This window comes from Chelon labrosus (genome assembly GCF_963514085.1).
Source record: "Chelon labrosus genome assembly, chromosome: 14".
Classification (NCBI taxonomy): domain Eukaryota; kingdom Metazoa; phylum Chordata; class Actinopteri; order Mugiliformes; family Mugilidae; genus Chelon; species Chelon labrosus.
In genome coordinates this window covers 10,072,045-10,144,133 of record NC_140347.1, presented here as the reverse complement: position 1 = coordinate 10,144,133, position 72,089 = coordinate 10,072,045, and the positions used below count along the sequence as shown (strand labels likewise).

The 72,089-nt window shown below is 42.7% G+C and overlaps 1 protein-coding gene across 2 annotated transcripts; it reads left to right on the top strand.

Annotated features, from left to right (window-relative positions):
* The first annotated feature begins 44,982 nt into the window (after nt 1-44,982).
* map3k7 (mitogen-activated protein kinase kinase kinase 7) lies at nt 44,983-71,095 on the top strand. 2 transcript variants are annotated; one of them, XM_084559664.1, is made up of 18 exons: nt 44,983-45,412; nt 45,878-45,997; nt 46,123-46,233; nt 46,457-46,522; nt 46,610-46,655; nt 48,025-48,163; nt 49,434-49,562; nt 51,132-51,256; nt 51,597-51,727; nt 53,204-53,285; nt 53,504-53,631; nt 56,361-56,502; nt 57,228-57,308; nt 63,792-63,859; nt 65,072-65,168; nt 65,427-65,488; nt 66,173-66,288; nt 69,022-71,095. In XM_084559664.1, the coding sequence occupies exons 2-18, from the start codon at nt 45,905-45,907 to the stop codon at nt 69,200-69,202; spliced, it is 1,797 nt and encodes a 598-aa protein (XP_084415790.1). In that variant the 5' UTR covers nt 44,983-45,412; nt 45,878-45,904; the 3' UTR covers nt 69,203-71,095. The 2 variants fall into 2 exon arrangements, with proteins under 2 accessions (XP_084415790.1, XP_084415791.1); XM_084559665.1 differs by lacking the exon at nt 57,228-57,308 and having other exon boundaries at nt 44,987-45,412; nt 69,022-71,094.
* The last annotated feature ends 994 nt before the right edge of the window (nt 71,096-72,089 follow it).

The following is a 72,089-nucleotide window of genomic DNA, read 5'->3' as shown; positions in this document are numbered from 1 at the left end:
TTTATGTCTCTCCTGAATCAAGAGATAAGAGACTCAAGTATTTAATTACCGTTATTAATATTTCACAGCACAAAAGGTAAATTGGCTTGGATTCATGCACAAGGCCCAATGATCACAAGCCAAGAATGAACAGAACCTGATTTGGGATGTGTTCCTGGAACGTCCACCACCGATGGGCCATCTCAGTCCTAGATTTGTATCCCCATAATAAATCTTAGCTTCCATATGGAGACAGTGGAAAACAAAGAATATCAGTGAAGCTTTTGCATGTGAGGAACAGCGATAAAAAAAGGAGGAAGTCAAAGTGCAGTTTATTAATCTTGACCTTATGGGTCTTTTTGAAGAAAAGGGCATGTGTCACGGGGTGACTGTGTGTGGGTGTGTGTGGGTCTGCCGACCTGTGGAGGTGATTATCTGATCACCTGCACGTGTGTAATTAGGCAGCACTAGGGGGAGGGTCGTAGGTGCTTTTTCTTCTCATTCAGGAAGCAGAGACAGAGCAGGACGGAGCGGCTGAGCTGACGCGGGCAGGTGACACGGGGAGAATACGAGTACAGCCGTTGGTCACCACGACGGGTGAGGAGCGAGTCTGCCGAGGAACACGGGAAACGGCCATAAGACGACGGAAGCCGCTGCGGTACAAGAGAGAGGACGCCGTCGATGCGCCGGACCGACCCAGTAGACGCACGGTGCGAGAGGGGGAAGCTGTGGGAGACAGTGGAAGGGTGGGGACGCGTTCCACCCTTCCTCCAGCTAAGTACCCTTCTCATTTCGCTATTTGAACATAAGGAACATCTCCAGCATTATTATCAGTCATTATAGGACAGACGTCAGTCGTTGGATGGGATTTTTGTTTGATTTGCCGTGCTATTAATTTCTTCCAAATTGTGTGGATTGTTTGTTTATTTTTGACTTGCCCTGTGTTGGCCTTTGTTTGATTACTTTTGAGATTAATTGATTTTATCCCATCAACACTGACTTCTGTTTCCTAAAAGAAAAAAGAACCAAATAACTGAAGACTGATTAGGCTGAACATTCTGACGGTCACCTGGTGTTTTCTTCTGTGTCTCCTACAAAGTGATCTTCAGCCAATCGTGGATAGTGAGGCCTGCTGCCCAGGAGCTCGCCACGTCCGGAGTAACTCTACATTGTGGACTCTTTTTAGAAAAGGACTTTTAGGAGTATATTATTTTAAATTTGTAATAAAAGTGTATATTTTTTATAAAAAATCCCCCGTGGACTTTGTTGTTGTGGTAGTCGCTCCCCCGACAGAATACGGTGGTTTTGCACCCTGCCCCGGTCGCGTCCACTCGGCGACACTTTGGCGTTGTCGGCAGGATTTTGTGGGGTTTGAGCGACTACACCTTACAACATGCCCGGGGAGGGACAGGCAGCCACAGGACAAGCTATTAATCAGCCAGCTACAATGATGCCTTTTATGATGGGAATGTCCTGGGTACAGAGGTTTGGTGGGTTGGGCTCAGAAGTAAAATTGGGAGATTGGCAGGCACAAATGGAGACAATGCTAAGCTTCCAGCCAATCAGTGACGCTCAAAAGGCCGACTTGGTAATGGGGTTCTTAGATGGGGAGGCAAAAAGAGAAATCATGACATTAGAGAAAACAGGTAGAGATACTCCACGGAAAATCTTTGCTGTATTGTCTGCACTGTATGGAGACTCCACTCATGTATCTGTCTTAAGAGCCCAATTTTTTAATTGCAGACAGGAACCCAACCAGTCCCTTAGATCCTTTTCCCTTCGCCTCAGGGAATTGTTTCTGAGGTTGAAGCGCAAAGATGCTACAGGCCTGGAACACAGTGACATACTTCTGCGTGACCAGTTCATTATGGGACTACGAGAAGGGCCAATAAAGCAAGAGCTGAGGCGTCAAGTAAGGAAACAGCGAGCCCTGTCATTTGATGAGGTAAAGTTAGAAGCGCTTGCTTTAGAGGAAGAACAGGAGGATAACTGGTCAGCAGCACCTTCGTGCTTAGCCATAAACAGGCCTAACCCCTCTCCCCAAAATGGTGTTGCTGACTGGAAACAAGAATTTCGTAGAGAAGTACTTAAAGAGGTTAAAGAACAATTGGCAGAAACAGCAAAAGTACTTGTAAACGAGTTGCGAGCGGAGATTAATGGTCCCCCGTGTCCTCCTTTACCCACAGCTCGGCCTCGGGCCTATTCAGACGATCCTGGTAGGCCAAGACAGAAGTTTAGAACCTCCTCAAATAATCAGGATTTTAAGTGGGATCCCCGTGGCCGCCCCATTTGTAACCAGTGTGGGGAGCCAGGCCATATTAGGCGCCACTGCCCCCATAGAGAGGCTCAGTCGGGTTTTTAGCTGGACCGGCCACTGTGGGTCAAGTGGCCGGCCCCCCCAACTGCGACCCTATCCACAAGCTTGCAGAAGCCACCATTGCTAGAGCATGCCCTGTAGCAGAGGTCAAAGTAGACAACATAGATGTTAAATGCTTGGTAGACACAGGCTCTCAGGTCACCTTATTCAGTGAAAACCTTTGCAAAGAACTCTTTAGGGGTAAACAGACCAATAATGGAGATCTTCCATGGTTAACCTTACGGGCTGCTAACGGACTTGAAATTCCTTATGTTGGATATATGGTTGCAGATTTTATTGTTGGGGGGGTGAAAGTGCCATCACGTGGGATTGTAATTGTGAAAGATGACTGTCTGAAAGGACATAAAGCCCTTATGGGGATGAATGTAATCTTGGGCTGTTGGGAACAACTTTTCCAGAACCCAGGCAGACTGTGCAATCCCCAGTTACAGAATTTTGGGAAAGAGTGGGACAATGTGTTCACAGATTGTCGAAGGGTCCAAGCGACAGTGACGAAGGAACAGTGGGAGGGCACCGCCCGGGTGGCCTGCCGCTATGCAGTGACTGTTCCAGCCCAGAGTGAGGCCCTCCTGTGGGCCAGAGTGTCAGCCCCATCACAGCTCAAGAATCCCTGTGCCCTAGTGGAGCCTTTTGGGGGGGACATCGGAGTTGAGGTATCAAGGGCCTTGGTAACAGTGAAAGGGGGAAGGGTCCCTGTGAGGGTGCGTAACGTTAACCCCTATCCAGTCTCCTTGTACAGACTCCAAAAGTTGGCCACAGTTTCTGTGGTTGATCCACTAAGTGTGAGAGGGAGTACTGACGTCTCCCTCATGGAAGTGAGTCCCGGGGTGGTAGAGGTGGGGGCTGTCCAGGTTGGCCAGGAGGCTGACAAGCTGACCATTCCTCTACCCCAGAGTGACCACCTGAGCGAGGAACAGCAACATCAGTTCCACCAACTCGTGGCTAAATGGCAACATGTATTCTCTGTTCATGAGGAAGACTATGGCCGGACTGACATTGCTAAACATCATATTCCCACAGGTGATGCTGCCCCTATCCGAGAGAGGTTCAGACCCCTACCCCCTACCCTCTACAAAGAGATGCGCACCCTGTTACAAGGTATGTTGGACAAAGGGGTTATCAAGGAGAGCTGCAGCCCCTGGGCGGCACCAATTGTCCTAGTAAAAAAAAAAATGTGGTGCCTGGCGGTTCTGCGTAGATTACCGAAAGCTTAATAGTGTGACGCACAAGGATGCATTTCCCCTCCCACGCATCGAAGACTCCCTTACCAGTCTGACCGGAGCTGAATGGTACACTACATTAGATCTTGCAAGCGGCTACTGGCAGGTGGAACTGGAAGAGAAAGACAAGGAAAAGACGGCCTTCACAACACCACTTGGTCTCTTCCAGTTCGAACGGATGCCATTTGGGCTATGTAATGCACCAGCAACATTCCAGAGACTAATGCAAAGGTGTCTGGGTAACCAACTAACTGAATCTGCCTTGGTTTATCTTGATGATGTAGTGATCTTTTCTCCTGATTTTACAACACATCTTCAAAATCTGGAGGCAGTTTTCCAGTCCCTGGCACGTTATGGCCTCAAGTTGAGACCAGAAAAGTGCCACTTCTTTCAGAAGGAAGTGAAGTTCCTGGGGCACGTGGTGAGTGGACAAGGTGTTTCACCTGACCCCGAGAAGGTGACGGCAGTCCAAGAATGGAGCCCACCAACAACAGCAAAGCAGGTACACTCCTTTCTTGGGTTTGTAGGCTATTACCGGCGCTTCATTAAAGACTTTTCTAAGATCGCTAAACCCCTTCATGAACTTTTGGTGGGTAGAGGGCGTAAACAAAGGGGTGGGTCTTTGCCCATTAACTGGACTAATGAGTGTGAGACAGCTTTCCAGTTATTAAAACAAGAACTGCTTAGGGCCCCAATATTGGCTTATGCTGATTTCACACTTCCTTTCACCCTTTACACTGATGCCAGCCATCAAGGTTTGGGGGCAGTTCTGGCACAGGAACAAAATGGGCAGGAAAAAGTCATAGCTTATGCAAGCCGCAGCTTACGCCCAGCAGAACGTAACGACTCCAACTACAGTTCATTTAAGCTTGAATTTCTTGCAATGAAATGGGCTGTTGTGGAAAAGTTCAAAGACTATCTATGGGGGGCCAAAGTGACTGTGATAACTGACAACAACCCACTAGTACACTTGCAAACGGCAAAACTGGGGGCTGTCGAACAGAGGTGGGCTGCCCAATTGGCAAACTTCGATTATACCCTAAAGTATAGACCAGGGAGGGACCACACTAATGCAGATGTGCTGTCTAGGCTGCCTCTCTCACACCCAGAACAAGATCCAGCTGAACCAGTACCAGAGGAGTACTTGCTGGTTGGTGTAGTGACTGCTCCGGGAACCCCAGCGGAGGCTGCGCCCCCAGGTTGGGGGTGGGACCCGAGTCGCTGGAAGGAGCTACAAGGGAAGGATGTCACACTCCGAACAGTGAGGGAGTATCTTCATAGAGGTTGGTTACCTAGAGGCGCTGAGCGTGCCACACTCCCTGAAACGGTAAAGAGACTTTTGAACCATTGGAGGCGGCTGAGCCTGAGAGATGGAGTGGTATGCCGTAATATAAAAGACTCGTTAACTCATGAGACTCTCCAGCAGGTGGTTGTGCCTTCGGACCAGACAAAGGCCCTGTGGGACGTTTACCACTCAGAAATGGGCCACCAAGGCGTGGAGAGGACGATGTCGCTTCTCCGAAGGAAATTCTACCGGTCTGGTATGGAAGAGACTGTAAGTTCTTGGACTCAAACTTGCCCACGGTGCGTATTGCGAAAGGCTAAGCCAGAGGTCAAGGCCCCATTAGTACCCATTGTGCCTAAAGCGCCATTGAATATTGTTTCTATGGATTTCCTAACTCTGAGCCGTCCCACCGATCGTTATCAGAACATCCTAGTTATAACAGACCTATTCACTAAATACGCCTGGGCTATTCCCACATCTGACCAAACAGCCATCACTACTGCCCGTGCCCTGTGGAACCATGTCATACAGCCCTTTGGCTGTCCAGAAACATTGCACTCAGATCAAGGCCCAAATTTTGAGTCCAAAGTGATCTTAGAATTGTGTAACATTTATGGCTGTCGTAAGAGTCACACCACCCCTTACCATCCTCAGGGGAATGGGGGATGTGAACGATTCAACCAGACCCTGTTAAACTTGCTTGGCACCCTTGAAGCGGAAAAGCAGAATAGGTGGCCCGAATACTTACCTGGGCTAGTTCATGCCTATAATAACAGTATTCATAGCTCTACGGGGTATGCACCAACATACCTGATGTTCGGCCGTCATACTAGGCTACCCATCGAGATGATAACCAGTACACCAGGGGTGCAGGCAACGATGACTACTGCTGAGTGGGTGGTGAAGCATGCAGAACAGCTATCGTATGCCTATAACAAGGCCTCGGAGAACCTCAAACAGGCAGCGGAGAAAAATAAGAGACTGTATGATAAGACTGCTCGTGACACCCCACTACTACCTGGTGAACGGGTCCTAGTAGTGGACCACAGAAGACGAAATAAGGGGAAGTTGAGTGACCGGTGGGAAAAGCAAATTTATGTGGTGGTTGGACGTCATCATGCAAGCCTCCCAGTCTACAAGATCAGACCAGAGGGAAAGGACGGGCTGGAGCGCACCCTCCATCGCAACCACCTCCGCCCCTGCCTACTGTACCCCGCAACAGAGCCGTCTCAACCTGCCAGCCCAGGAGCAATTCGGGCCCCTTTGTTAAACTGGGGGCTGATGTTCCAGACAGGTCGAGGTGAAGCAGCAGAGGAGGCAGAACCCGGGCCGGTACCAAGACGTTCCCAGAGGTCCAATCTGGGTAACCCCCCTCTTAGGTATAGATGATGAATGCATAGCCGAATGGTTCTCGGGACTAGAACCTTTTGGTTTGGGGGAGTGTCACGGGGTGACTGTGTGTGGGTGTGTGTGGGTCTGCCGACCTGTGGAGGTGATTATCTGATCACCTGCACGTGTGTAATTAGGCAGCACTAGGGGGAGGGTCGTAGGTGCTTTTTCTTCTCATTCAGGAAGCAGAGACAGAGCAGGACGGAGCGGCTGAGCTGACGCGGGCAGGTGACACGGGGAGAATACGAGTACAGCCGTTGGTCACCACGACGGGTGAGGAGCGAGTCTGCCGAGGAACACGGGAAACGGCCATAAGACGACGGAAGCCGCTGCGGTACAAGAGAGAGGACGCCGTCGATGCGCCGGACCGACCCAGTAGACGCACAGTGCGAGAGGGGGAAGCTGTGGGAGACAGTGGAAGGGTGGGGACGCGTTCCACCCTTCCTCCAGCTAAGTACCCTTCTCATTTCGCTATTTGAACATAAGGAACATCTCCAGCATTATTATCAGTCATTATAGGACAGACGTCAGTCGTTGGATGGGATTTTTGTTTGATTTGCCGTGCTATTAATTTCTTCCAAATTGTGTGGATTGTTTGTTTATTTTTGACTTGCCCTGTGTTGGCCTTTGTTTGATTACTTTTGAGATTAATTGATTTTATCCCATCAACACTGACTTCTGTTTCCTAAAAGAAAAAAGAACCAAATAACTGAAGACTGATTAGGCTGAACATTCTGACGGTCACCTGGTGTTTTCTTCTGTGTCTCCTACAAAGTGATCTTCAGCCAATCGTGGATAGTGAGGCCTGCTGCCCAGGAGCTCGCCACGTCCGGAGTAACTCTACATTGTGGACTCTTTTTAGAAAAGGACTTTTAGGAGTATATTATTTTAAATTTGTAATAAAAGTGTATATTTTTTATAAAAAATCCCCCGTGGACTTTGTTGTTGTGGTAGTCGCTCCCCCGACAGAATACGGTGGTTTTGCACCCTGCCCCGGTCGCGTCCACTCGGCGACACATGCATATTTAGTGCTATGAATAAGTTTAATGTTGTATTCTCAAGAAATCCCATAAACATTCCAGATAAACCCATGTGTAGTAATCAATCAGGTAGCATGTGATGCACTAAAGTCTCTCAAGGGAACATAAACTGATGAGTACAACAAACAGGAAGTAAAAAACAAATGTTCTTGCCACCTGGGGAAATAGCCCTGGAATATGTAACCACTTTAAAAAAGAAAGCTAAGCAACACTAAACTTTGGTTGACTTTTAGTTCATATAGTTTAAAAAAAAACCAAAAAAAAAAAACTCTTTTTGACAGGATGACACAATGAGGGCAGGCTCTTTCCTGCTGGAACACACACTAACAACAACAGATTAAAGGGTAGATGAAGGCGACGGGAAACAAAAAGACGTGGATGTGATGGGATATTACTCGAAGAACTGCCGTGTCAAGAGGTCACAAAAAATGCTCAGCGGGAGTTGATTTTTATCGCCCCGAGCTGGATTGCGTGAGTCTAAACTATCGATCCCGAAGCATGCAGCCAATAAGCACCTTCAGTGTCAAACTTGGAATCAGCATTTTCAGCAAGACCATAGTGTTGATAAAATCTCACCATTCATCAGTCTGAGAAAACGAAGGTACAATGATCCAGTTCTTGCTAACTTAGTGATAGCCCCCAGAAAACAAACTATGTTGGGCGTTTAACGACTTTTACATGTGGCAAATATGGAGTACAATGAACCTTCTTTGTATCTACCTGATGATTTCAAATCCAATATTCATTTAAGCACAGTATTTGACAGAGGTGGAGACAAATCTAGTTGAGAAACAAAGCAACAGTGTTGAAAACTGCTGAGAATGTACCAAAACCAAAAACCGGCAGCATCTTGCAGTATTCTCTCATTTTCCACCATATTAGTTCTGGTTATTAAACTAATTTTGTTTCTTGGAATCTTGATGTTATCAAGCAAACCTGTCAGTTTTTCCTCCTGTTTAGAGTGGAACTAGTGCAATCAATGAAGTGGCATGAAGACTGACCCACGTTTACAGTTACAGAACTGTTACGGATATCTGTATATCAGAGGTTGCGCTAGACTTTTTCGCTGTCTGTCATTTTGACTGACAGGGTCATAAAAATCCCATCATAACCTATTTTTACCCGTCACTTTATTTATTTTTTTAATGATAATAATAACATATTCAATAGCATTTCATTTTCATTAATTTTTAATTCATATTCAGTAGCGGTGAAAAAAAAAAGATTTGGTTCATATAACCAGCTCATATAACTTGACGACTCAAGAATCACGGATCTATTTAACCGGCTCAGTTGAGTCCTACCACGTTTAATTGATATATAATCAATAAACGGCACCATTCAAACATCTTACATCTCACTCGGCAGAGAAACAAAACGTACTACCCGACTTGACCACTAGCAAATTAAGGCACTCAGACACTCACTCACTTACGCAGAGAAACGAAACTTAACGGACTCTTAACCAACTCTTAAACTAGTAATCAAGACAGACAAGAGCCAATTAATATGCTCACTCGCCACCAAGTGGTCTGGGGTGTGAATTGCAATCTGTCAAAATTACAGATTGCCATCGGATTTTTCCGTCACCGTTTTAAAAAAACGGTCAATGACGGAAAATATTCGGTTAACGCAACACCTGCTGTATATGCAGTCATATGCATGGACAACTTATTGATAAGAATATGTTAAAGTTCTGGGTCTTGTGTACGCTACTCTTAATAAAACAGTGGACAAATTAGCAATAGCAGGTAATTCATGCTGCAGGCCAGATTAAACCCTCTGGTGGGCTGGTTTTCATGCGTTTGACATACCTTCTCTAAAGGGTCGTGTAGGGCTGGAACCTATCCCAGCTGTCAATGGGCGAGAGGCAGGGTACAACCCGGACAGGTCGCCAGTCCAACACATTGCTAACACAGAGAGACAGACAACCATTCACACTCATATACACACCTACAGCCAATTTAGAATCAGTTAACCTAACAAGCATGTCTTTGGACGGTGGAAGGAAGCCATGGCAAGCACGGGAGGAATATGCAAAGTCCACACAGCAAGGCCCAGATGGTTAGCAGGTTCACATGTGTAGACTATGGACTAAGAATACAACACTGAGGTATACCCTGGACGTTCATTGACAGGTCACCCTGTTCAGCACACCATCTAAACTCTGAACAAAGGTTGCTGTCCATGCCAGCTCCAAAGAACTCAACAAGTGGGTCACGTTGGACCTCAGGACCACCACCCGGTGTTAGATGCTCAGATCCCAGAGGATTTCATCCCCAACGCCACAGCTTCTTGGTCTGCTGGACGCTTAAGGGCCTCACTCCTGGAAAAAGCCCAAGCACTTTTCACCAGGTCCCGCAAGCTGGGCGACACAGTGGAGTGGTGGTGGTTAGCACTGATGCCTCACCGCAAGAAGGTTCAGGGTTTGAATCCACGTGCTGGCTGGGCCTTTCTGTGTGAAGTCTGCATGTTCTCCCTGTGTCTGCGTGGGTTCTCTCTGGGTACTCAGGCTTCCTCCCACCGTCCAAAGACATGCTAGCTAGGTTCATTGGTGATTCTAAATTGACGGTAGGTGTCCATGTGAATCTCTGTCTCTCTGTGTTAGCCTTGCGATAGACTGGAGACCTGTCCAGGGTGTACCCCGCCTCTCCGAGCCTGCAGTGAGCAAAAATTTACTGACTGACTACCAAAACTTGCCACGGTTGGGGTGTCCTTATCACCTAACCCCACCCGCCCCCTGAGAAAGCACATGTTTTTCTCTGGTGAATACAATGTGCTTGTGTAAATGTAGCTGTCTTGATTAGGCATAGGTCACATCCGAAAATGTATGTTAGCTGTCACGAGAGGCAGCTGAGCGCGGAGGCCTGTGGCGCGAACACGGCCTCATTTTCAGTTTCTTAAACAACAACCTGTTGAACTGTTGCAGCTATCAGCAAAAAGGAAACATGTTGTTTTTTTTTCCAGCATATGGTGTGACTGTGATTCCCAGCAGGCAGTGAGAATAAAGTAAATCTCAACACCACAGCAGCTAAGGACAGATAAAATCATTTTCCATTTCGCTACGAAAGCTCGACACTTGACATTTCCTATCTTCTTTCATGAAAGATGAGTGTTGTTGTTAATCAATCACTCTTTGCGGAGAAAACATCCCTCCCCGCTCCTGTCATGTTAAAACAGGTACGCTGACATTGACTCGTCTGTGAAAACTTCCCCATCATCGCTGACAATTTTACAAGCCAGCTTGAGTGTACCATCTTGACAAGCGAGCAAAATACTTGAATGGGTGACGGCGGATGGGTGTTTCGAAAATCATCGGTGAGGGGTAACCTGTGTCTGAAGAGAAGAATGCCAAATCATGCCATTGCCATCCTTGCATAGTACATTACTGAGATGTGAAAACACAAAGAGCACTTTTGTGATCCCTGATGCCTCTTCAGTGGAAGCACTGTACAGTCCACATGTAAAGGTCTGACATAACTGTCCTCCAGAGACCATCATGCTGCAGTGGTTGATGGCTCATTCTCTGCATTCAGCACTCCTTTTCTAGGAGGTGACTCTTGATTGGCAGCCTGTCGTTTAAAAAAAGAAAAAGAAAAGTTATTCTCCCTGTCATCAGGCTTTGCTTTCCCAGCAATGTATTAGACCTCTCCTGAATTAATAAGCTCCCTAGCCAGACAAATCCATGTCCTATATGTCTGTAGAGGTTTGGTGAAGCAAACAAAAACAGCAAAAACTGTCTTTACTGTTGTTTATATTGATGATTTTATCAATGCAAATCGTTTATGGAGTCACAATAAAGAAGCTTTTATATAATGCCTTGGAGCAAACACAAAGAAGCAGCAATTCACTACCTAGATAATAGGTAGTGAATTGCTGCTTACTACAGCCGTCATACTACACTGTGCAGACAAGTAAATAGCGCGGCACAGTGGAATCTGGGTCAAACCTGATTTGAATAGTCCACCGCTGCCACTCTCAACTTATTACCAAGTTGTATTGAAAAGTTTGAGTGAGACAGAAGTCAAAAAAGAAAGAGAAGTGGATAATAGGTGGTTGGGTAATAGTTCATGTGCAGGTCAGAGTGGTGGTTGCAATGAGGGGATCTGAATACGATACTCAGCAAAGGCAAACTTTATGAAGTTAAGTTCAAATTAAAATGTGTGTGTTTCAGAACGATAAAAATGTGGCTACAGTCCGCAGAGGTAAATGGCTTGGCCCGCTGAAGAGTCATTACCAACAATCTGCAAACTCTGGTCGAACTTGGAAGACCTATATAACAGGAAACAGAAGGTTTTAAATGTAAGTGTGCCTACCAATGTTACCAAAGAAGTATATCCATTTGGTAGCATGTTCACAAAGTTCAAGAGCAAAGATACAGTTTAAGACAGTTAAGGCTCATTTAGGGTACTGCGGGACATAGATGCCGTAACCTAGGCCAAGGCTGGTGCGAGCCATTTATACTTGAAGTGCAGTAGATGCCAACCAAACGCTAGTCGGTGCTGTGTCTTTTTTGCCAGTTGGGCTAATTCTTGTTTCTACTTCCTGCTTCAGTTTCCACTTCCTGCTCCACTTTCAACAATGGTGATTGAAACATTTGCCGAAATTCCGCCTTTCCTTGATGTGTTCCATCTTTATTGATCCAAAACAATCAATTCGAAAATTGCGGACATGGAGAAACAGCCGGGAACATTAAAGCGGAAACACGCTACTGCCAAGAGGACCAATCGCAGTTCTTGCGGTCTGCGTTACCACGACAAACACTATTATTGGACAAACACTAGGTGCACATATTAGACTTTACAAAGAGCAGCAAGCACACGGGGCCTTTCAAGGGGGCTGGTATGATGCGCAAGGCAAGCTATCAGTATTGCACGCTAACAGTTGTTTTTACTGATGTCTGACCACTGTGGTCAATGCGAGGCTGCATCACCAGGAGTTTCCAAAATCCCTCACTGTACACTCAACTAATCAAAAACATCAGGGCTCCTACATCTTGTTGCCCTGGTCTTGAACAGAGAACCTGTGTCAAGATCAAGTTTTAAGACCTTAAAGGGGAATTACCATTTTTTACAAGCTGGACCTTATTTCTGGCATATAATACGATCTTTTACTCACCCATATAATTTTGGTGTCACTTGGAGTCGTTCGGACGATATTTAGATCCAGTGGAGCGCCGCGTACATCCATATAGTGGGAGTGACTGGGGCACCGAAACGCAGCCTCTAAATAACGCATTATCTGCCCAGAAACTCGTTCATTTCACCAATATCGAGATCTAAATATCGTCCGAACGACTCCAAATGACACCAAAGTTATATGGGTGAGTAAACGATCGTATTTTATGCCAGAAATAAGGTCCAGGTTGTAAAAGACGGTAATTCCCCTTTAACTTGCTGTCTTCGACCCATTGCCCTATTCAAGGGGCATGTTCTCAGCTGTTTTCTGTGCAGGCAGTCGCTCATCGTTGAATGAATGAGGAACTAGTAAGCTGTTTTAAAAGTTAAAAATAATGTTAGTAACTTTCATCCCCAAGGGACACCAATGGAGGCCTAACCCAGAGGAAGGAAAGATAAAGACGTAAATAACACTGGCACCAGCGGTTTTGATCAGTGGGTATACTGAGCCGAGGAAGTTGCCAAACCAAAACCTTTGTGCTGAATAGATGTACCTGACTGGAGTTTTGCAGAAAGATGTGTTAACCATTGTGCTGTCAAACATAGTTTGACTGAATATAATTCAGATCTTTGACTTTGGTCCTGTTTACTAGGAACTCAAGTCTAGACTGTGTCCATAAGAAAACAGACAGTATTTTCTGTCACCTGGTACTAAGCTGAGCATCGACACAGCACAATCCAATATGTGCATAGCTCTCTGCACACAGGAGTTGTTAAACTTGATAAGGGATCTATGGAGAAGCTAATGTGGCATTAATGGGGCCTGTGTTGCTGTTAGCGAGTCTGATCTAATAAGGGAGTTGCGACGGTGATTGAGGTCATCTACCTCGTCTGCCTCTTTCTAAAATAGTCCAACATTTGAGCTCGTGAGGCCTGTGTACGATTCCACTTCCACACATTGCTGCTGACATCTTAATTTACTTCTGCCAGGCAGGTTTACTCCCCTGCAATCCTTTCAGCGAGGATTATACACCGTGCCTATTTTATTCACCTCCACTTCCAATAGAAATATTTCAGATAGCGGCTGAAGTAGCTTATTTAGTTCAGTTTACTTTCCACATACAGTACAGCTGTGTGCTCATCCAGGTAAATGGAGAGCACTCACAGGTAAAACCTACTTGATAATTGCTATTTTTCGACATTCATTTTCCCCTTCCATATTTACACACAGGCCACAGGAAGGAGAAAAGCTTCCGCAGCTGAAGTCATTACATAAGGGTCACAGCCACTGACTTCCAACCATGACAGGAACTCTATCTCATCATTCCTTTTATATAGCTGCATGCCGCTCAGGCTTTCTGCAGACGCATTCAGGCGGCAAGCGACCGCTGCAGCCGTGCATTCATAAGGTGAAGTACCTGACTGCTCTCCCAGGGGCGAGCCACGACTGAGCAACTTTCTGACAACAGCACTCTGGCGCGGGGAGTGTGGACGGGGCCAGACTCTCCTCTCTGCTGTCTAATCGCAAAGAGATGCCGCTTCTTAAAATGATGAGCGAGCTTTCCTGGCTCATTATTTTTTCAGCCAGACACAGGTTGTCACTTTGGCTCTGCAGAGTCAAAAATAAAATTCCACACTTTTTTTTTTTTTTTCCTCCAGACTCTCATAGTTTGAGCTATCAGTAGACATCTTTATTACTCCGCCGGTGGAGGCTTTGCTGCATGCAGTGTTCCGGGTTTTGACAGCAGAGAGACGTCTTTGTTCTAGAGAAAGAGGCAATCAGTGATCCTGGTCAATATGTCAAGGATAAAATCTGAATCATTGTTGGCTACAGATGATTATAGAATTGTTCAATTTAAAACAACACCAACATGTTTTTTTAAAAAAAAAAAAAATAAATAATAAATACTCCAGTGGTATGGGATGACTCACACAATGACTATATGGTGACACAAATCATTACACATAGTGAAGACAGCTAAGGAAGATATTTTGATTGTACACCATGGCCCATAACGTTGGAATCATTTTGTTTTCCTCTTCTTATTCCTATTTTTACACAATAGTTATATGTTTGGAAGAGATTGATCAATAAAGTTAATATTGAGAAGATAATAATTGTAGCAATAGTAGGTAGTACCGCAGGTAGCTCATTGGCGCTGTGTTCATATTGATGTAGGCAAAAGGAGATCTACTCTCAAGTGGCCACTCGAAATGCACGTGGACATGCATTTTAGTAGGTGGTTAGGGTTAAAATGCGTGACCACACGTGAACACATGAGACCTGGTCAGGCAGTCAGCTACTCAGAGCTGACTACTTGTGATGGGACGACTCAGGATGCATGTTCAGCCATGCTACCTGTTATGTAATGCTTTTAGGTAAATGCTAACGTTAACATTTAGCATATTAGCACGCTAAGTACGGCCATGGAGGCTGATTGGAGTGTCAGTAGTTTTACAGGTGTTTGGCCACAAGTTATAAGAATCCTGGAACACATTATGATTCATTTTGAGGGTCATTCATCATGAATGTCTGTACACTATGAACTGGGTATCAATCCAACAGATGCAGTTTTAATTAAGTCAGGATTAAGGTGCAGGGTTGACAGACAAATTGTAAAGCGCCGCCGTTGGAAAGAAACCTGTCCACTTGCAAAGAATTAGCATAGCTTGCAATGGGATTTTCAGACCTAATTAATAAGAATCCTGAAGTTTTTATTTTTAAGATATCATATAACTGATTGATGACATTTTCCTTAATGAGAAAGAGTACCGAAGCCCCACCCCTTCACATTTGGTATCATTGAAAAGCCCTAAATGTCCTCTGTAGATAGCAGAAGGGGTTAATTCAGTGGTAGGTAGTGGGTGGGGGATATTCAGGTTTACACATGTCCTCCACAGGGGACAAATTTGAAATACTGGTAGTCAGGAGAATATTCATATAAGTGTATTAAATGATTGTTCCTATTAAAAAGAGAACCTTGGAGCAGATTGTATGGAAAGTACGGAATGACACACTCTTTCTACTACTGGATTTAGTGCTGTTGTTCAAGACTCAACTTTAGTTTGATAAGTTGTGGTATTTTCCATTCTTGTAATAAAAAACCCCCCAAAAAAAACGTAATCATCAACACAAACAGCGAAGCCCTCTTCTTCTATTTAGCTTCTAAATGGGACTCTAATGTTTATCTGCAGGAATTACGGCTTTCTGCAGGTGAGCAAACTAAGGGAGGATTTGCAGCGGGTCCCCTGACAGAAGAGAAATTTTAATTAGCATTGCTTGCAGTTTGGGTCACCAACACAGACATCCATCTGAGACTGTTCAATATTTAATTAAATGGCTCTTGCTTTACACCTTTGTTCACCTCGGAACACAATTCCCTGTAACACCTTTATTCAGCATCCCAATTAATCAGTGCAAAACACTTAATGAGAAACAGCTGTCAAAGCAGATACTCAGTAAATCCCAAAAGCATCACTTTGCTGCTATCTTAACTGATATCGGTTCGTCGAAGCATCACAAGGAAGCTTATAAGCAATGTCACATTCGGCAGAAAACTGCTAAAACATCTTTTGCGGGTATGGAAAAGATGCAGGAGTGGAGGTGGAGGGTGTATTACCCACGAGCTCATTTATATAACTGTTTGCCTTCTTCTCTTGTCAAATGCCACATTCATAACTTTCATGAGCGCGGCTAAAGCTGCTGACATTTATTTCAAATCAGCAGTTGGGAAGAGACACATATTTATGTGCATTAGAATTTGGGCATTTGTCACCCTAGTAAGTCTGGTAGAAATCACGTTGCTTGTAAACTTGTATCATAAAGTGAACCAGCATGTATAAATGCAGAAATTCCTCTTAATGAAATGCAACCATCATTAAAGAGGAATTACCATTTTTTACAACCTGGACCTTATTTCTGGCATAAAATACGATCGTTTACTCACCCATATAACTTTGATGTCATTTGGAGTCGTTCTGACGATATTTAGATCAGCGTATATCCATATAGTGGGAGTGACTGGGGCACCGAAATGCAGCCTCTAAATAACACATTATCTGCCGCAAAACGCGTTCATTTCACCAATACTTTGTTATGATACGCTAGTGCTATTCCCCGTTGAGCCCAGAGTTACCTGTTGTCTATTCGTGGACGTGCAGCGGTTTGTTGTTCTTTGGCCAGCTGTTCCTCTCTCTGCCTCCGCATCCTCCTTTCAACGAGATCCTCATCCGTATACTCTGGTTCAAAACGGTAAGGACGTCCATCATAAACAAAGTCGTCGTCCACAACCTCAGAATCAGAAAACTATTCAGCCTTCTAAAAAACTAGCAGTAGCAAATTACAGGTAAATAAGCCGACTGTCGCGGTGTGCGCGCGGCGCTCAGTGATGACATCATCCAGGTCAGAGGCTAGTAGGTCAATCTACAGACCCCGGATGATGATAACAGGTAACTCTGGACTCAACGGGGAATAGCACTAGCGTATTATAACAAAATATTGGTGAAATGAACGAGTTTCGCGGCAGATAATGCGTTATTTAGAGGCTGCATTTCGGTGCCCCAGTCACTCCCTCTATATGGATATACGCTGATCTAATTATTGTCCGAACAACTCCAAATGACACTAAAGTTATATGGGTGAGTAAACAATCGTATTTTATGCCAGAAATAAGGTCCAGGTTGTAAAAAAAACGGTAATTCCCCTTTAATACACGTGTGCTTTCCATGCCGTGAGAAGTCAAGACGTTTGAATCTGTGTTGTGATCGAGCATGAATAGACAAATGAGGCAGCTCCAGAGCACTGAATGCTTTACTAAATTAAATTAATGAATTAGACAGTGTGTGATAAAGTTCCTTCGGAGACCAGATGTAGTAACTAATGGGCTAATGATACCAATTGGACCCATGAAATACAGCATCCACAGTTCTCAAATAAAGTTTGTTAGTGGAAACAAAAGTAATATTGCACACAGTGTATTAGCTTGTCGCGAATTAATGAATTACTGGGCTGATGATGCAGAGGAAAAGTAATTTTCATCACGCATTAAACTGCTAGGAGGTTTCATCTTAGAGCAGGGGTGTCAAACATATGGCCCGGGGGCCAAAACCCGGCCCGCCAGATGCTCTAATCTGGCCCGCAGGGTGAATTTGTAAAACTGAAAACTAACTGCTATTCCTAATGTCTCCACTAGGGAGACATTACATTTCTCACTGTTTTTAGGACGTAACATGGCACTGAGACTCGGAACTAAAAAGCAGATGGCGGCAATGCACCAAAATTGCACTTATTTGTCTTAAGAGATTTTGTTTAGTTGTTCATACACGTACATTTTCATAATGTGTGCATATGTCTTTGCGCTAAAACAAGATAAGGTAAGATGTCACATTACTCGTCCTGTCTTCCAAGTAACTTCACCTAAACTTTTTACAATGAAACTTGCCTTGACAGACAGGAGACATAATCTGAACTTGATTAGTTGATTAAGTCTTGTCCCAGCTGACATAAAATCCAACCTGAGTTGATCTCATTATTCACTCAGACCTTTTGCAGTAAAGCACAAATATTTGGCTTCCACAGTGGTCTCTGCGCCACTTTACAACCACGTTGTCACGAATCAATTTGCTCCATTAAATTAAGAAGTATACAGTAAATCTGTGCAAGTGGAGAGAGATGCACAAATCTTAGCACATTATCACTATTGTCATCTCTATAATGAGACTTAATAAAACCGCAGGCCTCGGTGGATTTCATCAATCCAGGACTCGGTCTTGTACAACTATTACCATCAAATTACTCCAGCCTGTCCTCATTTGCTGATTCCCCCAGTGATTCATTGTGATTACACTATGATGCTGGCTGTCTACAGTATTGTCTGCGTCTCCAACGTCTCCCTGCCTTGTTCTCCTGGGCAGTTCACTCACCTCACTCTGAATTAAACAGTTTCAAATAAAGAGCTGCCAGCAGCTATTCACTCTGAGTGCCTCCTCCTTCTCCTCTTCCTCCTCCTCCTCCTCCTCTTTCCTTTTCAACATCTCTCACAAAACACAAAGGTGACCTCAGAGACTTGCGTATACCTCAAATCAAAAGGAAAAGAGCTGAAAGAAACAAAAAAAAATAAAAAATGTCAAGGACTTCCATAGATGTTAAAGTATTGCAGGTATGGCAAAAAAAAATTAATAAAAAATAAATAAATAAGAAAGAAAGTGTTCTGTACATTTGCTTTTCATTTTTCAAGCTTGGTTCAAAATGTTAATGCATTTGAACAAGGAGTTTAAGCCGTGCGCAGATTCAAAGACCTCGGCTTACAAATACTGTTATACCAAAACGCTGATATCTAATTGAAGTTACGTAACATTTTTCCAAAGCGTTTGAATTTCCATCCAATAATGAAAATAATCAAATATAACGCTTCATTTCTAATCATTCTATTAAAGGACTGTGATTAATTGTATTAATAGTAAGATTTGCTCTGTTGGGTTTATTGCCCAATGCATTCAGTTTGCCCTTGACATTGTGTGCAATAAGCCAATGACTGTTTATTGAGCGCAACCTTAAAAATCCACCAACTTTCCATGTCTTTTTGGTTCATTCTAGTTGTTTGGGTAGATCATTTGATGTAAATTGCTGCAAGAATCCAAAGCATGGCTCCTGCAAAAAATCTAATTTCCATACGAAACTGCAATGGCCACATTAGCCCTTGGATTGTTTTTAGCTTTAACATAAGTAAAAAACAAAACGGCATTCATATATTTTTGAAATATGACCTGTTTAGCCTTTAACATGTAACTTATCCTTTCCAGGGATGGGATCTTAGCGTAGTATTCTTCTTTGGGTCTGGTTTAGTTTCAAGCCTGACTGCCCACCGTCAACATCTGAGCTACTGCTGAGATTTAAAATAGTTGTACTGCAGCTCGGAGTCATTTTACATACAGGTTTTTAACTGGGAATAATATTATAAATAAAGAATAAATAATACATTTTCCATTTCCAATTGCACAAAAAAAACAAGAAAGGAGTGATTTTCTTTAAACTTTATTTTTGTAAAAGGTTACCCAGAGAGGAAGAAAGCAAGTAAAAAAGGACAATGGTGACCTGAAAATCTGCCAGTGTGAGGAAAAAAAACAATGACTTGTGTCTGTAACATTTAACTGTACTCTAAGTATCTTAAATGGGATTATTTATGGTGATAATTCATGAGTTTTATGAGGCATTAGCAGAGCAGCTGGGACTTGAAAGGCTGAAACAAACACGTGCCTCTTCTGTGAAATTCAACCTAATTACATAGGGTTTTGACAGGAGCAAGAGGAAAAGAGGGCCCGGATAGCGCCTGTTGTTCTGCTGTAAGAGCGGGTGGCAGCGCTGTGGAGTGCGCCGTGCTTCGTGCAGCTGGAGCGCACGGCGCTGATGTGAATAGGACGAGATCCGCGGGTGATCCTGTGAAACTGATTAGACTTCCTCCGCGTTCCTCAAATGAATTCACGGTGATTGAGGACGAGGCAACGGCACTCATCTCCTTGTCGCTGTCAATCCTTGTTGCCCTACCTTGCACCATTCAGCTCAGTCTGGGAGGCTTCCACTGAAAGTGCCAAATAATGTTGTCGTAAAGTGCAGAACTCAAGGGCCCTTCCTCTACTGTATGACCAGCTGCAGCTCACAAGTGGACGTAGGCTGTGAACTTAGAGTGGAGACTTATGTGGACCATTCAACACAAGACGTTTAACAGGAGTAGTCCAATAATTGTGCTTCCAGTGAACTTTGCTGGTTCTTAAAGCTTCTTACTTCAGTTACGCCCGTGGAGCTTATTGGTGAGATGTTGTAGCTGATAAGCTAACTGCTAAGGTTAATAATATAGACTGTATATAAATATGGACTATGCATTCCCACTTCCTCACTTTTGCCAAGCTGACGCATTTTTCCCGGGGATACGGGCAGCACCATCTTGCAACTTTGGAGCCAGAATCTCCGCAGTACAATCCGAGAGTGGATGCGGAGTCATGTTAGCGATGACCCGCCCACACTTCCTCCAGACTCACTCACGTTTTCATTTGATCAATACTACGCTCTGCTCTACCTCCACCAGCTACAAAGAAATGTTGGATTTGACACTGTACATATTTATTTATTCATTTTCTCCAACTCTCATGGTCCCACTTCACGGAGCGGCATGGCAACTTGGAGTCATCATGATGTCACTTCCTGTTTCTGTAGCTATAACTATTTTCATTTTATTTCATTTCATTTATTTGGCACATAAAATACAATAAAAGTACAACAAAAATACAAAATACATTAACAATACGTAATTGAAGAAGGTAAGAGCATAAAGGCATGCCAGGGAAACCCCAAAAACCCTCAAGGGGCTTGTATAGGAGGGTTCCCCAAAAGAACATTTAAATTTTAATTAAAGAAAAGCAATCAAACATAGAACAGACGACAAAACAATAACTAACAGAAAAAGGAGAAAAAAAGATGAGAAAAACTTATCAGAAAATGAGTATGCACTTGAGTACGCATCAGTATTATATTAAGAAACAAACATTGAAAAAGAAAATATTTAACATGTATTTTAGTGTTTTAGTTTGGCCCAAGTCCCACCCACTAACATGGAGGGGGTGGAGCTTATGACCTATACTGCAGCCACCCACCAGGGGGAGCTCTACTTGCTTCGCCCTCACTTTAGAGGAGCTGTTCCTTCTCATATTTATACAGTGTATGGTTAATACCTTGTTGATGTCCAGCTTTTCTTTGCCCATCTGCCAAAAATATTAAAAATGAACATTTGTTATAGGCCATGTAATGGATTAGTGAAGGTCCATACGGAGCACATAAACTAGTAGTATTATTACAGTAGTAACTAGTATGACTCTTTAGTACTTGGGAGACCACTAATGAGTAAGTGGTCACTGTTTTGTGCCACTCAATGTTCAGATCACAATTTATCAGGAACTACTCGTAAAAGATTTGAGCGCGTGATGGATATAAGAGGGAACTATGAAATAATCACTACAGCACCTTTTGAATCATTAATGCAGTACCTCCCGGCCAGTTCTGTTCTACATAATCATTATCTACTGTACAATCCTGGAGCAGTGTCGCCAGATGGGCAGTTTAGGATGTAATTTTTCAGGTATAAATAGAGTTGGTTGGCTGGTGAATCCATTTGGGCTGGTTTGGGGATCATATTGGTGGTTTTTCTGATTACTTCTTAACCACAGTGCATTGACTCTTCCAGCGGGTGGGTGCACGCCTGGGTTAGCGCACTGAATGTGGACTTGTTTTGCTGCTTCCTAAACGGTAGACAATCTGCCTATTATGGATTTATAAGATCATCAGATGTCTTCATAGAAGCCAGATATGAGTAGTTGTGGTTGGTTGCAGCAGTTTGTTGCCAGGTGATTTCAATGCTTCGACTGTGTAGTTATTTTCATGATAGGCTCCCCGAGCGCAAGTAATCTGGGTGGTCAGTGCACTAAACAAAATATGCATATGTTTTGGGCAGTTTTGTGTGCATTTTGGTGCTTTTTGAACAGCTTTATCTGGCGACACTGTCCCGTAGAAGCAGTGTAGAAGTTATCAGTCAAGTACTCATGAACAATGCATCAACTATCGGGTCTTTCCTGAAATGCTCATCACTCTTTAGTACGTACATTTTTATGTGGAGTATTGTAGAATGCACATGATTGATTCTGATTTATTCAAACATTATTTAAAATGTCCTTGTGCAGTGTGTTTCTTGGTGACCACGATGAAGGCCACGAGCCAAAACGCGTCGGTCTAATGCGATTAGGGTTAGGGTAAGGGTTACAGGTGCTGCTGTTGACCTCTCTGCAATTTCTTTTCCTCCTACATGCACCTTGATGCCATTGATTGTGTTGTAAGTCTTAAACTGTTCGGTCATGGCCTGGACTAGACCCCCTTTGCTTGCGGTCCTTGTGCAGCAGTTTTGCAAGTATAATTTAAACCCAACAAAAAGTTTTTCTTCACGAGATCTTTGCTGTAGCACTGAAGTATTTCCTTCCATCTGAAAACAAGGTCTGTCCACTTGTTAGCCGGAGCATGGGTGCGGGGAGAGATTTTGTCTGCCATCACTCCCCAAGCAGGGTGAGTATATTTCCACCAGAACTCAAGAAAAAAAAAAGAAGAAAAAAAGCTGATCAATCATTTGGTGTGTGCAAGTGTTATTTTTCACAGAGATAGTTGTTTTGATTGCCTGAGGGAGGAAATGGTATTATTTACTCCAAAATTGTCTTGCTTGATCCGCACTGAGCGGACTCGCAAGTTGAATCTAAACATTTCTTCTTTCTTCTGCCTTTCACATCCTTCAAACAAGCTCTCTGTTCTCAAGGCGGGAACCAGCTCCTCATCTAGACTGTGTCAAAGGGCTGAGTGGGAATACTTATGCGCAGCGGGGTCCGAACAACACGCCTCCTCAAATGAGCCCTTCGAACGGGAATGAGCTGAATTGCGCTGTGCGAGGTCCTTTAAGACTGACCGCCAATGAGGAATAAAAACACAGACTGCATGAAACTCAAGCTCTGATCTTTGCAAATGCTATACCTCTTAATGGACACTAGACATGCCGGTTTCTGGTCGTTTACAGAAACAAGTCAGGCAAGTGTCTGATGGGCTACAGACACAGATGTTCTTATTTAAACCTCAACTTGTCTCTTAGAACTGAACGAGCTACTTGGATGAATGGCGAAACGTTGACCTGGATGACTGAGAACCTTCACAGACATATTATCATACCCCTGCAAACTAAAAAAAATGAATAGATAAATAAAAAATCTTTTGTGATTATGTGTTCTTCAAACTTCTTTGGTCATCTTTGGCGCCGATACATCTAATACGTGTGGACCCCTGCATCTAGTGTGGGCAAAGTGTGAAAATGAAGCAGTCGGACAGCAGGTGCTAGATAAGTCATGGCAGTCAGTAAAAGCATTGTGGGAAGATGAAATAACAGTACCAGACATTATTTGGAAAACATACTCAGGCATACACGGGAGTTTGGATAAAAACATATAAAAAAAAAATCAAGAAAAGACCTTGAGGTATCTTCAGGAGTGTGCAGCACAGCTCACCATGGTAGCAACTATGCAGAAATATCCTTATTTCGGCATGCTGCTGTGTTGTATTTCAGATTGAAGTGAACTTAAAATATGTCATTCATATAAAGAGGCAGAAAGCATCGCCAAAATCAAGCAGTTAAACAATCTCAATTAAAAGATTGATGGAGACAGGCGTTGAGCTATCTCCATCAGATAAATCAATTCGGTAATCAGTGCCAACGAGCAGGTGGCATCAAAAGAACATGCCTCCACTTTAACACTTAAAAAACCTAATTAGCAGGTAATAGGTTTATTCAACTGAAAATATTACATAGATGCCTTCTCTCTTTGCTGTTCTCTTCTCTCTTTCTTCTGTCTGTACCCGGCTGGCCTTAGGCAGATGGGTCCCTCCATATGAGCTGGGTTCTGCTCGAGGTTTCTTCCTGTTAAAAGGGAGTTTTTCCTTGCCACCGTTGCCTTCAGGCTTGCTCTGGGGGTTTCAGGCCGGGTTTTTGTAAAGCGTCTTGAGACGATTTGTATTGTTATTGACGCTATATAAATAAAATTGAATTGAATTGAATTTATAAATGGAGCTTAATACCAGTGGACTCTTGCTGGACATGCCCGGTACTTAAGGACTGCACAAAAAGTTCCAAATCTCTGCGAAACTGTCTATCTTGGGATCAACCGCTGAATTTCAGGATAATGACTGCTCATGTTGTCAGAAAAGATGGATTATTTTGGCTCTCACAACAGCTAAATGGGTACTACTAAGACTAAGACACTGGAGGAAAAAATACCCACCTCCTTTTGAAGAATGGACTACAACAATGGTACAGCTAGCTGCTTACGAGAGGGTGACGTACTCCCTACTGGACAAACTGGATCAATATATGTTTACTTGGAGCCCAACTCTGTCAACATTGTCATATTTAATTGTCAGAAAGTCACCATTGTCGTTCAATTGCTCGTTGATATCATTGACGGCTGGGTTTGGAAATGAACACGTAACATGGGTGAAGCAAACGCATATGACTGGTTGACGCGTCAACACGTTAGAGGACTGACTATTTGTGACAAAAGTTAAAGCAACTTCAAGGTTGCACTTCTCCCTCAGCACATAGCGACAAGTGTCGGCGTCAGCTTCCACTCAAAATGTGTTACAGCTTAGTGCTCTCTCGCAGCTAGTGTAAACGCACCATTACTCTCAGTCGTCATTTGGTTAAAGCGAGTAATGAGTGAGCCGTTCGCTTGAAGTTGAGTGCAGCACATTGCCACAGTCTGGCAGCGACACTGTTCCTCAATTATAGGCATGCACACTCCATACACAGCGTTGCCAGATCGGCCGCTGTCGCCTTTTAACGCTGATTTGAAACAAAACCAAAGTGCATTTACTTTTTCCAAGATGGTGTGTGTGTGTGTTTCCTAGTAGCAGCATGTGAGCGGTTGCGGTGGTGTATGATTTCTATGTTTTTGACTGCATAACTTTTTATGATAGGCTAGGATTCTGGGTGGTTAAAGAAACAAATAATTTTCTAATGTTTTTGGCGGTTTTGTGTGTGTTTTAGCTCCATTGCTCCAACTGTGGCTTTTAAAAGTTATTACTTTATGGGCTAAGAAAAAACTACAGCTCCCTTGAAAGAAAAGTGCTGAGTATGAGTTTTTTTGGTTTGTATAGTCTCTGGAGTCTAACAACTTCAATATAGGTTTAAGATCATGCCATCATCCAAAACGGAGAAACATGATTTCCTAGTGCTCTACTGGAAAAGGCATCTCAGATGTTGTTCCTGGAATCTGCTGGAACCTCTCCCCCATCATCCCATGAGTTCCTTTGTTCTCATCTCTCGTCCATAGGTGTCTTGTTTTTGCTCCAGTAGCACACTTCTCATCAGGTTGCCCAGGTTCCCCACCTGACACGAACCATCGGAAGATATTTAGCTCCAGTGGTGCGCCGCGTATATCCATATAGTGGGAGTGACTGGGGCACCGAAACACAGCCTCTAAATAACACATTATCTGCAGCGAAAATCGTTCATTTCACCAATATTTTGTTATGATACACTAGTGCTATCCCCCGTTAACAGGTAACTCCGGACTCAACGGGGAATAGTTTGAGTTGGCAGTTTTGGGGCAGATAATGCGTTATTTAGAGGCTGCGTTTTGGTGCCCCGATCCCTCCCACTATATGGATATACGCAGCGCTCCACTTGAGCTAAATATCTTCCGAAGGACTCCAAACAACACCAAAGTTATATGGGTGAGTAAACGATCGTATTTTATGCCAGAAATAAGGTCCAGGTTGTAAAAAATGGTAGTTTCACACTTTAACACTCACCTTTCAGGTATTTGACGACACACTTGCTAGGAATTTTCATGCTGCTCCTGTTTGGAACTACAAAATGCTACCTTGACTGCATAATATTTAGACTGCTTTTGCCAGCTCAGTAGATATTTTAACGAAAGAAGAAGAATTTTGATCTAATCATAAATAAAGTGAATAATTAGCAATTCAGATTACAAATGTTGTTCTTTGTCTGGGGCCATCATCTTCCTAACCTGTGATTCTTTTTATTGTCTTCATAAAACATCATCTATCTTTAAAAATAATTCAGTATCACTGACAACAGGAGCTGATAAGGACTAAATGTGATATTATTCAGTAATTCCCTCTCATATCATTTCCACTCATCATTTAAAAATAAAAAAGACTCGCCCCTTCTCGACTGCCTTATACATCCAATACATCCAAGACATTGCACTAAAACATGGAGCTCCAGGAGGGTTTCCTCCGAGCTGTCACCCAAAGAAACTCATTAAAATGAAAATGGATTTTAAGCGTGACATCGTATGCAGGTCACGTCTTTCGAGTCGTCTCAAGTGACTGTGAGGTCATGTTTGTGTTCCTTTGAGGAGTGGATAGGACACTCCGTCTCCATCAACGCCACTCTCCTTTCGGCCGCCTTTGTAGCTGCATAATGGTGAGTCTCGTCACACTGTGAAATTTGAAACATCACAAACAAAGTCGCACTGTATTCTTTTTTTGGTCCTGTTTCTGCCCGCTGAAAGGCAAGGCGAAGCACGGATTACCCTTTTTTTTCTTGCATCAATTTAAACAAAAGTGCTCTCAGTTGTTTTAGGTATTACTCTGTATCTGTCGCCTATTTTTTCTCGCATTAATTCTTGTTCAAAAGCAGGTTACGCTTGTTGGCTTTTGACAGAACTCCCAATTACAGCATATGTATTTGTGAGCACACCAAATCATCACAGGGAATGCCTACATTTTGTGCCTTAGATCTCCATGAACCAGCCCGTGTTTGTTACACACTCTGTGCATTTCTCCACTCGGGACCACACAGTTAAATACAATTTGAAGACATGGGAAATCACAAGAAGAACTTGATTTAGTTGAACCCGCAGGTAATACATTCACAGTGTGAAGCAACAACATTAAATGAAGTGAATCTGCGGTTCAAAGTTTGTCACCGAGGTTTGTAGAATGCAAAAGCAGCGGCGCGAGATTCCCGCTACTGCCTATCAGTGAGGGAATCACATTTTCTTTTCCAGAGATACGGTGTTTATTATAGTCAGACGCAGCGGAGGTGCGGCTGGCCATGGATATGGCGTGTTTCATATCGAGATAAGCACTTGCTGCTTGATCATGTTATCAAGTGAATGCACACACTGACGCGGTACGCTAACTTTCATTCTGTGCCCTGGCAACAGAAGGTCCACTGAGACGCTGTCATTTTAATAAACAAATGGAAAACCCTCCATGCATGGACAAAACACAGGCAGTGAGGCAACTACAGTGTGTGTGTCAGCTGACTCATACACTGATCAGACATAACATTATGTTCCTAATAGTGTGCAGGTCTCCCTTGTGCCTCCAAAACAGTTGGGACTCATCAGAGAACGGACATGGGCCTTCTGAGGGTGTCCTGTTGTGTCTGGCATGTTGTTAGCGGGGGGCCTTTAGGTCCTATGGGTTGAGGGGAGGGGCCTGTGAGGATCAGGCTTGTTCCAATGCATCCTACAGATGCTTCATCAGTTTGGGATCTAGTGAATTTGGAAGCCAGGTGGTCAATTGTCAATGTTACTTACTTTGCCTGTCAGTGGTTTTAATGTTGTGGCTGATCGGTGTAAGTGGCATGCAGTAAATTGTCACTGAAACACTGATTTATGTGCTCCCCATTCTACAGCACAAGACCAGGAATTATGAGAGGAAATATTTTCCATGGATACCCACACTTCCAGCTCTATTGCGTGTCTCTGGCCCAACGACAGGAAAGGAGTCTACGAAAGAAGCACAGGAGGCCTGGGAGGGTGCTATTTGCCCCGCTGCGACCTGAAAGCGCAACGGGGAGTAATTGGGCCCAACTAGCTGTGAACTGGGCTTCTGCAAACTATGTGCAAATGTATTAAAGGGAAAGTGATTTATAGTTATAAAATGTGCCTCGGGCCCATGAATATATAATACACACTGTCAGGTTCCAGTAACAATGGTACCGCTGTTTGCTGTATGTGCGCTTGGTATGCTTGCCCTTCAGCTATCAGGCTCCTCTCCTGTGGAACCAGCTCCCAGTTTGGGTTCAGGAGGCAGATACTTTATCTATTTTTGAGGTCAGGCTTAAGACTTTTTTTGATAAAGCTTGTAGTTAGGGCTGGACAGAACCTTCCCTTAGTTATGCTGCTATAGACCTAGGCTGTTGGGGGATGGTGCACCGAGCTCCTGTCGTCTAATTTCTTATAATTTCTTCTCTCTTACTACTCATGCTTTGTGTACTACTACTGTTTAGCATGCTATTAGCTGTGTGTCTCTCTCTCCATCTCCCTTTCTTTTATACCTTAAAGGGGAATTACCGTTTTTTACAACCTGGACCTTATTTCTGGCATAAAATACGATTGTTTAGTCACCCATATAACTTTGGTGCCATTTGGAGTCGTTTGGACGATATTTAGCTCCAGTGGAGCGCCCTGTATATCCATATAGTGGGAGTGACTCGGGCACCAAAACGCAGCCTCTAAATAACGCATTATCTCCTGTGAAACTCGTTCATTTCACCAATATTTTGTTATGATACACTAGTGTTATTCCCCGTTGAGTCTGGAGTTACCTGTTAAGATTATCCAGGGTCTGTAGATTGACCAGCACTAGTTACTATTCCTAGTCCTACTATTCGCAGACTAGCAGCAGCAAATTACAGGTAAACAAGCCAACCGTCGCAAGTGCGCTTGGCGCTTTGAGATGACATCATCCAGGTCAGAGGTTAGTAGGTCAATCTACAGACCCCGGATGATGATAACAGGTAACTCCGGACTCAACAGGGAATAGCTGCATTTCGGTGCCCCAATCACTCCCACTATATGGATATACGCAGCGCTCCACTGGATCTAAATATCGTCCGATTGACTCCAAATGACACCAAAGTTATATGGGTGAGTAAACAATCGTATCATATGCCAGAAATAAGGTCCAGGTTGTAAAAAATGGTAATTTCCCTTTAACAAGCATTCACAGCGATAAGCTAGTAGGCTTATTGTTGTTTATCACAACAAAGAGGATTCTAGCAGCATTTTATAGATCTTTGTGTGCTCGCCGTCACATTGTCATGGTTGTTGCGGCTCCATCCCTTATTTATCTGCAGGGTTGTAGATGCAAGTTTTGTTTTTTTATCTAATGGGTGTCAACACTGTGCTTGCAGACAGGTATTTCTGGAATGTTTTGGGGTCAATAGGGGATGCATAGCTCAATTTAGCTGTGTGGATATCTGGACTGGTCACGCTGATCGCAAGTAATTGGTTCATTTAATCTCTGTTTGACTTATTCTGTGACAGTGTTCATCCTCTGTTCATGAGATAACATTGGGCTTAGATGACATGTTTGGTATTTCCACTACAAATTTAGCAAGAAGCAGGATACTCACATTTGTGAGTCATATTGCTCCCCTTCCCATCCAGATCATTTGATCTCAGCCGTGAAATAAAAGATAGCCAAGGTCAGCACTATAATGTTCAGATGAAAACCAGGCTATAACTCATGTTTATTCAGTCACAGTATTAATAATAAATCAACCGCTATCTTTATCAATCCTGTACTTCTTGAGCAACATATTAAACCATCACAAACAAGAACATGTTTGCAGTTCTCGAGATCAGTTATAGCTGCCTTTCGCCTTCTGTTATGTGACCGAATCTGAAGAAATAAAAAATAAATTGAGTTAAAGCTGTGCTGAATTCGGGTAAAGAAGGCAAAAGTTTTCATTTATTTATTTTATTCATACTATTGTGAGACCTTTAGGAAATAAAAAAAAAAAAAGGAGAAACGAAAGTGCTGACTCTACCACTGGAGGAGAAATGCAAAAGAAACTCTAACTCGCTTATGTTCTTCAAGCTGGGTATAAATTCACATTGATTTGGGATGGAGGAGTTCAGTGTTAAACCTTATGAGTTTGTCTGCGGCACCAAACTGAGACGTGGATGAGAAACAATTATAGTTGTTTCCTATGACCTCAAAAGGGTGCCACTCTGGAGAGGATGTTAAGCCTCTCCAAGCTCATCGGGGAGGGAAGGATGCGATTTTGGTGCTGGGGAATTGACTTTTCAGACTCTGCAATTTAGAAAAACAACTTCACTAGGGAAAGAAATCAAATTACACCGTTACTAATTTTATAGCGTCTCTTGTAAAAGCAATCCGGCGTTGTCCAGCTGTATTTGAAATGCACAGTGAGAAAGCGGTTGTTATATGGTCACACAGTATTTTAGCTTTTACATTCATTTATTACAGAGAAAGACAAGCTATTTGATGGAGGATTTGACAGGGGGTCATGGTGAGTATAGAAACGGCCCTTGAAATGGACGGATTTTTAAAATGATTGGAGTGGCAGAGATGAGAAGGCATCGAGTGCATGCAGTACATATTCGTCATGTATAATATCAACATCATCAAAATCTGTAAATCATTTGCATAGTCACAAATAAGTAAAATCACCATTCTTCATCTGGGTAGAAGTAATTGCCCTTTTTGTGATCATTTGAAAAGGGGGTAGATTTTACCTTTGTGTCTGTGACTTGAAGGAGTCACTCCACTAGCATTGTACTTCCATAAAGGATTCTGCAATCTCATAATGCAGCTAGATAGCATCTTTCATTAAATTCTCTTGCGTAACAAAGGACCACATCTTTAAAATCCAGACCCCCAGTATGTAAAACAGCCTTTCTCTCAGACATTTACATTCCAATCTAAAACTAAGGTTATTTTATTTAGTCTTTAGATAACTCCTCCAGAGCCGCAGAAGACATTATGCTGATGTTTTCAAAAGCTGGGTACCATGGTGATGTGTCGTTCGCGAGACAACTCAAAGAGCAGATTCTTTGTAGCGAACCAAAAGAGTCGATTCCCATCGGGAGAACGGAAGCTTCTCCCACTCTAGTGATGTGTCATGAGCAAAAGAGCCAGTTCTAAGAGCCAGTGCTTGGTAGTGAATCAGAAGAGCCGACTCCCAACTATTTTTGTTTTTTTGCCTTATGCTTGTTTATCTCTGCTCGCTTGAGGATGGGTGCAGAACTTTGTATTGATGGGCACGCCATGTGTCCAATAACATGTGGCAGAGCAGACTGTCTTCACTGCAAAATAAAAATATTAGGAGCAGGTTCCACCACAAACCGGCACAAGGACATTTGTACCATTTGTTTACTGAGCTTGGTTCTGTTTTTGCTTGTGTGGATTTGATTGCAGTGTTTTGTTCATTTGTTAGCACAATTAAACAAAGTTAAGAATGCTATACTTGCACAAAATGAGACAATTATTAGGCTTCTCATAACAACATTGAATGCAGTATGTATTTGCTGTTGGGCTAAAATATTAGGCAATAAACAATACTAAATAAAGAGCCATTTGGGAGCCAAAAGAGCCGGCTCTTCTTCGGGAGCCGTGGCAAAAGAGCCGGCTCTCAGAAAAGAACTGAACTTCCCATCACTATCCCACTCCAAAGCAGGCAGGGGCCTGACTTTATTTTGATGGGCACCCCGTGCGGCCAATCACATGCGAGGACAGACTAAGCTCATAATATTGTGTTAAAAAAGTCAAAGACAGCAAGTGTAGTGGTACAGGCCAGATACACGCAAAGTGACAGAGACTGGGGAGCCAACTGGACATTCAAGCTGAGGCATCTGGCATTTCTGAATGCCAACCTGCACTAAAACCTTTTATCTAAGGTGTCGTAATGTTAATACTCTGGACTGTATTTATTTGATTTGTTTGCTGTGGTTCACTAGTTCACTTGAACCTTTCTAATGAAAAAAGATAACATAAAAATTAGGCTTTTATGAAAACAGTGAATGACAAATTACTTACCGATGCAAAAAGCATTCACAGTCGCTAAATTAGGATAGAATCGAAGGCTCAGAGTAAAACTAAATGAAGAGCCGTTTGGGAGCCATTCTACTCCTCTAAGGTAGCCGGGCCAAAAGAGATGGATCTTTGAAAACAGCTGGAGTTCTCGTCAGTATATTAACAGGAGGCAATTCATTTAGCTTAACATGAAGACTGAAAGAGAAACAACTACATGGCTTTCCTCAAAATTCAACATTATTTTGTGCTGAAGGATGTGCTCCTCCCCCTCCCCCCATGGTACTTTAGTGCAACATCTCTATCTCTAACCTTAAAGACTCCAGCCTCCAGGATGTCACGGGGCGCAGCTGTTATTCCTCCAAAAGTAGTTCCACTAAAACCACAATTTGTTGATTTTTTTAAATTACTTCCAGACATGAGATTTATGAGGAACATGCGGTCAGATGAGGCAGGTGAGGCGCTGCCTCACTAGTCATCATGAAAAGTAACAGTGGTAAAGTAAAATAAATTATAACATTTGTCCATTGGTTTAAGCTCTAAATGTAATTTTCTGTATGATTCCAGTAATTCCAGTCATTTTTATAGTCAAAATCGCTGAATTTGCATATTTCCTGTTCAAACACAGGGAGAGACGTGAGTCGAGGCAGCAGTGAGCTGAGCCTCATCTGGAATTGTGCAATCTTTGGTTTTTAAATTTTGTGTAGTCTCATTCCATTTTCGTCAAAACTGAAATACATTTTTTGTTTAGTTTTTTGCGCACTGGGTACTTTATGTTGAATGAGTATGAATTGTTGAATTGAGGTGGCAAATGCTTGCTCTCTCCTGCTCTCTCTCTCTCTCTAAACCGCTATAGATTTAAATATGTACCTTAGCTATGTGCGTACATCTGAAAGAGTCGGTGCCTCACCGCCCACAAACCTCACCGCATATCACTGAGATTTATTAGTCTTCTATTCTCATTTTCGGAAGTATAGAAAATGTTATCAATACATGCTGCCTAACATCAGTTATAAGGACAGCTGTGTGAAATAAATTGAATTAAATGCGGCGCAACAATGAATTTTAGTGAAAAACATCTTTTAGCTTGCATAGCAAATGGATGTTTGATAGATGCTCTGTGCTCGATCATCGTGGTGTTTCTATGTTTGGCTGTAGCTTATCAGCTCTTTCGCTGAACCCCCACAGAAGCAGGGCCTGACAAGTTTTGTTAAAAGTGCTGATCTATTGCTTTTACATAGGAAGAGATGTCTGCTGCTGGCCACAGAGAATACTACATCCTGTTCAAGCTGGAAAATAAGCAATTTTCTACTTGGCTTAGGGCCTCGTCTGTAGGAAGCGTGGATATAGGTGACCTCTGCTTGACAGTTTTGCTGATGTGCCTGCTGAGGCCGGCATGTATAAATGAATCCCAATTTCCTTTATTAATTTCAAACGTCACTATGAATTTGCCTCTAAGTGGACCTGACCTAATGTTTCAGTTCAAGAAGAGGTGACTCTCTCACATACAACACTTCGGACATAACACTGTAAGTATGGAGCATCATAGTGAGTAGTAAAGTGGCCCTGGGAGTGGAACGAGAGGAGGGGCCGGGAATTACAACACTGTTGTATCTGCATGTTTGAAAATATGCGTTATTTGCATCATACGTAAATTTGTGTTGACTGAATCAGTTGTTCCTTGTGCTCTGAGAAGGTGCCAATGGTTTAAAATGGATTTATAGCCGACACGAGGTAACAGGAATCCCAGTGCAGCATCTACTGTATGTTAGCTGCAGACATCTGAGCACTGCATGTAACCGCCCCCCCCCCCCCCCCCCCACACACACACACTCAAATATAATAAATGTGGTTTATTTCTGAAGATACCATACATTTAAATACAAGAACTTGTTATCACACCAAGATATTTCCCCACACACTGAAAACAGTTTTCCACACTCTTCATTGTCTTAACCAGCTTCATGAGGTTTTCACCTGGGACTTAAAGACTGGTTTCCCTTTACTTTATGATCCAACTTATACCAAAAACATCACAGTGTGATTTAGGTCATGTGATTATGGAGGCTTCTTGGTCACATAGCCTTTAGAGTGCGTTGAGGTGTGATTTGGTTCATTATCCTGTTAAAAAAAATCTGATGGTCTCCCTTGTGCCTCCAAAACACTCATCAGAGAATGGACATGGGCCTTCTGAGGGTGTCCTGTGGTGTCTGGTAACAGAATGTTGTTAGTGGGGGGCATTTGAGGGGAGGGGCCTCTGTGGATCATCCCACAGATACTTGATCAGTTTGGGATCTAGTGAATTTGGAGGCCAGGTCAACACCTTGTTCTGTTCTTCATGTATATTTCAGTTGTTCCTAAAGAGTTTTTGTGTGTGCCTGTGTCAGGCTGCATCCTGCTGGGGATGGCTGCTGCCATCAAGGAGTATCATTACTTTTGGGTGGTGGTGCCTGGTCTGGTCTAGGTGGGTGCTACATGTCTAAGTAACATCCACATGAATGCCAGGTCCAAAAGTTTCTCAGCAGAACGTTGAATTGTCACAAGATGGTCAATGTTACTGACTTCCTGGCTCCTGTGAGTGGTTTTAATGATGTGGATGATCGGTGTATATCAAGTCCATCAGATAAGATTGTGTATTTCTTATGGTTAACATTTTTGTCAGTGTTGCCCTGAATCGGAATCCTGAATAAATCCCCAACAGGGTTCACCATCAGTAAGTCACCCCATCTTCCCGCCCATAGGTTTCCCGAGGAGCGGTTCCTAGGCTGTACTAACTGAACTTTACATACTTTCATTACCGTCACATTTAGCAGGAAAGGAGGAGATGCAAATGCAAGATATACAGTAGTTCTTTAGGCAGGATAAACACCTTAAAGTCAATTTAATAGGGACTTTAAATATTAAAGAACCAAAGGCACAACAGAGGTGAGTAGGTAAAACAAAAAGCAAATCCAACAAAAGGTGTAATCCAACCAAAAGAGAAACAGGGTAATCCAAAAGAAGAAGAAAAAAACATTGGAATACATGAATTGACAACCTACAAGGGCTATATTGTATATACACACAATGGATGACGGGATAGAAGCAGGTACAGACATCACGGCAGCTACATAATATGTGTTTTATCATAGTTTGGTTGCCTGTGTGTGTGTAAGAGTAGAAACTAGTAGATTAAACATCTTGCTCAGTTGCATTGTGGGGATTCTTTGCAATCTTTTTTGGATCTAGATCCTTACTTACAGTGACTTCATCTCAGCCTTGACATCTTTGACCATTCTTTGTAAATTCTTTGTCTCTCTCAACTTTACGAAAGTGCAATACTTAAGAGGGCTACCATTTTAAGCAGCTAAAACTTGGCCCTGTCAACAGTGCCAATGGACTATTTTTAGGAGTGTTGTGCAAAGTTTGATACAATGGAGGTTTCTGATTAAATTTCAATGCATAAAAATACAAAGCTGGCATGGGAATTGAGAATGTCGCCAGCAATAGGAAGGTTGCTTATCAGTGAGTTTTATGCAGATGGATGTGCGGCATTAATCATGCACTAATTAAAAACATTGGTTGTTCTAGTTTTAACATACCAGAATCACCTTTAAACCATTGGGAAATTTGTCTTTTTTCAATTAGAGGTCCAAGTAGAACACCAGCCAAGACTGATTTCTTGTTGTTGGCTAAAAACAGCACAGTCTGGCAGACCAGATCCTGCATTTTCTATGAGCAGTACACTGGGAGCCAAATTTTCACACATGTAGGCAGGGTAGAGATATATTGCCTCTAACCTCAAACAAACAAAACAAAATGATCTCAGAATAAACCGCGACGTCGCAGCCACCGCCACACTGAGCCTGCAAGGGGTGGTACGGCCCCCACGGCGGAGTGGGAAAATAACTTTATCTGAAAAATGATGACATCTGTCTCTCAAGCAGCAGACTCCTCATTACAGGCAGTTTCTTTGACTGGTTGTTCAGACATCAGCTGTCACAGATCATCAGCCATGCCAAGGTTGGGGCAATATAAGCAAAGGAACCATGTGGAGATAAATGCTGGGCCACACTGGTGCTCTGGTGCGGTGCAATGTCATATTTCCTTTGGATTAATGTCAGCAGTGGTAATTGTTTTTTGGGAAGTTGAGTGGAAAGTGATGCACGTCGAGTGTTTGTTTGGCACTAATATATAAATGAGTCATTTTTTAAACTACAGAAAGTGCTTATGTGTGGACATTTTCTCTCCAAACCTGCCCAAAATTAATGTTTAGTAGAAATGCAGTGTAATTTTCCGAAAATGTTAAACACAGAACATTCGGTTAAGCCATAGACTGTAAATAAAGATGGATGATGGAACAGCTCCTCAAAAGTGAAGTCAAAGCAAGTAGAGCTCCCCCTGGTGGCTGGCTGCAGTATAGGTCATAAGCTCCACCCCCTCCATGTTTGTGGATGGGACTTGGGCCAAACTAAATCACTAAAGTACATGTCAAATATTTTTTTTTTAAGGATGGTTTCTGTTATTTTATGTAGTTAATATAGCGCTGATGCATATTCAAATGTCCATTTTTCTACTAAGTTTAATTTTGGTTAGCTATTTGATGCTATACAAACAGGATGTGACATCATGATGGCTACAAGTTGCCATGCCAACCACTCTGCGAAACAGTCTCGAGGACAGTGAGAGTTGGAAAAAAATAAATAAGCACAGTGTATAATCCCAAATTTCTTTATAACTGGTGGAGGCAGAGCAGAACGCACTATTAATTAAACAAAAACGCAAGTGAGTCTAGAGGAAGTGTGGGCGGGGCACTGATAACGCGATAACCACCATACCCAGGAAAATAGCGGCCAATACAAGGAATTGAGGACGTGTTGTTCATATTTGTATACAGTCTATAGGTTCAGTATGAGACGGAAAATTCGATCACAGTTCTGTAAAGTTTGTTCAGCAAAGATGGCTTTGCCCTCATTGTTAACAAAAAGTAAGGAATAGCAAGAATAAAATATAGAAAATGCAGAATACACTTTAGTTCAATTGTGAATTGGTGGCTGGTGGTTAAGGACTCATCTTTCAGGGCCTCGTTAGTAATTTAACAATGCTGTAGGCTTATACTGTCACCATAAGATTTTATAATATCAGCTTCCCTTCTATAGAAAATCATATATTTTCACCACATGTTATATTAATGCTACAAATCAGTTGCAGTCAGTGCAAACTAGGACCAATATACTACCTCAAAGGTTGCTAAATGAATGGTCCAAAAGTAAATTGATCTTAACTGTTTACCTTTGCTTAATGTGGGGGAGGGGTTCAAACAGGGCAGTTTCAGTCCAAGGCTAAAAGAGCTCCTAACATTGTGCAACAATATAGGTTTACTTTCCTGAACACACAGAATACTTCATATCCATACAAGCAAAACTTGATGGTGTACATGAAGCATATTTCTGTTCAACTGCAAAGACAGCAAAATAGACAAAAAAAAAAAAAAACTTTAGATGGAGACCTAGCTTGTATCTATATAAGTGTTATTTGCGCACTGTGGGCTTTCTCCGTGAACTTGCTCTGTGTAGAAAGCCACAGAGGGAAAGTCTGTGGTCAGGCAAAGGGATGGTGCTAAGGGGTGGCCATAATCCCCCTAAATCCCTGGAAGGTTGTACACATGACCCAATGGCACTGAACAAAAATTAGTTCCTCGCCCTGTAACAATTTCTTACGGGGCTTTTGATACGAGAGGGAGCAGCTTTAAAACTCTCTACTTTTTTCATGCTGTTTCTTATCACTTCCAAAAGGCAGTCCCGCAGATACCAGGAGGAATAATCACAAATGATGAGATCGCCTTTGAGCCCCGTCTGACCCCGCTTTCGGAGACTGCCGCACTCTTCTCCTCTGTGTTCCCGCCTTGATACTTTACACCCGCTCAAGGGTATGGACGTTGCTTCAGCCCATTCCTCCGGGCATCTTGATGCACAATACTGATGTGGTGCGGTCGTGGCCAGTTTCTTGGCAAGATCCTCTGTCTTTATCACACCTACAGACTCTTGACTGGGTGAGCGTGGTCTGAGTGCTAAAAGAGGAGTTGCTGGGAATAACTGCTCAACTTGTCTCTGAACGGGAAATAAGCTGTATGTGTAAAGTCTGCAAACCACAAAAAAAAAAATGTTATCTTTCAACACTCTTTTTCTGTTGCACTGTTGAGGCCAGAGCCAGGTAAAATAGCCTTGGATAAACACATCTTTATCAGGGTTAGGGTTAAGTAACCCTAACCCTGATAACTCCATATAAAGACTTGGCTAACGGGCATTCCTTGAGATGATGTCACAGGCCATGTGACCCCTGTGATAACCTCTTGTGTTTCTAATGAAAACCAAACTTCCCCTGCATCTGCTTTGAGCCGCTGTGTATCATTTGTTTCTATAAGCGCATACCCCAAATCCAAAGAAAATCCACAGACAGGCACGTCAAACTGGTGGCTCCAGATGAAATGTAGTGTTTACCAAGATGGATCCCATGGGAGCTCTTTGTAGAACTAATCTACAACTCTACTGCACTATCCAACAGTTTGCAGCTTTGTTTAAATATGAGTTATTCCCCCTGAAAACATATACTGCGCTAACCCCAGAGTAAAATATACATATAGACAACAGACGAGCTACTGTAGCTCAGATTGCTGAGCTATTCTGACAAATATACAGCTTCTACATAGCACCCAGACCAGTCAGGGTGCCCATGCTGACCCCTGTCCATCGCCAAAAGCGGGCATGTGAGCATCAGAACTGGACCACGGAGCAATGGAAGAAGGTGGCCTGGCCTGATGAATCACGTTTTCTTTTACATCACGGGTACACATGTGTCACTTACCTGGAGAACACATGGCACCAGGAGGCACTATGGGGCAAAAAGAAGGCAAGCTGGCGGAGGCAGCGTGATGCTTTGGGTAATGTTCTGCTGGGAAACCTTAGGTCTTGCCATACCTAAGCATTGTTGCAGACCATGCACACCTTTCACAGAAACAGTCTTCCTCTTTCAGCAGGATAATACACCCTGCCACAAAGAAAAATGCTTCAGGAATCGTTTGAGGTGTTGACTTGGCCTCCAAATTCCCCAGATCTCAGTCCAGTTGAGCATCTGTGGGATATGCTGGACAAGCAAGTCCAATCTACGGAGGCCCCACCTCGCAACTGCTGCAAACATCTTGGTGCCAGATACCACCACACACCTTGAAGGGTCTAGTGGAGTCCATGCCTCAACGGGTCAGGGCTGTTTTGGCAGAAAATGGGGGACCAACACAATATTAGAAAGGCGGTCATAAGATTATGTCCGACTGTATATGACTCAATCAAAATTTCACTGTGTATGCACTGCGACAGTGCTCCATTGCAGTGGTAAAGATATGAAGAAAACTTTTTGATTTGATGGAAGAACTTGAACAAAGAAAAGTTAAACATAGACTTTTATTACATCAGCAATGTTGATTCGTCATACCAGGGGAAGCAGAAACATTTCTAATCAAAAATGGTTCTGTTCCTTTGCTCTGTTGGGTCTACACTGCTATGTCGTAGAGCCTATTGCAGCTGTCATCGGCCGAGAGGCGGGGTACACCCTGGACATGTCTCCAGAATTTAGAATCATAAATGAACCTAACGAGCTTGTCTTTGGACGGTGGGAGGAGGCCAGAGTACCTGGAAAGAACCCACGCAGACACAGGGAGAACATGCAAACTCCATACGGAAAGGCCCCAGTCAGCCCGTGGATTCAAACCTGGAACCTTCTTGCTGTGGGGAATCAGTGCTAACCACCACTCCACTGTGCCACCCGAAGGTATACATATAAGCTCATAATCTATTCCTATAATTTGTATGTATTTTTTAATATAAAAGTTTTGTTATTCTAATATTAAGTAGCTTACGACTCTCGTGTTTTTTTAAAATAGTTAAATGACCCAATCATTTCTGCAGGGATAGAAATCCAGCCTCGGCCTGTCTTAATGCACTTCCGTGCAGTGGAAAAAAAACATCAAATGGTACCCCATCACCTGTGACATCAAACATTTGCATAATTTGACATTTAGCTTTTTTTTTTCTTTTTATATGAAATACATTTCCAAAGTAGAAAGTAGTGTAAGTGGATTGCAGCTGAGTCCAATGTTTTACCCCATTAAACATTATTAAAAAATCTCACCAAACCCATTACGGAATAATCCACCTGGAAGGTGTCTTGTCCCCTACATCAATTCATGGCCTAAAACCAAAATGTAGCTTTAGTGTTCCAAATGAAAAGGTCAGCCACGCATTCGGATAAGCCTGAGTGGGTAAAGTATCCCACGTGAGAACAGAAGGTTCATCACACGGGCCCTATTAGCGAAAAGGGGAGGGGACGGCTGGTGTGACAGCAGCACCGCCCCATGTGCTCCATTCTCTGGTCTGCGCACCGCGTCTGATGCATCTGAGCCTTGGTGGGACAATGGATAAAGGTTACTCTCAGCTGGTTCTCTGCGGTTGAGTTGCTTTGTCACCTGGTGAAAAAGACGGGAGGTGGGAGTAGGGGGTGGCGATCTGATTCAAATCAGAGAAGCCAAATAATGTGCTCATACCTACCTGGGCTTTGAACGTTCCCTGTCTTTACATCTTTTATTCACTCTGTGACTCTGGTGGGTACCCAGCCATGTGTACATTGCAGAAACAGATGCTCAGAATAATATTCATTAGCCTATAGCACTAGTATTTAACATCTGTAAACTAAATTCTTACATGTATATGGACGGAGCACTTCAGTAAAGTAAATGCACAGTAAATGATTTTGCAAGATGCCTTTGCATCAGTCCCTACAGTCCCCAGTGTCTGCACTGTTTACTTGTTTGGTGGAGGGGTGGAGGGGTTGTTCAGTGGTGAGGGATGCTCCACTTATAAAAAATGAAATGGGTGGATATTTGCAAACATTGTATTTTTCCCTCCACTCCAATTAAACAATGCACGGTCTTACCGGGGACAGAGATATCCATAACGCCAACCTGCAGCGCTTGTAGCATTTAAAAGCCATAAACGCAAGACAAATGTTCATCAGCTGCACGAGAGAGCCGTCATAAATCATGCGATTTAGCGCAGGAAACAGATTATTTCCCATGCAGGAGAGTGCTGATGCTGACATAAGAATATAAATTAATGTACTCTAATTGTGAGAAATTTCTGGGTGTAGCGGCGCACAAACTGATGAAATATACCATCCTTACATGAGTGGAGAAAAAAGAGAAGAAAAAAAAATGAGGGAACAGTGACTGACTATCACGCTCATCTGGAAAGTCCAGCTGGTGGAAGTACAGCAGCAACACCCTGTGGCCATGTGGACACATAGCACTCCTGAGTCCTCACTGCATGAGACATCTGAGCAGACAGCAGATAGTAGAACACTTTTTATGGCTGAAATCCCAAAGTGCATCACAGCAAACACAATCATAACATAGAGGACAGTAAACTTGGCAAACAAAGGCTTGTGAGCTGCTTCACAATCATGAAGTCCAGAATCTGGAGCGGAGAACGACCTACAAATCCCAATCAGTTGGCTTCTAAAGCCGGACACCATCGGCGTTTGATTTTCTATAACTTCCCCACACAGCCGCCTGACCAATCGGTGTGTGAAGGTGTGGAAATAGACAAGGTTTGTACTTCTTCTCCGACCGAAACATTTCCAAGCAGTAATTACTGAGTACGTCATTGCAAGCATACAGCGCATGCGCGTCCCTTTGCGGAAGACAGGTGGCAGGTCTGGTGGCCTGGTGTCAAGAAAATCATCTCCACTCAAATGCAGAAAAGATCAAGGAGACGGTCACTGATGCGACGAGGAGCAGGAGGAAGCAACCCATCATACATCGACGAGACAGAGGTGGAGAAGGCAGAAAACCTTCAAATTTCTCGGGACATGTATCAGCAAGGATCTCGCCTGGAATCTCAACAATGACTGAACTTAAAGCACAAATTCACACCATATTACAGCACTTTAGATATTATTTGGGAATGTTGTATGCTGTGCTATGTGCGCTGTTTTTGTGGCGCTGCGTGTCCATTGATTGTCAATTTTTAGCTACTTAAGCCTTTTTAAATTTTAAATTGGGGACAAATAAGGTGATGAATTGAATTGAATAAAAAATGAACCATTCATTTCTGGAGGAGCCTTCCCATCAAGTGTAGCACGTTTACAGGACCGGGTCCCGTAAATGTAGCGGTTATCAGGAGACCCCACAACGTCATCAAGGACAACACACAATGCAACCTTTTCACACCGCTGCTGCTGCTGTTGGGGAGACGCTACAGGGGTGAGATCAAAGACAACAAGACTCACAGCAGTTTTTAAACTCAGGTTTTAAGTTTTTCGCCGTTTAATTAAACAGATTTCTTTCTTTTCTTTTTATTTATTATAAACAATTTATTTTATTCATTTAGTGTTGTTAGCGAGGGAGACTTGCAAAGTATGAATCTCATCGTGTGGTCTAAACTGCTGTTTTTACTGTGCATATGGCAATCAACATATTGGATTTTGAATCTCTCAGACAAAAGCAAAAAGTAGGAGAACATTGTCTTGCATCACCAGTCCATCAGAATGTCATTAGAGAAAGAAAGAGCCCTCTATGGGGTGATTGAAGCGTATTAAAAATATCTCGTGTTTCTAGGGCAATTATAGACTGTTTTCTTTTCCTTTTCATGTGAAAAGACAACTTGGAATTATAGCAAACAGGTGTAATCTTTGCTTATTAAATTCCAGGAACCCCCGAACGCGTCGTACAGATCTGACAGTTGACGGACCGCATTAAATCCCATTCTCAGCTGATACATGTCATTTAGCATCACAAGGGATTCCAATGCTGCCTTTATCATGCCACACAGCTCCAACACTTCCTGTTGAGCGCATGTCCCAAACCATATGCCGATGCAAATAGTCCCCCCCTCCCCCGTCCACCCCCCCAAAAAAAGCCAGGTGAGAGCGTTTTAATCACCTTTGAAATGAGCGATTAAAATAATTATTTCGGAGAAGAGGGATGGCCCCTGCTATTAACAACCCTCTGTTCAATATCACAACAAATTAGTTCACGCTCATTAGTATGAGTTGTGCTTGCCTCGTGGTTTGGAAAGCTTCCATTGGGAACTTTCTTTATTACTCCCTGTGTGGAGCATGTAATTAGCATTCATCAAGTGCCGCATTTATATAACACCCCACCCACCCCCCACCACCACCACTAATGTAATTTTGACATTACGTAAGGGTTGCTCGTCTGATCAAGGAGGTTCTTGCTTGCGAGGCTAAACTATTGCAACATCAAAGGTCAGCAGAACTTCTTGTGAAGTCAGAAGTCGACGGAGAAAAAAAATGGCTGTGTTTAACACGGTGTCAGGCCGTGTCCATGTTGAACAGAGGCGGCAAAAGTATTCACAGTCTGTACTTAAGTAAAAGCACGGATACTTGTGTAAAAAAAATACTTTGGTAAAAGTAAAAGTACTGATTCAACTCCTTTTCGCAAGTAAAAGTAAGAAAGTACAGGCTCTGAAATTTTGCCATTAATGAAACAATTCATCCGTTGATAATTTTGCAAAATGCAAAAGGTTCCAGCAGAATAATGTAGACTGAACTGACCAGAGGTCCTGCATGAGCATCTGGATCATTTTTAACAATAAATGGAGGGTTATTGGGTTGTTGTTTTTAAACTGAGAGCCAGCTAGCGTTAGCTATAAACTATCAAAACGATGTGTTCCCATAGCATTGCTAACATTGTAAACTGGCTTCCAAGAAATCCTCAAAAAGCTACTGATAGCAACAGAAACCACGCCATACCTGTTTGTCCAATGTAAGGAGTAGAAAGTCCGGATATTTGTGTACAAATGTAGAGAGTAAAAGTAAAAAGTCGTCAGAAAAAGAAATACTCAAGTAAAGTACAGATACCTGAAAAATCTACTTACTTCGCACCTCTGATATTGAAGTGTAGTAGCCCATATTACATGGTTACATGGTAACTAAGACAGAACTGCCATCACCCTAACCCTAACCCCCAACACTGGAAGCAGTCAAAAAATACTTTGCAATAATCTTTGAACACAATGGTTACCAAACTGTTGATGACCAGATAATTAAACTTTGGTCTCATCTGTCCGTAAAACATTTTCCCAATTGTCTTCTGGCTTGTCCACATGATGTTTAGCAAACTGTAGACGGGGCAGAAATATTCTTTTTGGAGACCAAACCACATCATGGTCGTTCAGTCTTGATGATGGATTCATGAACGTAGTTGCTTCGGAGTTACCTGGGTTCCTTTGTGATATCTCAGGCTGTTGCGCATCTTTTTAGAGAGCAGTGGCTTACCAGTCTGCCACGCACACCGTGATTGTTCAGTGTTCTCCTGATGGTGCATTCATGAACGCTAACATTAGCCAACGTGAGAGCCTCTCACATTGTCTTTAGTTGCAAAGAAGTTACCCTGGGTTCCTTTGTGACCTCTCAGACTATTTCTCTTTCTTTTGGAGTGATCTTTATTGGTCGACCACTCCTGTGGAAGGTGACAGTCCTTCCAGTCTCCTCTGTTTGTTCACAATATGTCTGACTGATTTGTCTGTGCCATCATACACTAAATCATACAAACCTTCAATATATACTGAAATAAAAAAAATATAGGTGTTTGGTTAGGTATGGCGATCTTTCATTGACTATGTTAAAGGGGAACTCCGGCGCAAAATGAACCTGGGGTTAATAACACATGTGTACCGAGTTCGACCGTTCTCTGGTATTTGTTTTCATGTATTTGTTTTGTTAGTCAAATGTGACCAGTTTTCTTGCAAACCGCTATTTAGCGTATAACGCTAGCCTTCGGGGCACACCGACACATAAAAAGAAATCGCTATTTCTATACCACTAACAAGGCTCACAATATCACCACACTTACACGGTAGCATAACTAGGGTCTCTACATGTAAACCGAAGCATTGAGAACTTTGCAAGTATACAGGTAGTTTATTAAAAAAGGAATACAGTACCGTTCGCGTCCGGCTCGCTTATCCAGGCGGGCGCCATCTTTGTCAAGATAATTTTTTATCTCAGAAATTTGATACTTTAATGCAATTTTGTTTGTTATAATTGTTTGTATTTCATCTGAAAAACTTTCAATTAAAAAAAAAAATATGGGGAAAAAAAATGTATCTTAGCAGCCATGCGCATGTGTAAGGCAGAAAGTTCACTCAAAATGAGAAAAAAAGAAAAAAAAAAGAAAATTATTTGGAAAATGTTTTGGTCCTGGACATGAGGACAAGGACCCTGGAAAACTATTAAGAAATAAAAGCATGAAATAAATATTTTCTGCTCAGAATGAGCGAACGCTGCCTGGTGTTCAGGGGACCCAGTTGCAGTGCGCACTCACTTCCTGATGGAGCTGCTGCTGCGAAGTAGAAGAAGAAGAAGAATAAAAATACACTCCTAGCAAGTCTGCTAGACGAGTTGTGGAGGAAAAAAAAAAGTTATGTGCGGCTGTCAAGTGGATAGAGAAGGGGCTGTTTCGAAAAATGGACGTTACCCCTCGGGTTTCCGTTCATGAATAGTAGAAAATATCCTCATGACCGCCGAGCCGGCTTTGGTGACAAGTCAACTGCGAAGGGTTAGATTTTTAAGCTAGTCCCGGTAGCTAGCGTTAAGCTAGGCCTGTCAGCTAGCTAACGTAAGCTAGTTAGCTATACCTGCTGTTGGGGCCTTGGTTTAGCTTATTAATGCTGGGCGGCTGTTGCGTGCTAATGTGAAATTGTGCTCCACGATGGTTCCGTAGTGTCTGTAACTTTAGGTTTGTGTTTGGAAAAGGCTAAGTTTTTTTTGCACTCGAAACTTCCAGCGGTTAGTTTTTCGGGGGAAGCTAAAGCTAGCTAAGCTACGCGGTTAGCTTAACGGCTGCGCTTCTCTGCCCGGTTTGACAGCTCTCGAGAGAAAGTGAAAACGACTGTGTTGCTGTCAAAGCTTTAAATGGCATGCTCGGTACCCGGTCGTGTGTTCGTTACCCATGTCCTGATGCACGTATGCACTGCAAATTAGCCGCAGCGTCTCTGTCCTGAAACTTGTTTTTGTTTTCCAGTAAGTTACTAGCTGGCCCTAGCTAGTAATGTCTCTAACTTTACCGTCCGCCGAAATGCTTGAAACACCGCCAGGATACCCATTCGAAGAGATCAATTATGAGGATATTGAAGTTGAGGAGGTGGGTTGTGTTTACTGTTGTCCCTGGCACTGACGAGCTCCAGCTCATGTTGTGTTTTTTGTCTCTTGACTGCTATACAGGTTGTATACCTTGTGGTAGTTTGTAACGTTCAAGTCCCGTTTCAGGTGGTTGGGAGAGGAGCCTTTGGGGTCGTTTGCAAAGCCAAGTGGAAAGGCAAGGATGTTGCAATCAAGACGATTGAGAGCGAATCGGAGAGGAAAGCCTTCATCGTTGAGGTACCCATTATAATTCCCTCACCCCCTCCCGCAGTATGTTTAGCTGACACTCACGGTTTGGATTTAATGGCACTGTGTTGTTTGCTCAGTTTCATATCAGTGACGTGAGCAGTGGCAGAGCTGTTCCACCTGTAATTACACGCTCGGTGATAAATATTTGCGTACCCAAGGTTTCCCAACAGTTTCCATGCAGATGGCAATTTTTTATTCTTTCTGCCTTCAGCTCCGACAGCTCTCACGTGTGAATCACCCCAACATTGTGAAGTTGTACGGCTCGTGCAATAGTCCTGTAAGTACCTTGGGATGTTCGTATGCAATCGTTGTATCGTCTATCTGGGGATTTTTTTTTTCCTTAATGGTCTACTATCCCTCTCAGGTTTGCCTTGTGATGGAATATGCTGAAGGCGGGTCCTTGTACAATGGTGAGTCTGCAAGAGAAAGTCCTGTTGTTGTTTTTACAGACAGATGCTAGCATTTTGTTCTGCTTTGTCTCTGGTGAAGTGAGCACAACCTTGCACAGACATGAGGAGCAGCCCTGTTCAGTTACCCCTTGCCACCGTTTGCATGTTCAGCCGCTTGTCCGGTTCCTTAAAACCTTCGTCTTTGCACAAAAACATGCAGTGCAGCCTCATTATCACACACTGCACTAATGGTATAATATCTTGGATGCAGACTATTGTCAAAAAACTGAAACTGTAATTTTTTTTAGAAAATGATGGACTATTTAAGGGACTGAAAGCGCCGCATGTAGTTGGCACTGTTGTGTTTTCAGTCGAAGGATAGTTTTGTTTATGTCTGGTTTAAAACATAATGGCTTTTGGATTAGGCTTTTAAGCAATGAGAACTAGTCAGGGTAGTTAAATCTTTCCAAAACAAACAAAAGGAGATCTTTATTATTATTATTTTTTGTTGTTATCCTTTCCTTGTGGTGAAATTTGTTCTTTGCGTTAAACCCACCCCTTCGTACACACTGTAGTGATCACCCTCTGAGCAGTGGCCAATCACAAGGCAGCACCTGGGTTCTGCTTCTCAAAACACTAGGCGTGTTCTGACTTGACGTGATGTATGCTGGGTTGAACAAGTTCATTTTAACCAATCATATTCGAGGTCTATGAGCATGAACAACCCAGCATGCATCACGTCAAGTCAGATCTGCACAGATCTGCATGAAGTCGAACACGCCTACTATCTCACAGTACCCCTTTGAAATGGACGCTCACTGACTGACTGACAGACACCTATGCTTTGACTCCTCCTTCTTGCAATAGTTGCGGGCATACAGTTTTTCCTGCACAACGAGATTTACCCTAAAATAAGATATTGCAGAACTTGGCAGATTGTCCAGCATCTCGCATTTTAACTAGATTGGACTATGTTGCTGTGATCTCAGCAAGTGCTTTGGCCTGGAAATGATCCGTCAGACACTTATAAGACACAAGTTGTAATTAATTATAATTTGAATTATTAATTTTCCCAACACATGAGTTGTGGAAGGCTAAACCATGCACACAAATCAGTCAGACAGAAGGTATGACATCTATGTTTTAGAAGTTACTTCTTTGCGCTCCTCAGTGATACCGCAACTTTTATGTTATTTGGTTGAATTATGGAGAATATAATCAGCTGTATGTGTTAGGCCTGTACATGGGGGTGCTTCTGTGTGTGTGTGTGTGTGGTAGTGTCTTCAATATCGTCACTACAGGGCCCGGCTTTCTGCTTGGTTCTGCTGCTGGAGGTCTGTTGTCTGTGGTGGTGGTGGTTGTGTTTGTGACTGTGTTTTCTTGTCCACAGTTCTGCATGGTGCTGAACCCCTCCCCTATTACACTGCCTCCCATGCCATGAGCTGGTGTTTTCAGTGTTCCCAGGGCGTGGCCTATCTCCATGGCATGAAACCAAAGGCTCTCATTCACAGGGACCTCAAGCCACCCAAGTATGCTCCTCCTCACCTCACACACTCCGGTCTCCTGTTCCACTGCCAGTTCCTTTAAGGAAGCCTGACTAGTTATGCTTAAACATCGGTTAGGCCAGTTGCTCTGCGTAGCATCGTAACACTTTTGATCAAAAATGTGTCGTTTCCTGTGTGTTTTATCACACAAAAACTTTATGTGCAGGCATTGCATCCTACTAATAATGTTATGATACAGTAAGTATTGTATCAGTGTGCAGAAGTGACAGAGGAAGAGTATTGTTTAACTTTTCTTTCTTTTTTGGCACCTGTTTTAAGAAGATAAAGCTTTTTGACATATTTATGTAAGCAGATTGCAAAGTTAAAGGGGAACTACAGTTTTTTACAACCTGGACCTTATTTCTAGCATAAAATACGGTCGTTTACTCACCCATATAACTTTTGTGTCATTTGCAGTCGTTTAGGAAATAATTAGATCAACGTATATCCATATAGTGGGAGTGACTGGGGCACCGAGGTGATGACGACGGTCGGCTTGTTTACCTGTAATTTGCTACTGCTAGTTTTTTGCAACAACAAGCCGGCCGTCGCGAGTTTCGCGGCAGATAATGCGTTATTTAGAGGCTGTGTTTGGGTGCCCCAGTCACTCCCACTATATGGATATACGCAGATCTAATTATCTCCCGAACGACTCCAAATTACACCAAAATTATATGGGTGAGTAAACAACCGTATTTTATGCTAGAAATAAGGTCCAGGTTGTAAAAAACGGTAGTTCCCCTTTAAGCATTTGTATGTATGTAATGTATGTATATATGCACTTATACTCAGTTTATTGAATTATAAGGTAATTTATCTTCTATTAGTTTTGTTTTTTAAACCTGTTTGACCCCGGTGTAGCCTTACTACAGGAAGGCTGAAGGCTGTTTTGACCAAAGAAGTTGTTTACTCTGTTGTGACGGAAAGAAAAGACCTGGCAGGATCCTCTGGCAATGACCAGGCAATCCGTTTCCTAGAGTTATTGTGTGGTTTCTAGGAATGACAATGTTACCCACTGTGGCAAACTGTCACAGTTTATTTATCTGTGTGCATAGTTGCTCTATAACATAACCTGCATTTTTAACCTTAGTCAGTCTCAATCAGTCTTAGAGGGACACTGCGGCACAAGTATAAAATGCATGGCACACACTGTGTTAAAAAGTCTTTCTTTGTTTATTCATTCATTTATTTTGCAGTATTAGTAGTAGTACTGTGCAAGTTTTAAATAGTTTTTTTATTGCCCTCTTTGTTTCAGTCTGCTTCTGGTGGCAGGAGGCACCGTGCTGAAGATATGTGACTTTGGAACAGCATGTGACATTCAGACCCACATGACCAACAACAAGGGAAGTGCAGCATGGATGGCACCAGAAGTATTTGAAGGCAAGTATAAGCAGCATTCCAGTTATTTGAAAACCTTTGGACTCCATATAGCGGGAGTGACTGGGGCACCGAGATGCATCCTCTAAATAACGCGTTATCTGCCCCGAAACTCGCGATGATCGACTTGTTTACCAGTTATTTGAAAACCTTTGGATTCCATATAGTGGGAGTGACTGGGGCACCGAGACGCATCCTCTAAATAACGCGTTATCTGCCCTGAAACTCGCGACGGTCAACTTGTTTACCAGTTATTTGAAAACCTTTGGACTCCATATAGTGGGAGTGACTGGGGCACCGAGACGCATCCTCTAAATAACGCGGTATCTGCCCTGAAACTCGCGACGGTCAACTTGTTTACCAGTTATTTGAAAACCTTTGGACTCCATATAGTGGGAGTGACTGGGGCACCGAGACGCATCCTCTAAATAACGCGGTATCTGCCCTGAAACTCACGACGGTCGACTTGTTGTCGACCTGTAATTTGCTACTGCTAGTTTTTTGCAACATGGCTGAATATTTTTCCGATTCTGAGGTTGTGGATGAACCATAGCAGTAGCAAATTACAGGTAAACAAGCCGACCGTTGCGAGTTTCGGGGCAGATAACGCGTTATTTAGAGGCTGCGTTATATGGATATCCCCTATATGGATATACGTTGATCTAATTAGTTATATGGGTGAGTAAACGACCGTATTTTATGCTAGAAATAAGGTCCAGGTTGTAAAAAAAACAGTAGTTCCCCTTGAGTTTTGTTTTGACCAAAAAGCTCTTGTAAGCGTCCCGTTCACACACAATCACCGCAAACCAGTTCACCAATCTGTATAAACTCTTTCTTGCACCCAGCTTTGCTTTGCCACCATTTTACCTTAATTCAAGTTTAGTGCTTCCAGCGTGGAAGCATTAGTTCTCGAGTCATCATCCGCTACCGTGCCCTTCTGTCTTATTGATGGTAGGGTCCCAGGCGTGCTGAGAAAGATGAATGGAATGATTCTAGTAACTTTATTTCCCCTGGGAGACTTCCGTGCACAATTTTGTTTCTACTCAGCCAGGAGCGTAATGCATCTCTACGTGATGAGACGTGGTCTTGGCAAGAGGGGCGGTGGGGGGGGGTCAGGAGGAAAGATGAATTAATGCAGAGTCATTATCTTGTTTTTGGAGGCAAGTTACAAGACTGCAGTGTGATTAAACAACTCACTTTTGCCCTCTCGGTGAACTCTTCGCAACTAATTTGCATCAGTGTGAAAAATTACCAGAACGCCTTAGTGCAGCAACTTTGGAATAGGTGTGTGATGTGCACTTTAATTCTGCAATAAAATATGCAGTAATTAAGTAACACAGGAGCTATTCCTTGCTTAAAAAAAGAGAAAGAATAAAAAAAAAGAAAATGCTCTTTCCCTCTGAAAACTGATGAAATAAATAATAAAAGCTCGTCTGCCTCCTTTGCACATCCCTTGCTCTCTTTTTAAATGTGCCGCAGAGGATTCTCAGTCAGTCGGGAATGTCAAACCGAGCCTTTTTTTCCTCATGTTTGTAACGTACCTAAGTGTTGCTGTGGGTTCTGTTCTTGCAGGCAGCAATTACAGCGAGAAGTGTGATGTGTTCAGCTGGGGGATCATTCTCTGGGAGGTGATCACTCGCAGAAAGCCCTTCGATGAGATCGGAGGACCGGCTTTTCGCATCATGTGGGCCGTGCACAACGGTGAGTCAAAGTCTTCAGACGTGTCTGCTCATCTAGACCTGCTGGGACGCTGTCTGTCAGAGGGCCTGGCGGAGGAAATCAGCTAAAAGATATGTTGACCTGTCCCACACTCCCTGCAGTTTATTCCAATTCAGAGATGGATGGAGGAGAATGCTAATGGGACTTAATACCTGGGGACAAGTTTAACATTTTACACCACTTAATCTGCTTGCTTTAGTCATTACTCACCTGAGCAACAGGAAGCAAGGCGTTAGGCATACATTTGCACTGTTATCTTGTCTTGTGTGACGCTAAACATTATTTGTTCTTTTGGCTGTATTGTTTTATTTTTTCCATGTAGGTACAAGACCCCCTTTAATCAAGAATTTGCCCAAACCCATTGAGAGTCTTATGACTCGCTGCTGGTCTAAAGACCCCTCTCAGCGGCCTTCCATGGAGGAGATAGTGAAGATCATGACTCATCTAATGAAGGTACATTGACTGAATCAGTAAATGTCACCCCTTGGGTTAACTCAAATTGGGTTTGAATCCATCATGGTCGACTGGGGCCTTTCTGTGTGGAGTTTGCATGTTCTCCCTGTGTCTGCGTGGGTTCTCTCCAGGTTCTCCGGCTTCCTCCCACCGTCCAAAGACATGCTGGTTAGGTTCATTGGTGATTCTAAATTGGCCGTAGGTGTGAGTGTGAATGTTAGTCTGTCCCTCTGTGTTAGCCCTGTGATAGACTGGAGACCTGTCCAGGGTGTACCCCCGCCTCTCGCCCGATGACAGCTGGGATAGGCTCCAGCAGACCCCCGCGACCCTTAACAGGAACAAGCGGTTATAGAGGATGAATGAATGAATACAATTTACTTTGTTATAGACCAGGGGTGTCAAACTCATTTTAGTTCAGGGGCCCACACACAACCCAGTTTGATGTCAAGGGGGCCAGACCAATAACACAATAGCGTATTTACCTATAAATAACGACAACTCCAAATGTTTCCCTCTGTTTTAGTGCAAAGAAGAACATTATGAAAATGCTTACATTTAATGACTGGACATTTCTTAAGAAAAAGAAGTGCAATTTCTGTTTAGTTCTAGGTCTCAGTGTTGTGGTATGTTCGCAACTCTTACTAAATCTGTGTGAACCCTTGGAATAGCAATTACTTTTATTGGAAAAATTGTAGTTATTGCATTTTGCAAATACATCCAACGGGCCACATTGGACCCTCTGGCGGGCCGGTTTTGGCCCCCGGGCCGTATGTTTGACACATATGTTATAGACGGTATAGACTGTAGGATTTGAGCTTGAAGAAACCAACACCTCGATAGTTTTTAATGTATTTTAATCAGCATTTCAGCTGATCAGAAAGCTCTCTGCTGCTCTGACCCGGCAGTGACTCGGTTCAAGTCCACAGTAAATATTGTTGAGAGAATATCTGAAGCTGAAGTTTTGGTCAAAAGATCCATTTCTTTATCCATTTCTACTTGTTTGTTTCTGTTTGCTTTCTTCTTCTGTAGGGATTTCTTTAGGCACATTCAGAAAGGCCAGGTTTTGCTAAAAAAGAGATTAGTAAGAGATTCAAGACAAATCAAATGTTGCCAGGATCCCAGAGGGTTAAAACACAGCAGAAAAGCCGTGCCAACGAATGAATGAATGCTAAGCACAGTACGTCGTTTTATAGGAGACATTAACGTTTTCGATTGAGCACAGAATTTCCTACATTTCTAAACTAAAAATTAAACAACAGCTTGGGAGAAATGTTCCACAGGTGGCTTCACATCATTTGAGTCACAGCAGACGGCTGGCAGACACTTTCACAGGTGTAGCTAAGTCAAAATAGCACAAATAGCTCACGATAAATTAATTAATTGATTGCACTAATTGATTCCCTTGCTCAAGATGTTCTTTTGTGGACTTGGCGTGGCAGAATCGTCTGTTAATCTGGTCTCAATTTGTCCTTGCAGTACTTTCCAGGATCTGATGAACCCCTGCAGTATCCGTACCAGTATTCAGATGATGGACAGAGCAACTCTGCAACCAGTACAGGTGCAAAAGGGAATTTTTAAGCTCGGTGCCTCTTGTGTTTATGGTTGTGAAGCTACAAAACGAGGCCCTTAAAGGATAATTCCTCTCTATTCCAACCGTGCATGTTTCCCATTCATGTGACTACTGTGGCTGTATACCATACCATGCTCAGTTGGGTGTATGTGTATGTACTGTTAAGTGTTGGGAATGTAAATAAACCCGTCTCCTGGAAATTACAGGTTCTTATGTGGACTACACTGGCACCAACACAAGCAACAAAAGCGACGCCAACATGGAGCACAGCGATTCTCAAGGGAGCAACGACACAATCAAGATTACACAGTTTCCACCTCACTTCAAGACAAAGGTACGGCCCGTGCTCACAGACAAACTTTGCTGTTGCCATGACACGGGGAAGAATAGATTCCAGGAGGCTAATTAAAGAAAAATAAACAGTCCTTTCCTTGTCTATAAAATGACCTGCCGTGCTTACGAGCCCCTTGTCATCCGTCTGCGCGGCGCACAGAGACAAGACTCTTTAGTTAGCTTTTGTTATCCTGCCAAATCGCGAGCGGCTGTCCGCTTCGAGGAATGACTGGCTCCGATATGTAGATGTTTATCTGTGATGATGCTGCTTGGCTGCTGACCCCGGCGAACGTGGCATGCAAGGAGCCAGTTGGTGATATATATTTCTCTGTGGGGGCTATATTCCGCTGCTCTTCTCCAGTGGCCGGGACGTCGCAAAGCACACGGTGTATCGGTGTGGAAAATTATCCTGCGGTTTTTTGCTTGTCAGTTTGATCAGCTGTTAGAGAGGTCGCTGATCAAATGATATAGACGGCTAATAATAATCAGTAGCTTCCTGATTGGAGCACCTTTAATTAGCTGTCATACGTAACAGGGCTTGTTCTCGAAGGTTCTTCTTACACAATCACTTATTTTATATAGCATTGATTTTTCTCTAATTGACATTAATCTGGAAATCAGAAACACTGTCAGTGATTACGTTCATATGTTAATTTGCTTAAAAACACAGTGACATGTCGCAATGTTTGTATTCAACCCAAATCATCGTAGCTGCGTTTGGCAGCTGGAAATGAGAGTTTAAACCCCAACGTCAGAGGTGTGGGAGCCTTTTAATATCCACCTAATAAAGCAACACCACCACCACGCATAATCATCTCAGCAGGGACAATCAGCTGCTTTTTGACCTCAAATGAGGCAGCAGTTCAAATATATAATTACTCACAAAATAACAAATGATCAATCCAAAAATATATCATAGATAAATTGACAAAGGGAATCTAAGAGATTAATCGATTTGAAGAAGATCCAAGTGTTTTACATTCACTGGGCTTTATTTTAATCAGAGCCATTACATTTTAATCGTTTGTAGTGATGGACGTAGTTGATATTACAGATCAGAGGTTGCGCTAGACTTTTTCGTTGTCGGTCATTTTGACTGACAGGGTCATAAAAGTCCCGTCATAATCTATTTTTACCTGTCACTTTATTTTTTTTAAATGATAATAAAGACATATTCAATAGCATTTAATTTTCATTAAAGTTTCATTAACTTTAAGTACTTTTTGCAGAACAGTATTGACTTAAAATGATAATAAAAAAAAAAGTTTCGGCTGCCGACACGTCTTGTCCGTAGTCGGAACGGGACTGCTAGCGTAGACAGCTGTTAGACGGTACCGTAGGGTTGAAGTGCTTCGGTGGTATGCATGTTCCATTTTAGTAGCCGTTAGCTGCATAGACATAGACATATATACATATATATTATATATTATATATATGTCTATGGTTAGCCGAGCTCTGACGTGTGCATCAGTGTAATCGGTGTACCAGGAAATCGTGCACCGACAAAAGTTCCACGATGTTTGGAACGCAAACTGCGATGAGAGACAAGAGCCAATTAATAAGGTCACTCGCCACCAAGTGGTCAGGGGTGTGAATTGCAACCTGTCAAAATGACAGATGGCCTTCAGATTTATCCGTCACATTTAAAGGAAAAAAAAAAAACGGTCAATGGCGGAAAACATTCGGTTAACGCGACTCCTGTTACAAATATAATTGAAATTAGGTCTTTAGTTTTCTTTTTCTGTCTGTATGAACTTGAGATGACTTCTTCTTCTTTTGGGATGTTTAACGCCTGTGATGCTAGCCAGCCGCCATTAAAACAGAAGAATAAGAAGTTTTGACGCTACAGCGACGTGGTTCTGGTTTATAGCAGACCTAAAATAAATAACTGCAAAATACTGGGCTTGGCTAAAGCCATTCCAGTCATTTTAAAAATGCCTGGATCTGCCCCGATGTGGATCTCCCAATACCGATCGGGACATCCCGAATCAGTGCTAACCACCTCGTGCCGCGTTCGAATCCATGAGCCGACTGGGCCTTTGCTCGTTAGGTTCGTTGGTGATTCTAAATTGGTCGTAGGCGTGAGTGTGAATGGTTGTCTGTCTCTCTGTGTTAGCCCTGAGATAGACTGGAGACCTGTCCAGGGTGTACCCCGCCTCTCGCCCAATGACAGCTGGGATAGGCTCCAGCAGACCCCAGGACCCTTAACAGGAATAAGCAGTTACAGAAGATGAATGAATGAATTAACATCCCTAATATGAACTTAACAAAACATGATTGAAAAATGCTTTTCTTTATTAAAATAATATGACGCAGTGTTTATAAAATGCAGTACCAACAAACATAGAGGCCAACAATAAACATTTTAGGTTTTTTGTGTTTTTTTTTCATTTTGAATTTTTATTAATCAAAACAGGTGTTGAGTGTGCTTTCTGTTAGCTCAGTGCGTGGTTATGTAGCCTTCTAATGCCAGTTTAAGTCACTATTTGACAGCACTTTAACAGAATCCAACTGCTCCGTAATCTTTTCCTTACATTCATAATATATTTGCACCCCGATAATTTAATACTTGCAATCAGTTGTTGCAAACATCTGTGCAAACCAGGCTTTTCCACTGTGTAAATACGCGCGTAATCTTTAGCACCTGCTGTCATTTTTTTTTTTTTTGGCAGTCTGACTCGGTCTATTTGGAACTCTTGTCACAATGAAGGTGCTCCCTTGTTCTTTCAGGTTGACCCGTTAAGGACTCTGTCCAGAGGGGGCAGCGTTGAGAGCCTGCCTGCGCGGACACAATGCCTGGCGTCCTCTGACAGCAAAAGAATGAGCGCTGACCTGTCCGAGCTGGAGACCAAGTTGACGTTCGCGACTGCAGGTAATGCAGCACATTAAACGACACGAAAGCAACACGTGAATGGCAGACGTTTTTTGGAACTGGAAAGGTTCTACGGGAAAGCCACCCAGTTGTGTTTAACTATGTTGGAACTAGACCTTTCCATGTGCACAAGAAGCTTCTCTACTAGCACCCAATCAGTTTCTTTTTCATGTGATTTCATCATTTTTGAGCTGAACATTTATCCTGTTTATTGATATGACCATGAAAACTGTGGCCTGCCAGAACCAACCGTCCGCCATCTCCCCTCCTTCAAAGGCTCAAACAGAAAGCAGCAGATGCAATTGTCCTGTCATGGTGAAATTAAACCTCAGGAGCTCCCAGAACCTCCATGAAGATTTTTAATTTGATTGCCTGTCAGGTTTTTTGTCAACTTTAATGTAGCTTTAATAAATAGGAGTGTCTGTATTACAAGCATTGACACCCTCCGTCCTCAGATTCTGCTGTTGCGCCAAATAACATTGGATCTGAGGGCCTTGCCTTTGCTTGTGCTGAGACATGTAGTGCACTGACTGCTGTCGGTCAATGCAGTACTGCTCCACAACTCCTGGAATGGCCGGGGTGCATGTTCTGTTGCATGAACACTGTGCGCTATGCATGTCTGTGGCCCACACTTCCAGTCCAGTTGTGGGCTCCCAGCCTGTCTTAGTCTGCATGCTTGTTGTGTACGCAGCTGTACGTGTGTATATATATGTGTGTTTTTGCAGCACGTCCCCAACATAAGCGAGGCCATCGTAAAACCGCGTCATTCGGAACCATTCTGGATGTCCCCAAGATCGTCATCACAGGTATCACTTGGACCGCTGGGCTTTCTGGTGACCTGGTGAAGCTGGCTTGGCTTACCCCCCATGGTTTGCTTCTCTCCTGTGTGTCACCTTAGAAGATGCTAATCACAGGGTGTAGATATGTGTGAAGTTCATTCCTGTTAAACCAGTCTTTTTATTTTTCATTAGCAGTGTAACATGAGTTTGAGGCCTCGTCCACCCGTGCGAAAACGATCTTTTCCCTCTCAGTTTTCGATCATCGTTTCAAGAAATATCCGCATCCACACGGATCCGTTTCAGCACGACCGAAAACGCTACTTCATATTCCAGGCCTATAGGTGGCGCTGTTTCATTTTCAGAAATTCACCAAAAACGGAGAGGAAGAGGCGGAGCATGCGCACAAATCTTGAGCGCTGTTTACAAATCGCCTTTTTTGCTCAGCGTGGTGGCACAGGAGCATGATATTTTGCCCTAGTAACCCTAATAGGCTCAATATCTTCTCCAGCAGGAAAACTAGCATGTAGTCCGCCATTGTTGTTGATGTTGTTACGAGACGTCTCGCGGGATGTGGAAGGCTGCTCGGGAGTGTGGCGATGACGTCATCGTTTTCCCCGTTTTCACCGTCCACATGAAAACGCAAGAGCTGCGTTTGCGAATTTCTCCACCCTGGGACCCGTTTTCAGAAAAGTGCGTTTTAGGGCTATGCGTTTACAGGATACGTGTGGACGAAAGGCCAAAACGATGAAAAACTTCTGCGTTTCGGCGTTTTTGCGTTTCCGTGTGGACGGGCCCTGAAACTAGAGGTTTCTCATCTGTTTCATCCCTTTTTGACCCAGTATCTACACTCAGTGGCCAGTTCATGTACGCTAGTGAAAACAAACGCATTCTAATTAGGGTTGTCAAAATAACAACATTATGACTTTGGCCCAAACCATAGTTTGGGGAATCACGTATCCCACTGTGTAGCAACCACACTGTGGAATGCAAAGTCTGAAGTGTGGTTACCCATACAGAGGGCAGTAATACGCCCTACCAAAAATCCCTAAAGAAGAAGAAAGCAAATGGAAGCCAACAAGTAGAAATGCATCTTTTGACCAAAGCTTCAGCTGCAGATATTCTCTTGACAATATCTGCGTTTACTGTCGACTTGAACCGAGTTACCACCTGGTCAAGCAGCAGAGAGCTTTCTGATCAGCTGAGATGTTGATAAAACTAATAGGGATGCACCGAAAAAAATTGCTGCGGTTGTTGCTTGCACGTGCTGTTTTGGCAATAAAAGTCCGAAAATTTTCAGCCGAAAATGCACTTTCGGCCAAAAATTGCTGCGGTTCTTGCTTGCACGTGCTTATTGGTGATAAAAGTCCAAACATTTCGGCCGAAAAACCGAAAATGCACTTTCGGGACATTTTCGGCCGAAAATTGCTGCGGTTGTTGCTTTCACGTGCTGTATTGGCGATAAAAGTCCAAAAATTTTCAGCCGAAAAACTGAAAATGCACTTTCGGGCCATTTTCGGACGAAAATTGCTGCGGTTGTTGTTGCTTGCATCACATCCTGTTTCAGAAGTGCTGTTTTGGCGATGCATTTTCGGTTTTTCAGCTGAAAATTTTCTGACTTTTATCGTCAAAACAGCACGTGCAAGCAACAACCGTGGCAATTTTCGGACGAAAATTGCCCAAAAATGCATTTTCAGTTTTCGGCCGAAATTTTTCGGCGCATTCCTAAACAAAAACTTAAAAAGCTATATGGTCCAGGTACATTTTAAACTGTTTTTTTTTTTTATTAGATTAATTTGCATTAAATATCATCACGAGATTAATCGCAATTAAAGATTTTAATCTATTGACAGCCCTAATTCTTATGTAACAATCCTGCATTAAATCCCCTGTCATGACTGTTCCAATGTTAATTTTATGTTGAAACAGTGTAAAAAAAAGGCAGTAATTCAACTATTTAATCATTTTTGAGGACGCGGTCTGTGGTGCTGTTAAACTATACTGAATTAAGTCTGTTGCTTAGCCTAGCCCACTGACTAAAATGAGGCACAATAAATAAAAACGTGTCGATGCAACACGACACAATTGAATAGTACTTCAAAGCACAGCCTACAGAATGAAAACACAGTTGTATTAAGAGCTCCCGGTTATTTTAAACAAATTCTGGATACCGTAACATTTAGAAAGCTAATATTTAGTGCAGGACTGTTGTTAGAATGAGTTAATGTTCACTAGTGTGAGTGTTTAAGTATTAGTTTATCTGCCTTAAAAATTAGGGCGGACTTTGTATCACCCAAAAGCAAGTAGCAGACAATTAGCATATTTTAGCGGAACAGGTGACACACATGAGAGAACCTTTCCTGTCTTTTCTGTCATCCTCTTTGCTTGGCTGCAGCAGATCATTGTAGCAAAAGTAAACCAGTGCACCAGTTCTCTGCATTTGAGCTCGTCCTTGTCTTTCATGCACCGAGGACACTGAGAAAGCATGGTTTATTATTTTTTTTCTCCTCTCTTTTTTCATCCATTAACTTTGAAAGAGTCATTGTGATTCATTTCCATCATAGCGAGGGTCAGAGCTATTATTACAAGCAGAGATTCGGATGAAAGGAATGGGGACAGCTCCGGATGTCAGAGGAGGCTTTTATTTTGAAGCCATGTAGGGCACACTGTGAATGAGTGGCTAATTTAATCTAGTGACTTAGGAGGTGAACTGGTGCAATGTTACCAAAGGTAAGCCACATATCATTGCATACGCTTCACTTTTGCACATAAATCTCTGGCCAGTTTAGAGATATAGTAGTTTAAACTAAGTGTATCGTTTTCAGCTTTTGTCGACATTGTCAGAAATATCATAATCCTATTTCTTTCTCTTTTTCTTGTGGTGCTTGTCGTCAGTGGTGGTCGTGTACTGGTCTTTATTGCATTTAAGGGCTTGGCCCCAAATGCATGTCATTGCGGTTATCAACTTTCTGACAGTGTCGGCAACGCTGAAAATGTTTTTTGCTCATAACAGAGGGTCTTCTTTAATCCAGTCCAAGTGCTCTTAATAAAGTGCTCAGTGATCTGCATTCATCATACCAAAACACTCCCTTGTATGAGGTTTTCCCCAATCATGTGCTAGTCAGACTAAATGGTAAAATGGTGATCCGACAAATCCTTGAATGTGCTATGACTTCTAACAAGCTTTGCCATTGGTTAACCCACGTGACGCTCTGCATTGACAGCCTGACCCAGATCTTTGCACTCACCTCCCAGTCAGGTCGTAGTACCTGCACATTGGGAAAATTCAAATACAACTCCAGCAGATACACTGGGTGATTCCATTTTTCACAAAGCTGAAAGACGGATCAACTATATCTTACATCTTGTGACATATGACGTCTGCAAGGAAAATGATCTACACCTTCGTAGCTGCAGGTGCAGTCTAGAAAGTCCTGCTAAGAAAGCAGCGATGGCTTACAATAAATTGGTCTATCAAAGTTAATGCAGTGTCAAGATGATAGCTCATACCTTGGATCCTGAAGCTCCAACATAAACTCTCTTTAATATTTTTCTCCTTGATGCTATCTTGGGGAAGCTTTTATTTTCTCTTGAACGCAGTGTTAGTAGTCACGAGATTTTGGTACGTTGTCTTCGTTGTCTTTTCTTGGCAGCTTTGACACAAGCCAACCGCCATTAAAACACAATAAGAAGTTTTGAGGCTACAGGGACGTGGTTGTGTTTTATGGCAGACCTAAAATAAATAACTAAAAAACAGGGCTTTCCTGAATCCCCATATCAGTCATTTTAAAAATGACTTGTACACCCGTGTTGTCTGACTGTTTTTCTTGCCTGATAAATGGGAATCTGTGATGGCTGTCCCATCCATCTCTAACGACCTATATCTTGGGTAATAACCTATCGCAAAGCCTATTGGAGGTCGTAGCAAGTACAAAATGTAATTGGTAGTTAATGATCTTCTGTCTGTGTATGTGTATAGCCGTCTAACAGCACTTGTTGAAGCATGATGCAGATTTTTAAAGGGAAAAAAGCAGCGTAAGCACAAGGGTTTTTTAGGGGGCTGAGTTCTATCCGAGGGTGAAACTGGAGCCTTGAAAGGATAGTATAGCGTCTATCTATGTATTACTTAACCCTAAAAAGGCAATTTTGGGAAAATATCGCAGTCTTTCCACGTTCAGATACATTAGGTTTGATGGTCAACCATAGGTGGTCAATAACACTCAATGAACTTTCAACAACTCATCAACTGTCACAGTAAACGCTTTCCAGGTAGGTTTCACAATTCAGAATTAATATTAAAAAGTTACATACTCAGCAAAATGGTAACATCTAAAAAAAAAAAAAAAAAATGGTAGCTACAAGTTCAACTTTTGCATCTTTATTCATACAGCTGCTTGCATTCAATTAAATTGCATGTATGAAGTATAAAGAATGCTAAAAAAGTGAAAGATTGTTTTAGTTTCATGACAAGGAATGTGAATGAGTGTTTTGTGTTTGTTTCTGAGTGCTTGGTGTTTCATGTGTATGTCTATGTCTTGTGAATTCATTGTGCCCTAGTCAGAACTTGTAGCTAGCCTAGACCAGATAGGCAGGTACATTAGTGGTGTGAAGTACAATGCATCCGGAAAGTATTCACGGCGCTTCACTTTTTACACATTTTGTTCATTTTTTTTCCTCAAAATGCGACACCCATAATGACAACGAGATTTTTCACATGTGCATAAGTATTCACAGCCTTTGCTCAATACTTTATTGATGCACCTTTGGCAGCAATTACAGCCTCAAGTGTTTTTGGATATGTTGCCACAAGCTTGGCACACCTATCTTTGGGCAGTTTTGCCCATTTCTCTTTGCAGCACCTCTGAAGCTCCTTCAGGTTGGATGGAAGCGTCGGTGCACGGCCATTTTCACATCTCTCCAGAGATGTTCAATCGGATTCAAGTCTGGGCTTTGGCTGGGACACTCAACGACATTCAAAGAGTTGTCCTGAAGCCACTCCTTTGATATATTCGCTGTGTGCTTAGGGTTGTTGTCCTGTTGAAAGATGAACCATCACCCCACTCTGAGGTCAAGAGCAGGGGCAGGTTTTCGTCCAGGATTTCTCTGTACATTGCTTCATTCATCTTTCCCTCTATCCTGACTAGTCTCCCAGTTCCTGAAAAACATCCCTACAGCATGATGCTGCCACCACTATGCTTCACTAGGATGGTATTGGCCTGTTGATGAGCGGTGCCTGGTTTCCTCCAAACATGACTTCTGGTATTCATGCCAGAGTTCAATCTTTGTCTCATGAGATCAGGGAATTTTGTTTCTCATGGTTTGAGAGTCCTTCAGGTGCCTTTTGCCTTTTCCAGGGGGGCTGCCATTTTCCTTTTACTAAGGAGTGGCTTCGGCCTGGCTACTCTATCATACAGGCCTGGTTCGTGGATTGCTGCAGAGATGGTTGTCTTTGTGGAAGGTTCTCCTCTCCCACAGAGGAATGCTGGAGATCAGACAGAGTGACAATCGGGTTCTTGGACACCTCCTTGACTACGGCCCTTCTCTTCCAATTGCTCAATCTAGATAGCCGGCCAAGTCTAGGAAGAGTCCTGGTGGTTCTGAACTTCTTCCATTTACAGATGATGGAGGCCACTGTGCTCATTATGACCTTTAAAGCAGCAGAAACCTTTCTGTACCCTTCCCCTGGTATGTGCCTCAAGACAATCCTGTCTCGGAGGTCTACAGACAATTCCTTTGACTTTCTGTTGGGTTTGTGCTCTGACATGCTCTGTCCACAGTGGGACCTTATATAGGAAGGTGTGTGCCTTTCCAAATCATGTCCAATCAACTGAATTTACCACAGGTGGACTCCAATTAATCTGTACAAACATCTCAAGGATGATCAGTGGAAACACGATGAATTTGCAAAATTCTCAAAAAGAAGTTTTTTCATGTTGTCATTATGGAATGTTGTGTGTGGAATGTTTTGGGGAAAAAAATAATTTGATACATTTTGGGATGAGGCTGTAACTTAAAATGTGTAATAAGTGAAGCGCTGTGAATACTGTCCGGATGCACTAGTCTGTGGAATCTGTAAAACCTTTTGAGGAAGTAAGGGTGAAGCGCTGTCTTGACTTGTAATTAGACAAGACTCAAGTTCATTTGATGTTTTTTTGAAACTGGTACAGCTGGTAATATCTTTTTTTAATGGAATTACATTACCCCAGTGATGTTAGTGTCTACCTAGTGAATCTGTGACAATTAGGAAGAGCATCATCTATCAGGTCCCGTTTACCATGTATGACACCTCAGTCAGTGCCCACCTGTCCTATAGGTCGGCCAGCAGCTGTCGTGGCTAGGCTTATATAGGCGGTGTTGCGCAGTCTCAGTGGGTCTGGGTGACAGGCCAAGACATAGAGAGCCCTTAATCAGTGCATCATTCCCCGAGTGGATTCCCAATTTCCTACCACCACTACCCCAACCCCTCTGGGTCTCATTCCGCCTTCTGTTTTTGTCCTTTCATCCTGTCCACAGCCACTTGCGATCCTCAGAGACGACGGTCTGTGCAGGATCTGCCAGGCATTGGCACAGAAGCCAGCCAGGTAAGACACAAAAACTGAATTGAATATGGAGTTTCACTTTATTTAATATTGCTGTTTTAACCTTATTTGTAAAAAATTACCACTAAACGAAATCATATTATAGTATATTAACTGAACGATTTCAGAATAAACCAAATAAATCACCATTTGACTTTGGTTTATGGCAGGTGTAGGGTCTCTGAAAAGGTTATTCCTCTCTATCTGCACGCATGAAAATTGATGAGTTCCTTATTGTTTTATAACATGGTAATGGGAGTCAAAGTGAAGGAGATCCTGTAGTTTGAAGATAAGCATGTCATTTGCTTTCCAGTGGGTAACGACAGTGGTTTTTATGACATTACAATTGAAACCGCTGTTTCACTTCTTGCTGGTCTGTTCAAAAGTTTAAGCTAGTTGGAAGGGCAGTGTAACATTGGTGCCTCCATCCTGCCATATACTGTGGATTGACTGTCGATTTTACCGAAATAAAAAGCTCAGTTGTGTACTAACTGGGTTCACTGTAAACAGATTTTATTTTGGTGATGAAAACCAAGTCAGTGAAGTAGTTTATTCCACATATCCAGGTCCTTGATGCTATGAAGTAATGAGTTACATTTTTAAATCTTTCCAAGTATTTTCTTTTTGCTGCTCTTGGGTGCCATTTCTCTGTTGTGTTAGGTCTACTTTTAGGTATCCCAGTTGTACTGGTTTGTGTTTTGTACTCTGCATTTAAGTCTGCTGCCCTTATATGGGTTTATTGGGACATTCCTTATGCTAATTGTGTAATCCAATTTAAGGTTATATATGATCATATTCATCGAAGTATACAGTTGATAAGAATGGAATTGGCTGTCCGGGCCATTTGTGAATCCCAATGAAGATTAGATTTGTGGCAGGTCACATCAGTTACGTTGTCTAGTTATAAGAAATTATCCAGTTCTGTCGGCCAGTCAGAATCAAGGATTCTCACTGGTCAGTGTGTAATTAACTCAATTCTTCTGAAGAAAGTAACATGGAACGTAATGTTAATGAATCAAGAAGTGTAGATGTGAACATGTCTGTGAATGTCAGTGTCCTGTAAACATCTATGCAATAAGCCTCGTCAAAATGACCATATTAGTTACATAGATTGCAATCTCACAAAATTAGCAATTAAACTCTCCATGATGTCCTTAACAACATTAAGAAGCTGTGTCTGACTTCCTTGTTACTTGTCTGTGTGTCCTCTTTCAGGGGAGCAGGAACAGCAGCCGGTCCTCCAGTCCCAGTGTGAGGATGATGCCACCTGATAAGACTGGCAGAGGTTATTTCCCTCCTGACGACCTCACAGGTACTCGGGGCAGCATTTCCATCAACGTCAGCTACCACAGTCACAATAGGGTGATTGAGATAATGTCCCAGTGGCACCTAGAGAGGACACATTAGATCAAGATTGACATAATGCTCTGTCCTTAACCATGGGGGTATTTGCTGCCACTATCTAAGCCTCAGCCTTAAAAGGGATTCAGAAGGTTATTTCTTAACAGTGATGTTCCTGCGCCAAACAGCACAAACAGCTTTTGAATTCTTTCCTTCTCTTTTTCTTCAGACACAAATGGGTCAGACAACTCCATTCCCATGGCTTATCTCACCCTGGATCACCAGCTGCAGGTATACAGAGTACTACTGTACATACAGCGTGTTTATTGTTTGATTTAAACGTTGTCAGCCGTAAGCAGTGTTGAGTCAGAGTAAACTCTGCTGCTGCTCATTTGTTTCCTGTGCCAGTATCAGCTCCAACATGTAGGGATTATCCCTGAAAGCATGTTGTTAGCTAAACTGTGGAATGTAAATATAAATATCAGTGATGTCCAGATCAGTATCGGGGCCGATAGGAAAATTTCAAAAATGATATTATCGTATCATGTTATGTAGATATTTATTTTAGGTCTGCCATAAACTAAAATCATGTCCCTGGTGTGTCAAAACGACTTCTTCCTTTTTGTTGGCTAGCGTCAAAACTCGCCTTTGGAGAGGTAGTAGTGGGAGATTCTCATTCAATACTACCAACTTGATCTTACACCAAATAAAATTTAAAAAAACCCTAGGCTGAGCCCATGGTACAACCTAAAGTGTCATGGCTACATTGGCTTTGACAGCCCTATTTATTGACCTTATTTACGATCAGATCAGGACTTGATCGGCCAATACTGAATATTAAATGATTGGCGTTGGATTGGTCGGGGGGCTTGATCAGGGCATCCCTAAATAAATGCACAATGGTACAGACTAAATGTACAACAAATACCAATACATACTGCCCTGGATGTATTTTTAAACATTGTTTGTTTCCAGCCCCTCGCCCCCTGTCCCAACTCCAAAGAGTCCATGGCTGTGTTTGAGCAACACTGTAAGATGGCCCAAGAATACCTGAAAGTGCAAACGGAGATCGCCCTGCTCATCCAAAGGAAGTAAGTATATACCAAGGTGATGTCACAAGACAATGAGAAGTGTGTAATGCAGTGGTTTTCAAAGTGGGGGCCACAAGGGGGTGCTAGGGGGGCCTTAGACAATTGGAGGGAAGATAAGAAAAAAAAATTTGAAAAATGAAAAAAATATAATCAAATTATTTTTAACCATTATTATAAAATATAATCAAATTATTTTTAACCATTATTATAAAATATAATCAAATTATTTTCTAAATCATTATCATAAAACATAATTATTAATAATATATCATATCTAAATGTTTCTTTCTGATTCCCTGCCAGTCAAAACATCGTTCATGACCTCATAATCTGTGTAGACCTGGCGGTTTGCGCCATTTATCAAGCCACTTTGCTCCTCAAGCTGGCATGTAGCTGGCATGTAGCTAGCATGTAGCTAGCGCAAAATGGACAGGCTTTTGACAAGAAAGAGACCGAAGGAACAGACCGACAGCCCTGTAGTGGAGGACACTGCTGCAAAAAAATAAACCTAAGAACTCCTGGCCAACTAAAATCAGAAAATATGAGGCAGCACTTATGCTCAACAAATGTAATAGTTTTTGAATAGTGAATAAAAGTAAGAAAAAACATATTTTGTAGCACTGTCTTTAGGTTTGCAAAGGGGGTCCCCGGCCAGAAGCTAATGCTGTTTGGGGGGCCTTGGCATGGAAAAGTTTGGGAAACCCTGTGTTAATATATATATATGTGTGTGTGTGTGTGTGTGTGTGTGTGTGTGTGTGCTTGTATGAATGAATGAGTGTGTAGATGTGTGATTGTGACTGTAAAGAGCTTTGAGTACCAGTAGATATAATTACAACACTATTTTCCCAAGCTGTAAAAACTGAGTTTAGCCAAAGAGCTCATTAACTGGAAAGAGTCTACACACATTTTTACTGCAGATATAATGATGTTCTTTATGGCCAAACTGTTGAGGCCAAATTTTGTCTCATCAGACCAGAGGACATTCTCCAAAAACTAAGGTCTTTGTCACTGTGTGCAGCTGCAAACATTAGACCTCTTGTCTTTTTCTTGGTGGTTTTGCAGCAGTGGCCTCTTCCTCTCTGAGCAGCCTCTCAGGTTATGTCGATGTAGGACTTGTTTTTCTATGGATATAGATATTTCCGTACCCGCTGCCTCTGGTGTCTAATCAAGGTCCACTGCTGTTGTTCTGGGATCGATTTGTGCTTTTGATTCCGGTTACGTTTAGAGAGAGAATGTCTCCTCCCTGAGTTGTATAATGGCTGCTCCTGTGGTGTTTTAATGTGTGTAGTTGTAGTTGGTAATGAACATGGTACCTTCAGGCATTAGGAAATTGTTCCCTGTTATGAACCTTGTGGAGGTTTTTTCCAGTTATTGTTTTTTTGTGTGTCTCTTTTGATTCTCGTGTTGTCAGATAGTAAAATATCGTGAGTTTGACGGGAGGCCTTAAAATATATCCACAGGTATTTTAAAGCCTCCTCTCAAACTCATGATATTAAACAGTAAACTAATCTCTCAAAATATCATTAGTAAATCTGGTAAATTACTTTAATCTGGATTTAACCAGACTCATAATGTAAACCACATTAGAAACTAATGTAAATGTGTGCTTAGTGAAGTTTAAAAAGATCTACGTGATGCACAGCTTTCAGGTATTGCTGCTCCCTATAGAGGTACAGATTTTTTATAAGAATTTGCCATGGTGGTCTTATTGTCTTTCTACTCGCAAACATTCTTTAAATATACATCATTGTGTATTACGCAAAAGAAAAACACTATGGTAAACTGTCAAAGTGTTCATAGACTTCATAGAAGATTTAAGAAAATAAATAATCAAATCTCCAGTTTGAGGATCCTCCTGCAGGTTCCAGAGTGTCTTGAGATGGTCTTAGCTGCCTTTGACTTGATGTGCTCACTCCTAGTTTCTTTACTTAAAGAGGAATTACCGTTTTTACAACCTGGACCTTATGACTGGCATAAAATAAGATTGTTTACTCACCCATATAACTTTGGTGTTATTTGGAGTCATTTGAATGATATTTAAATCCGCGTATCCATATAGTGGGAGTGAATGGGGCACCGAAACGCAGCCTCTAAATAACGCATTATCTTCCAAGAAACTCGTTCATTTCACCAATATTTTGTTGTTGTTGTTTGTCCGGAGTTACCTGTTATCTATTCGCGGACGTGCAGCTGTTTGTTGTTCTTTGGCCAGCTGTACTCCTCATTCCCAGGATGATGATAACAGGTAACTCTGGACTCAACGGGGAATAGCACTAGCGTATCATAACAAAATATTGTTGAAATGAACGAGTTTCGCGGCAGATAATGCGTTATTTAGAGGCTGCGTTTCGGTGCCCCATTCACTCCCACTATATGGATACGCGGATCATCATTCAAATGACTCCAAATGACACTAAAGTTATATGGGTGAGTAAACAATCTTATTTTATGCCGGAAATAAGGTCCAGGTTGTAAAAATGGTAGTTCCCCTTTAAAATACAATGCTTTCAGAAAACACCTCTAAGGTTAGAGGTCATCATTTGAGCCTGAAATGATTTTGGCTAACATGAGTGTTACATGTAGCAAGCTTGTCAATCATCTCGGCGTGAACACAGGCTACAAAACAAGTTGAAAGAAGTGCAACTGGACTTTACCAGAGACTTTTAACATGGTTTAATAGGAACATCTGTGGATCTTAGGACTAAATGATGTCTTCCCTTCCCGTCTGTACAGGAAGGAGCTTATTGCTGAACTGGACCAAGACGAGAAGGACCAGCAGAACACGTCCCGTCTGGTTCAGGAGCACAAAAAGCTGCTGGAGGAGAACAAGAGTCTGTCCACGTACTATCAGAAGTGCAAAAAACAGCTGGAGCTGATCCGGGTGCAGCAACAGAAGAGACAGGGAACGTCATGATGAGACAGAGACATGCAAACTGCTACCCCACCCCACCCCACCCCCGCCCCCCTCTCTTCTCACCCACGCCCCCCTGCCTCTTTCCCCTACCCCTGTACTGTAACACTACCCTCTCCTGCTCTGCACACACATACAGCTCCCAGCCCAGCTTTGTAAAGAGACCTGCGCTCTACTGTGTCCTGCATGTTGCACCGTAGACCCGGCGGGAAGACTTCTGTCCTCTGCACCTTACATTTGCACATCCTCACAGTGTCTTCTGTGAACGCAGACCAAACAATCACTGCTCCCCCACCCCACCTTAACCCATCCTAATGAGCCCAGGACCTGGCGCCGCGCTTCGGGATGGGACAATCCCGGGACGAGCGACGTTTCTCCGTGTTTGCTCTCAGGGGCTCTGGGCGGTGTGTGTTTGCACTCAGCAGCTGACGGCCGCGCCATCCTCCTCAGAATGTGAAAAAAATAAAAAACGCGGCGACGGCTTTTCAGCTTGGAAGTGTGAGTTGTGTGCAGAGTTGTAGAAGCAGTGAGGATGCTCAAAAACCCCTGTTCTGCAGTTTTACGCGTGGAACCCCGAACCAGAACGAACCCCCCTTCCCCCTTTTAATTTGACATATTGATCTCTTCATTTTTCTAATCCTGAGCATGAGCCCTTCCACAGTCCACGGGTCAGACGGGAGGAGGAAGAGCTCGGGAGTTTCTGTTTATACTCGTCTCGTGCTCTTTAAAAAAAAAACACTCTGAGCTTCCAGAGCAAACGCAAGGAGCCGTGGATTCCCTTTTCATTTGAGTTCAGTATTGTTTTTTGCGTGTCGATATTTTTGTACTTTCTATTCTGTAGTTCACTTTGTATGGTAGCTCTCGTGTAATTTTTTTTTTTTTTTTTGCATTAGGACTCATTTTATCCGGTCTGGGAATGTCATTGACGACAAAATAGAGGAGCCTACACCTCCCTATACAGTATCTAGTTTGTTTTTAGTTCACATGTTGCCTTAGAAGTTGCCTGCATTTTAAGTGCTTGTTTAATGTTACATCTAGTAATGAGAAAAGCTTAAAAAAAACAACTATATTTTAAATGTACTGGACATTACTGAAATGGTTTCTGAAGAGGAGGGATGAGCATTGGTAAGCTGATAATGTAAATTTTTCTCCCACCAGCTTTATGACATGAGATTATGACTATTATGTAATTTCTTTTTTTTTTCTTCTTCTTTTTTTCTTGGTGTTTCATTTCCCTCGAGTATTTTTGCACAATCACTTTGTTAATTCTGGTGATACACAAATTCTGTCGCTCATTTAAACGATGCTGTTTTAAAAAATTGCAAGACTTGACGAGTCTTACTTTTAAAACCCCCCCCCCGTGATTTGGATTTACCACACACACCGATACACCACTGATTCCAGTTAGAAATGTTCCCTGAATGATCGGGACAGGAGGCACAGTATATGACCGTGAGCAAGGCATTATGAAATAAACGGAACTGGTGAAAAGATGTGTGATTGTGTCCGATGCGTATCCGCTTTACCCGAACAGATCGTCAAGTGAATGTGTACGATAGGAACCAAAGATACCACAGCATTTACAGACCGGGCCTTTAAACGAGACTCCCAGCTCCTACCCCGACAAAACACCTTTTCGGGATCGTGGGCACAACTAGACGTGATCACAGTACGGTAGTAGTCGAGCAGGTCTGGCTGACTTTAAAGGCGATGGTAAAGGCATAAAACATGTTTTCACCTTGTCATTATGGGTTATTTAGTATTGATCTATGGGGAAAATATATCAAGTTTAAAATAAAGTCAACACAAAGTGCAAACGTGATGGTGTCTGAATATTTTTTTGATGCGACCGGCAGTCAGCTGGACACGTGTCATGTTAAAACTGGAGGTAAACTTGAAGGTTCGTCCCAGTGCTCCGTAGTGACGAGTAAAGTACTTAAATGTGTGACGTATTTCTGCAAAGAACTGTTTCTTAATTTTGAGACTCAAAACTGTAGTACATTTTAAGTGTACATCACAAGTGATTTGTTGGAGTAAATCAGTAGGATAGAGCACAAATTATGTCATAAAACATCCAAGAGCTGAGAGAAGGACGAAAAATGTTGAGTTTTCTGCATTTTGGCTTAAAGAAGAATTACCGTTTTTTTACAACTTAGACCTTATTTCTAGCATAAAATGCTATCATTCACTCACCAATATAACTTTTGTGTCATTTGCACTCGTTCAGGAGATAATTAGATCCAGCGTATATCCATATAGTGGGAGTGACTGGGGCACCGAGACGCAGCCTCTAAATAACGTGAAACTCGTTCATTTCGCCAATATTTTGTTATGATACGCTAGTGCTATTCCCCGTTGAGTCCGGAGTTACCTGTTATCATCATCTGGGGTCGGTAGATTGACCTACAGACCCGGATGATGTCTTCTGACCTGGATGATGTCATCTCTACGTGCCACGCGCACCTGCTACGGTCGGCTTGTTTACCTGTAATTTGCTACTGCTATGGTTCGTCCACAACATCAGAATCAGAAAAATATTTAGCCATGTTGCGAAAAACTAGCGGTAGCAAATTACAGGTAAACAAGCCGCACGGGGTGTGCGTGGCGCTCGGAGATGACATCATCCAGGTCAGAGGTTAGTAGGTCAATCTACAGACCCCGGATGATGATAACGGGTAACTCCGGGGAATAGCACTAGCGTATCATAACAGAATATTGGTGAAATGAACGAGTTTTGCGGCAGATAATGCGTTTCAGAGGCTGTGTTTCGGTGCCCCAGTCACTCCCACTATATGGATATACGCGGCGCTCCATTGGATCTAAATATCTTTGGAACGACACCAAAGTTATATGGGTGAGTAAACGATCATATTTTATGCCAGAAATAAGG

What these genes read in the sequence shown, in the direction of transcription:
- map3k7 (XM_084559664.1), top strand. Translation starts at nt 45,905, where the DNA reads ATGTCTCTAACTTTACCGTCCGCCGAAATGCTTGAAACACCGCCAGGA. An exon ending in CATGTGGGCCGTGCACAACG is followed by an intron (nt 51,257 to 51,596) that starts GTGAGTCAAAGT and finishes TTTTCCATGTAG; the next exon opens with GTACAAGACCCCCTTTAATC. An exon ending in CCCTCCTGACGACCTCACAG is followed by an intron (nt 65,169 to 65,426) that starts GTACTCGGGGCA and finishes CTTTTTCTTCAG; the next exon opens with ACACAAATGGGTCAGACAAC.